The sequence below is a fragment of the Hyaena hyaena genome, unplaced genomic scaffold (assembly GCF_003009895.1).
Source record: "Hyaena hyaena isolate Hyena2069 unplaced genomic scaffold, ASM300989v1 scaffold_870, whole genome shotgun sequence".
Taxonomy (NCBI): domain Eukaryota; kingdom Metazoa; phylum Chordata; class Mammalia; order Carnivora; family Hyaenidae; genus Hyaena; species Hyaena hyaena.
This window is the reverse complement of record NW_024081505.1, coordinates 22274-93204: the sequence shown is the minus strand read 5'-3', so window position 1 is coordinate 93204 and position 70931 is coordinate 22274. Positions and strand designations below refer to the sequence as shown.

General features: G+C 48.3%; 1 protein-coding gene across 3 annotated transcripts; it reads left to right on the top strand.

The window, feature by feature from the left end:
* The first annotated feature begins 15826 nt into the window (after nucleotides 1–15826).
* Nucleotides 15827–70327, top strand: MRAS (muscle RAS oncogene homolog). 3 transcript variants are annotated; one of them, XM_039220217.1, is made up of 7 exons: nucleotides 16123–16304; nucleotides 18206–18371; nucleotides 39835–40045; nucleotides 59785–59938; nucleotides 61283–61382; nucleotides 65744–65823; nucleotides 66970–70327. In XM_039220217.1, exons 3-7 carry the CDS (start codon nucleotides 39853–39855, stop codon nucleotides 67067–67069), a joined length of 627 nt encoding a protein of 208 aa, XP_039076148.1. In that variant the 5' UTR covers nucleotides 16123–16304; nucleotides 18206–18371; nucleotides 39835–39852; the 3' UTR covers nucleotides 67070–70327. The 3 variants fall into 3 exon arrangements, with proteins under 3 accessions (XP_039076150.1, XP_039076148.1, XP_039076149.1); XM_039220219.1 differs by lacking the exons at nucleotides 16123–16304; nucleotides 18206–18371 and adding an exon at nucleotides 15827–15886; XM_039220218.1 differs by lacking the exon at nucleotides 18206–18371.
* The last annotated feature ends 604 nt before the right edge of the window (nucleotides 70328–70931 follow it).

Below are 70931 nucleotides of genomic sequence, written 5' to 3'. Positions count from 1 at the left end.
TGAGAGAGAGAGCATAAGCAGAGGGAGGGGGAGGGGGAAAAGAGAGAGACAGAGAGACAGAGAGAAAAAGAGAGAGAGAGAGAATCCAAGCAGGCTCTGCACGGTCAGTGCAGAGCCTGAAGTGTGGCTCAAGCCCACATAATCGTGAGATCATAACCTGAGCTGAAATTAAGAGTCAGATGCTCAACCGACTGAGCCACCCAGGTCAGTCTTTTTAAATAAAAAATTTTAAACATGTGCTCTGCAAAAGACTGTTAAGGGAATTAAATAGAAATTCCAGAAACTGGGAGAAAATATTTGCAAAACATATCTGATAGAGGACCGCTATCTAAAACACACAAAGCTCAATAATAAGAAAACAAACAACCCAATTAAAAATGGGGAAAACATGGGAACAGATCCCTCACCAAATAGGATACAGGAGAAAAGTAAATAAGTGACAACAAAATACTCAACCTCATTTCTCACTAGGGAATTACAAATTAAATCAATAGTGAGATATTGCAGCACACCTATTAGAATGGCCTAAATCCAAAAAACTAACAATGATTGGTTCACAAACGGTGAAGAGGAACAGAGTAATAGACACCCTCATTTGTTGCTGGTGGGAATGTAAAATACGGCCACTTTGGAAGACACTTTGGCAGTTTTTTACAAAGCTAAATATAGCCTTACTCTATGATCTAGCAATGATGCTCCTACATGTTTATCCAATTGATTGGAAAACTTCGGTGTACATATAAGCCTGCATGTAATGTTTATAGCAGGTCTTTTCACAAGTGCCCCAAAATGGAAACAACCAAGATGTCCTTCAGTAAGTGAGTGGATAAACAGACTGTGGCACATCCATACAGTGGTGCCTGTAACACGCAGCATTACAAATTGGGTCTACTAAATGCAAGTAATGTTTGTTGCCACAGAGTGGTGGTTATTCAAGCTCTTGAATGGTTTGAAATCTCCCTTAGAACTTCATTTCCCGAATAAATTCAAATCAGATGCTAAATTCCTGGCAGCACACTGAAAGATACTTTTTGTTCTTTCTGAAAGGGTTAGATTTCCCACTGCGGGTTGGTCTCTACTATAAAATGTAGTCACATCTTTGCCAAGTTAAAGCACAGGACAAATTTAGGGCAACATGTCTTTATACCCTGACTTTATACCTGCTGTCCTGTGCAATTATTAATATCAACCCTTTTTACTTTCAAAATAAAGTGTACAGCTTGGACAATATATAGCCACCTCAATTTTTCCCCAAAGGGACCACCCCAGTTTTTACATCTTGATTTAATTAAATTTCCATCTTTCACATGTTTTATGATATCCATCAAAGATTTGATTACTTTGCCCAAAAGTCCTGCCCTAAGGAAGGCACTTTGTTTGTTTGTTTTTCGCTGTTTAATGCGAAAGCTTCTAACCTTAAAGGTTACTGCTGTGTTGTCTGAAAGAAAGAAAAAACAAACAAAAATCATTCTTTCTCCTACCGATTATGCTCACTGCCACAAGATGAAGGTTTACTCAAGGCAAACCCTTCTGTGATCCAATCTGGATACCAGGAGCATTTTCTTTAAACACTGAGGATTGTGCTGTAACTGTGGAAAACAAGAATGAACTTACTTTAAGAGCAAAATCACAAACCAAAGCACCTATTTTCCCAGATAGCTTCCAGTTTTTCATGTTAGATGATAAAAGTGTATACATACTGACATCTCTCTGCTTCCAGATATTATGGTTTCTTTTGGCATAAATGACAGCATGTCTCTATATGACTGGCTCTGAGGAAAGCAGCTAGGAGTAGACCTGGGAGCATTTAAATCTAATAGTCTGTGGGGTGCCTGAGTGTCGCAGTTTTTTAAGCATCTGACTCTAGATCTCAGAGTTGTGAGTTTCAAGCCCCAGTTTGGGCTATATGTTGGGTGTGAAGCCTACTTAAAAAGAAATCTAACAGACTGAACCTGAGTCCTTGGACTTCTAGCTTCTAGCTGTGTGAATGTGGGTAACTTATTTCAACTTCGTCAGGTTGTTTCCTAGACTTTAAAACGGGAAGTATACGGGCTCCTGGGTGGCTCGGTTGGTTAAGCGACCGACTTCAGCTCAGGTCATGACCTCACGGTTCATGGGTTTGAGCCCCATGCCAGGCACTGTGCAGACAGCTCAGAGCCTGGAGCTGCTTCGAATTCTGTGTCTCTCTCTCTCACTCTGCCCCTCCCCCACTCATTTTCTGTCTGTCTGTCTCTCTCTGTCAAAAATAAATGTACATTAAACATTTTCAAAAAAATAAAATGGGAAATATAATGCTTTCAGGGATGTTGTGGAGAGAGATAATGTCTCCTAGATTTTCTTGATAGTAAAGCCATTCCTGTTGCTGTTGTGGAGGTACCAGCCTCTCTCTTCAGTGTGGGGCCGTCGCTGGGAGGCAGCTTCCCAGTCAAGGATCACAGTGGCCACCCCCACCCCTGGCAGCCAGATGGAGCCCTTTGATTAGTTTTCCACAGTCACGGTGGAAGTGAAGAGTGCTACTTCTGGCCCCAAATGGTGAAGTATCAGATGTGGACTACATGCCACGTTGCCCAACATCTGCCAACTTGAAGTTACCAGGATGACTTTAATCACCAGACATGTTTTTAATTTGGTGAAATTTAATTTGTCAGTTTTTATTCTATATTTATTGTTTTCTCTGACTTGTCTAAGAAATCTTTTCCTAAGGAACCTGCCTACCCCCAGGGTCACAAAGACAGCCCCCTTGTTTTCTCCTGAGAATTATAAAAAAGTTCTAATGAAAGGAATTATTAAAAAATTTACATTTAGGCCTCTGATCCATCTCAAATTCATTTTTAACTGAAGCTTTTATTGAGATAACTGTAGGTTCATGCTGTTGTAAAAATAATATGAAATCCTTTGTACATTTTGCCCAATTTCCCCAATGGTAACATTTTGCAAAACTGTAGTCACAACCAGGATATCGACATTGTTACAATCCACCCCTCTTAGCCAGATTTCCCTGGTTTTAGTTCCACTCCTGTGTGTGTGTGTGTGTGTGTGTGTATAAAATGTTATCACCTGTGTGGGTTCATGTATCCACTACCATCGTCAGGATCCTGAACACAAGGATGCTTTGTGTTGCCCTTTCTAGTCACACCCACCTCCTTCCTGCATCTCTCTCCCACCAGCCCCTCATTTCTGGCAACCACTATTCTGTCCTCCATTTCTAAAATTTTGTCACATGTGAGAAAATGATGTACAGATCAATGTCTCCATGCTAGAAAATGATATATAGGTCATATCATATAGCATGTAGCCTTTTGGGACTGGCTTTTTGTCACGCAGTGTAATCCCCTGGAGAATCTGCTGAGTTGCTGTATCAATATTTTATTCCCTGTTGCTGCTGCATACCTCATGGATGGGTGTACCACCAGTTTGCTTCAAATTACTTTTTTGGTGGGATGTGAAGGACGGGTCAAGTTCATTTTCCTTTCTCCCATATGGATGCAAGAACCATTTGTTGAAAAGACTTTGCTTTACTCCATTGGGTTGTTTTGGCATATTTGTCAAATATCAATTGGTTATAAGTGTGAGTTTCCTTCTGGACTCTCCAGTTTATCCCACTGATTCATTTATCTCTCCTTATGCTGGCACTTCACTGTCTTGATTACTGTTGTATAATGTTATGGGCTAAATGTTTGTTTCCCCTTAAAATTCATATGTTGTAATCCTAATCCTAATGGGACTGTATCTGGAGGTGAGGCCTTTGGGAGGTAATTAGTTCATGAGGGCAAAGCCCTTGTGAATGGAATTAGCACTCTTCTAAAAACAGGACAGAGAGTTAGCTACCTCTCTTTCCATCATATGCCATCCTAAAATTTGTCTGGAATCACAAAAAAAACCAGAATAGCCAACTCAATCTTGAAAAAGAAGAACAAAGCTAAAAGCATCATGCTTCCTGATTTCATATTATATTACAAAGCTAAAGTAATGAAAATAGTATGGTACTGGCATTAACCAGACACATAGAACAATAGAACAAAATAGATAGCCCAGAAATAAACTCATGCATATACGGTCAATTCATTCATGACAAAAGACCCAAGAATATACAATGGTGAAAGGATCATCTCTTCAATAAATGGTATTGGGAAAACTGGACAGTCACCTGCAAAAGAATGAAACTTGACCACTATCTTAGGCCATACATGAAATTAACTCAACATGGATTAAAGACTTGAATGTAAGACCTGAAATCATAAAACTCCTAGGGAAAAAAAAAAACATAGACAGGGCACCTGGGTGGCTCAGTCCGTTGAGTGTCTGACTTTTGGTTTCAGCTCAGGTCATGATCTCACGGTTTGTGTGCTTGAGGCCTGCATTGGGCTCCACGCTGAGGCCTGCTTGGGATTCTCCTTCTCTTGCTCTCACTTTGTTCTTCCCCTGCTCTCTCTCATTCTCTTTAAATAAATGAATAAATTTAAAAAAAAAGGTTCTGCACAGGAAAGGAAACCATCTGAATTGGAGATATGTAAAAGCAACCTACTGAATGGGAGAAAATATTTTTAAATCATGGATCTAATAAGGGGCTATACCCAAAATATATAAAGAACTCATACAACTCAATAGCAAAAACAATCCAATATTTAAAAATGGGCAGAGGATCTAAATTGATATTTTCCACTGACAGCTCAGAGCCTGGAACCTGCTTCAGAGTCTGTATTTCCCTCCCTCTCTGCCCCTTCCCTGCTTGTGCTCTGTTTCTCTCTCTCAAAAATAAATAAACATTAATAAAAATACTTAAGTTGGTATTTTCCAAAGCAGACATACAGATGGCCAATATGTACACTAAAAGATATTCAACATCATTAGTCATTAGGGAAATGTAAATCAAAATCACAGTGAAGGAGCACCTGGGTGGCTCAGTTGGTTAAGTATCTTATTCTTGATTTCGGCTCAGGTCATGATCTCATGGTTGTGAGACAGAGCCCTGAACCGGGCTGGAAGTCTGCTCAAGATTCTCTTTCTCCCTTTCCTTCTACTCCTCCCCTGCTAATGCATTCTCTTTCTTTCTAAAAAAAAAAAAAAAACCCAAGTAAACAAACAAATAAATAAATAAAATCACAATAAGATATTACCTCATAGCTGTTAGAATGGCTACTATCAAAAAGATAAGAAATAACAAGTGCTGGTGATGATGTGAAGAGAAGGGAGCCCATTGTTGATGGGGATGAAGTTGGTACAACCACCATGGAAGACATTATGGAGTTTTCCCCAAAAAATTAAAAATAGAATTACCATATGAACCAGTAATTCCACTTCTGAGTATTGATCTATAGAAAACAAAAACACTAACTTAGAAAAAACATATGTGCCTCCATGTTCATTGCAGCATTATTTACAATAGCCAAGACCAAGGAAACCAACTCAAGTGTCCACTGATGGATGAATGGATAAAGAAGATGTGGTATACATGTAATGGGACACTGTTCAACCATAAAAAAGAATGAAGCCTTGCCATTTGTGACACCAATGATGGACCCCATGGGCATTTTGCTAAATGAAGTAAGTCAGACAAAGACAAATAGTGTATGATCCCTCTTATGTATGGAGTTGAAAACAAAACAAAACAACCAAACAAACAAAAAACAAGCTCATAGATACAAAGAACAAACTGGTGGTTGCAGAGACCAGGAATGAGGGATTGGAGAGAAAGCTGAAGAGGGTCAGAGGGTAAAAAGAGGCCGGAGAGGTAGCCATGCAAGGACACAGAAAAGTCAGCGATCTGCAACCAGGAAGAAAGCTGTCACCTGAGCCTGTCCACACTGGCATCATGATCTCTGACTTCCAGCCCCCAGGACTGTGAGAAAGAAATCTGAGTTATTGATAAGCCTCCCAGGTTACAGTATTTTGTTATGGCATCCCAAGCTGCTTACACAGTAAGTCTCAAAATCAGGTCATCTGAGTCTTCCTCTAACTTTGTTTTTCTGTTTGAAAATTGCTTTGGCTATTTTCATGTAAATCTTAGAATGTCACTTAGTATTTTTTTAAACAATCTGGTTGGAAATTTGATTAGGATTTCATTAACTCTTAAAGATTGACTTGAAGAAAATAGCCATCTTAATAATATTGAGTCTTCTAATCATGAATATGGCACCTTTCTATTTATTTACTCTTTCATTTTGGCAATGTTTATAGTTGTTGGAAGTCATTTGTATTTCTTTTGTTTATTAAGTTTATTTATTTTTGAGGGAGAGACAGAGGAAGTGAGCGGGGGAGGAGCAGAGAGAGAGGGACAGACAGAATACCAAGCAGGCTCAGCATTTCAGTCCAGAGCCCGATATAGGGCTCAGAATCATGAGCCACATGATCATGACTTGAGCCAAAACCAAGAGTAAGACATTTAACTGACTGAGACCCCTCGTATTTCATGTTTATAAATGCTATTATTAAAAAAATTGATTTTATGTTTTTATTTCATTTCCAATTATGTGCTGACAGTTCATAGAAATACACTGGGTTTTGTATCTCTCTCTCTCTATATATATATATATTTTTAAGTTTATTTATTTATGTTTTTATTTATTTTTGAGAGAAATAGAGAGAGACAGAGACAGAGCACAAGGGGGGGGGGCAGAGAGAGAGAGAGAGGGAGACAGAATCTGAAGCAGGCTCCAGACTGAGCTATCAACACAGAGCCCCACACGGGGCTCAAACTCATGAGCCATGAGATCATGACCTGAGCCTAAGTCGAAGGCTTAATGTACAGAGCCACCTAGGTGCCCCTATTTATTTATTTTTGAGAGAAAAAAGGCACAAGTGGGGAAAAGGCAGAGAGAGAGGGAAAGAGAGAGAATCCCAAGCAGGCTTCCACACTGTCAGTGTGGAGTCCAGGGTGGGGCTCCAACTCACCACCCAGGAGATGGTGACCTGAGCTAAAGTCGGATGCTTAACCAACTGAGCCACTCAGGTGACCCTGGGTTTTGTATATTGACTTTATATTCTGAGACCTTGCTAAACTCACCAATTATTAGTTCAATTATGTTTTGTGGATTGGGACTGACTTTGAAAACAAGCTCGTGAGCCACAAAATGGAAGTTTCTGAGACCACCAACCTGTTTCAGACTCTTGCAATTTTTCATTTTTTAGCAGTCACTGGGGGTGGGGGGTGTCCCATCAAACTGCAGATCTATATTGTGAGTCTCCATAGGGCAGGCTGTCCCAGCTACTTCCTAGTGACTCTTACCACAGAGCCTCAGGTTCTGCTCATGAGCAGGACTAATAAACCCTGTGCTACCCACCACTCGGGCTTATCCAAAGGTTAGAGGAGATAGTAAGGAGACATCTGCACCATGAATAGCCATCTAATCCCAGGTTCCTGTCAGCGGCATTCCTCCAAATGTCTTTCACGTTTCTGCACGCTTTGCAAGCAGGGGCACTCACTGCCCTTATTCTCAGCTTTCTTTTCAGGAACATTTACACAGTAAACAGTCTTGAAAGATAGAGCATCTCCTTCTAAAACACAGGGCAGATTTGCATATAGCCTTGGAAGATAGAGGTCGTGTCTCCCTCAAAGCAAGCATTCTTACTCTCCAGTATAAAAGCTTGTTTCCTGAAGCTCAGGGCTCTTCTGTAACACAACCCACTGCACATGCAGGTGGACTGGCCCTCTTTGCATTGTCCTCTGGGAACAGAGGTCCTGGAATCCTGTGCAAAAATGCTTTATCCTGATGACTACTATAACTGTGAGTAGTAACCTATCCTTCACTTCTGACCCAGGAGTTTCATGTTTTCTGTCAGTATCCATACAGCTACAGAAAGATAACTTGTTATCTTGTGAGTAAGTTAAATCTCAGACCTTCATACTTCCTGACACCTCCCAGGAGATAATGAGTTTTGTCCCTTGATTGTTTAGGCTGTCCTGGGAGACTAGAGAGCAGGACCTATTTCCCGTCTAACTTCTCATTAGAACAGAACTCCTTGCCCATCTTTTCGGACAGACAAAAGAAGCTTGTGATACAGATCTGGATCTTAGTCAGCCACAAAGATCTCATTACTAAAGACTCTGCTCCTTCAGTGTGTCCCCTGAAGCTTCCTAAATGACTTTCCCAGTGAAGGCATAATGCTCACTGGCCTTCTGGGTTCTCGAAATTTTGCTAAGATTTATCTTAAAGATGTGTGCATATTTTGAAATACTACATACAATATCCATATTCGTTTTAATGTAAAAGTAATGTTTTGGGGGCTCCTGGGTGCCTCAGTTGGTTAAGCATCTGACTTCAGCTCAAGGTCTTGATCTCACGGTTCCTGAGTTTGAGCCCCACGTTAAAATGTGTACTGTCAGCACAGAGCCTGCTTTGGCTCCTCTGTCCCCTCTCTCTGTGCCCCTCCCCACTTGCATTCTCTTTCTCTCTCTTTTTCTCTGTCTCTCTCAAAAATAAATAAAACATTAAAAATAGTGTGTTAAAATTCTTAAAATTTTTTTTTAAATGGTTTTATTTATTTTTGGAGAAGAGAGCAACAGAGCATGAGGGTAGGAGGGGCAGTGAGAGAGGGAGACACAGAATCGGCAACCGGCTCCCGACTGAGCTATCAGCACAGAGCCCGATGCAGGGCTCAAACTCACAAACTGTGAGATCATGACCTGAGCTGAAGTCAGATGCTTAACATACTGAGCCACCCAGATGCCCCTAAAAACAGTGTATTAAAATTCTAACCATTGGTACAGCTGGGTGGCTCAATCGGTTAGACATCCTACTTTGGCTCAGGTCACGATCTCACAGTTCATGAGTTTGAACCCTTCGTTGGGCTCTGTGCTGACAGCTCAGAGCCTGGAGCCTGCTTTGGATTCTGTGTCTCCCTCGCTCTCTTGCCCCTTCCCCACTCACACTGTCTATCTCTCTCTCTCTTTCAAAAATAAACAAACATTAAAAAAATGTTTTTTAAACATTTAAATAAACATTAAAAAAAATAAAATTCTAGCCATCAAGGATTCAAACTTTTTGTCTTGTCTATCAGCAAGAGTAATGGTAATTGGACTTCAGAAAATGGGGCTAAATGGAAATGAATACATCTTGGATTCCAGGTTCAAAATCCTGGCAATTTGTGTCTCTCTGACTTGGTGTCACAATGTTTCAAATACTAAGACCCATGAAAACACATGGCTACAAAGTGTGATCATTTTTCCACTGTTTGACAAGCTGGGGTTGGTGATTAATGAGGAAAGATGCTCCGGATGCTGGTCTCAGGCTGCCAATTGCAGAATGTCATCCCCTGCTGAGGGGCAAGGCCATGTTTTTGGGGTAGCAGGGCATGGCTCTCATCCAAGCTCAATTTCAGCTCCTTCTCAGCTCCAGGAAATGTTCATCAAAGGAATTTTCTCAAAGAAGACAGGTATCTGATGCTTAAAAAATTAGTTTTTACCTGATTTTCAGCAGTTTAACTCTGATGTATCAGCATGTACTTTTCTTTGTGCTTACCCTTTTGTGATGCACCATTCTCCCTGAATCTGTTAATTTAATGTATTTCATCCGCTGGACACTTTTTGCTGTTATCTCTCTAACTATTGCAGCTGTCCCATTCTCTCTCTCCTCTCGTCCTAGACTCCCATGATATGAATGTTAGACATTTGACTATGTCTTGCTTATCTTTTATGCTATCATCTCTTATTCTTTTTCCTTTTTTCCTGGGCCTTTTTTCCTGTGCTTTTGTTTCAGTGTAGTTTTGAATTTGTCTTCAATTCAGCAATCCTATGCTCAGCTGTGTTCAACATGCTATTAAACTGACCCAATGAGTTCTTGACTTCAGTTAGCATACTTCAAAAGTTCTAGAGTGTGCATTTTATTTCCATTTTTATTTTTTGTAGATTCCACTCTCCTGGTGACATTTTCTTTCTTTTTATCTATTTTACATACCGTTTCTTCTATTTTATTAAACATATTAACCTAAGTTAGGATATTTTGAATTGTCCAAATATAACACATATGCAGTGAAATGCATAATGTATTCTAACCATGAACACATAATCTGATGAACTTTCACATTTGTATAGATCCATGTAACCATCACCCACATCAAGATACACAATATTTCTGGAACTTCTTTCTCTCTGGGGTATCACTCCCCCAGAGATAATCACTATTCTAACTTCTATCACCATCAATTAGTTTTACTATTGCTGGACTTCATGTTTGTTGTCTTTTCCATCTGGCTCCTTTCGTTTAATATAATGTCTGTGAGATTCCTTCATGTTGTTTCTATATCAGTACTTCATCCTTATTTACTCCAGTATAGTATTCCATTGTATGAATGGACTGCAATTTATTTATTTATTCATTCTCCAGCTAGTAAACATTTGAGGTGTCTCCACATTTAGGCTATTATGACTAAAGCCGCTATAAATATTCATTGGTGAACATATTTCTGGGTGGCTCAGTCAGCTGAGCATCTAACTCTTGATTTTGGCTCAGATCATGATCCCAGAGTCATGGGACATCAGGCAGCACATGGAGCATGGAACCTGCTAAGATTCTCTCTCTCTCTCTCTCTCTCTCTCTCTCTCCCCCTCTGCCCTTCCCTCCTGCTTGCGCACACTCGCGCTCTCTATTTCTAAAACATAGAAATAAAAGAAGGTAGATGTATGTTTAGCATTAGTAGATTCTATTAAACATCTTTCCAAAGCTGATTTCCATCCTTATTACCTTCTCTGTGATCATGAAGCTGGCCCCTGAGACATTTCTCTTCTGCCATCTGGCACAATGTTCGGCTTTGTCAGGAGAGGGTACTGGTAGTCACTGCAGGACAAAGTGCTTCTCTTCCTGGTTCTCATATGCTCTCTTGGCAGGTTCCTGAAGCACATGGTTCCTGCACACGTGGCAGCCAGACACACACAGCACAGCTCCATTGGCCGCTTCCCCTACTACCACGGAGGTCAGCTTTTGAAAGCATAATTCCTGTGGGAAGTTTTCCAGAAAATTCCACAGTGCAGCACTGTTCCATGGATGGTTTCCCTCAGTACCCAAGAGTAATGCTTTCCAGAACATTCCAGCTGCATGGAACTTCAGCAAACTTCTTTATCATCCAGTGAGTCATGCCTACACTGTCTTCAACAAGGTGTGGACCTCAGCCTGTTGATAGAAGGTGAGGAGGGACCTCATACAGATTTGTTCTTTCCTTGGGTGCTCTGCCTCAGCCCTAGAGGCTACTCCCTATACCTACTGTTACTATAGTCTTTAGAATTCTCTTTTCCTCTTAGTATGTAGTCCCTTTTTATACTTAATAATTCTTCACATTAAAATTTCCTTGTCCAGATTTCTGTGTGGTTTCTGAGAGAACTCTGGCTGATACATGGATATACTGTTTTACACTCTACCACCGATGTGTGAGAGTTCCAGTGTTTCTACAGTTAGTTTAAAGTCCTGTCTATTCACTGACATCTGAGTGATCTATGTATCTGTTTCTATTGTCTGTTTTTTCTCTTGCTTATCAATTATAGTTTCTTGCCCCTTCACTTGATTACTTTTTACTATGTGCAGACATTGTATGCAAGAGGCATAGAGACTCCAGATGATATAACTTGCCACGCAGAATGTTCCTTCTTTCCTCCATTAAGCAGATGGCCATGAAGGATGATTGTCTCAGTCCAGTGAAGGGATTAAGCTACTTGAGGTTGGATCTCAACTTTTGCAAAACAATCCATTTCTGTTTACCCATATTCCTCACATGTGGATTTTGATTGACAGCCTTGAAGGTCTCTGTACCCTCAGCCATGAAGGACTGTGGAGCTTCATTTCTGCCCTTCAGAGGTTCTAAAATGACCATCCAGAACCATTGCACGTTCAAAATCTGGCAGATACCATGAGGTAGGAGCTGGCCTTGTGTTTGAGGTAGGCCCTTTCTTCTTGAGAAGCCTTTGTTTTCTAGATGCTGTGAGACTGTGGAAGATTTCAGTCTGCTTTTTAGATGCACGCTCAGACCCAGAACTCAGCAAATGCCCTGTGGAGAAAACAGGTGGTGTTTTTAAGGCCTCCATGTCCCCATTTTTCATTCTAGTCTCATGTAGCTACTAACAGCTTTACTGGTTTCTCTTTACTCCATTAGAGGTCTTTCTTTTGCACAAAGCTTGATCATTAGGCAGTGCCCCAAACTGACAAATGTCCAGGGAGAGGAGTGAGGGGACAGCTGGAGAGCCTCATCTCATCTTGTTGCCATAGGAGCACTGGCTTCCACAGCCTACTACATCCTACTTAGAAGAGGAAATCTCCTAGGCTTTTGAGACTCAAAACTCTTTTATTTTCAAATGTTTCCCTATAGCTTGTGTTTCAAAATCTTAGAGTTGATTTTTTTTTCTTGCCAAATATCTGCTGTAATGTCACTACCTTGAGTCTTGGAGTGTCAAAATATCTGGGTTCAATGCCTCTCAAACTGTAGCTCACAACCCATTAATGGGGCATGAAATCAGTCTAATGGGTCTTGATAGCATTCTTGAATAGATCAGAGCATATCACATATAGTAAAGATAAGTATTGTTTCATTAAATTTTTGTTTCACTTGTATGTGTACATGTTTGGTTTTCCACGTAAAACCTACTTGTTTCTATGGGTTGCAGCCAAAATTATTTAAAAGCCACCGGACTCTAGTTTAAACAGAGGAAGGGCTAAGGGGGAGAAAAACAAATGATCTGAAACAAACGTATTAGTTGAATATGGACAACTTTTTGCAGAAGCCTGGCCATAACTGGGCAAGGATTGATTGAAAGCTGCTCTTCCGGCCCCAGGGAGCAAGAGGGAGTCCATGTGAGGGATAGACCACAAGCATCAGGAGCGATAAGCATCAGAGAAGAAAATTCTGTGATGCCTCGCTCCTAATGGGGCTGAGGTGAGAGGGGGTGTACCGAGGGTGCAGCAGGGAGAGTTCAAGGTGAGACACGACTGAATTTGGACTGGTACAAGCCATGAAACCCCTGAGAGGAACGTGTAGTTCTTGGTACCTTATCACTGGCAGCCCTGTGCATAAAAGCCTGTTCTTGGCCCAGAAGAAAGGTCAGCTGAGGGGATGAATGGGCAGAGGGATGGGTGGCGTGAGGCTCTTCTGCTAACCCATGGTTGGTGCTTCAGGGTCAGTAAAAGATCTAATTGTAGCCATGAGCTTGAGGAGACTAGTATCCTTTTCACCTTTTCCCTGCTTTCCCAACGCGAAAACACACACACAGTTCACATGCCCATTGAAGCCACCAGACATAAGGGAAAGAATATGGGCTCTGCGGTCAGAAGATCCTGACTCCCAGCCTACTGGCTGGATAAGATTGGTTTCTGCCTCCTTAAGTCCAAAACAGTGCAGGTAAGACCTTCCTCATAGGTTGTTGGGATGTGTGCAGACTCATCATTGTGCCCGTGTCTGGCACACCACAAGTGTTCAGAGGCCCAGAGCTGCTTTTACCCCAGGGACCACACTGCGGCAGAGGGTTCTGGATGAAGGGTGTGCTACAGTGACCTGGCTGGCTCCTGGCCCTCAAAGTTCCTAGGCCTCCTAGGTTTGCCAACGGAACCCCCCACTTGGACATTAGGGCCTGAAATTTGGGCCTGAGTCCAGCCTGGGTTTTTGGCCAGGAGTCTTTCAGGCCAGGAGTCTGGCCTCCTGCCATGCTGCAAACACACCTGGTCAGCCACGCAGATTGCTTAAGTTTTTGGCAAGAGTTCATCTCAGTCATATCTTGGCATATAAAGGTTTCTCTCTCTCTTTTCAGTCTAGCTGCATGTTATTTGTCCCTCAAGCCCTGGCTCAGTCATCACTTCTCTCAGAAAGCCTTCCCTGGGCACCCATGCCCTCCCCCACATTGGGTTAGGTCCCTTCCCTCTGGGCTCCCATAGGCGCTGGTATCTCTCTCTTCTACCGACTTACCCTCGGATGGCACTAGGAGTTCACCTGGAGGTAGGTCTCTGCCCCAGCACCCGGCACAATAGGTGCTCAGGCAGTGTTTACTGAATGAATGACTATTAGACTCAGGCCTCAGTGACCCTGTTCTCCAAAGCCCCTGTTTCCCAGTGACTGAACCACACATTATTTTAGAGTTCAAAGAGCTGAGGAGATGGCCCAAATGGGACAAGAGCCCTGTTGTGAGCCTCCAGTCACAACCTGCATTAGAGAATCCCGGGTACCTGTGTGTGATTACTAGCTGTTTAAGTTCCTTTCTGAGGAGGCAGATTTTTAAAGATTTGTATGTGAACGTGGTATAAAGCCAATCTTCGTCTTGTGTAGTCATTGTCTCAGCTCAAGCTGAGGGCAATGCGGCCAGAGCACGGCACCAATCAGGGTCCAGGACAGAGGGAGTCCTGGGGGGCTGGCAGACAACCAGGACACACAGACCTGGGCCAGTCTCCCCCAAGGCCTGTGGCAAATGGAAGGGGGAGAAAGAAGGAGGGTCAGGGGAAGACCCAGCCAGTCAAGAAGAGCATCTCTCCTTCTACCCGCCTCCTCAGCCAGTTCTTTTACTCCCTACCCAAGGTGAGTACTTGACTGCTCGTAATGCCCCCGCCATGGAGACTCCTGGAGTCCACGGGGACTTTAGAGCAGCAGGTGGATGTGGGGGACACAACAGCTCTCACCAAAAGGCTGGGGTGCCAGTCAGAACCTGCATCAGATTGGAAGCCCCAGTATGGCATGAAGGACTCGGTAGGCAGCTCCTCTTATGCTAGCGGTAGACGGTGAAGCTCTCAAAACCACAAGCAGATGGGTTCCCTCCTTGTGTCAAGCGGTTCCAGGTCATCATCAAGGTCCATCCACAAAAAAAAAAAAAAAAAAGTCTTCAAAATTGATACCAATCATCAAAATTACAATGAGATACCACCTCACTCCCCCTAGGTTGGTATAATCAAAAAGACAATCATAAGCACAGGTGAGGGTGTGGAGACATTGGTACTCTAGTCCTTCCTAGGAATGTGGTGTAGCTGCCCTGAAGAGTTTGGGGGGGGGGCCTCACGAGGTTAGACGTAGGTAAGCATATGATCCACAATCCTACTTCAGTTCTACTCAGTTCTACCTCCAGGTTTATCCTCCAAGAGAACAGAAAACATACGTTCATACAAAGACTTGTACATTAATGCTGACAGGAGCTTGATTCATAACAGCCAAAAAGAACAACCAACCTCACTGTCCCTCACCGGAAATGGATAAACAAAACGCGGTGTCTACATACAATGGAATCTTTTCCATCCTGAAGAGGAAGGAGCTGCTGCCGCACGCGCATCATGGATAGAACCCTGAAAACATAGTGCTGAGTGAAAGCAGCCGTCACATAAAGACCACATGTGGTATGATTCCATTTCTATGAAATGTCCTGAATAGGCAAATCCATAGGGACAGAAAGTAGATTAGCGGTTTCTAGAGACTGGGGGTTGGGGATTGGGGAGTGACTGCCAATGGGTGAGGGTTTTTTTTTTGGAGGGGGAGGGGTGAAAATGTTCTGGAATTAAATAATGGTGATGGTTGCCCAACTTTGCGAATATACTAAAAACCACGTCATTTCCATTTTTAAAAAGAAAGAAAAAAATGTCGTTGACGGCGAGGAGTTAGCCGAACTGAAACAATAAAATGGAGCGCGAGCGTCGCCTGTGCCCGTCGCATCCATCCGAACGAACTTTGGGCCCAGGAACGGTGCGCCTAGGGGGCCCTGCGGGAAGAGGCGCCGGGTGAGGCTCTAGGAAGAGACACGGCCCGGGATTCGAAGAGAACGCTGTTGAGGTGGCGGCCGGGATCTCTGAGGACTGGGGAGGCGTCGGTAGGCTCACAAGTTGTCTGGGCCCGAGCGGCGACTTAAAGTCGGGGCGCAGAGGCTCTTAAAGACGCCCGGGCGAATTCCCATTCCGCGTCCACCTTAAAGCCAGCCTCGCGGCGCCGCGGGTCTGACCGGGTAAGGGCGCGGGGTCGCGGGGAAGGCGGCGGCGCGGGCCCCCTTGGAGCCTGCCGCGGGAGTCGGCGCGGGTGGCCGGGGACTGCGCCGGCCGCGCGTCCCGGGGGCCCGGGTGCGCGCGGGGGCGGCGGGGTCGCGGCGCCGCCCCGCCGCCTGCCGCGGCGCTCTATTTTTAGCAGAAGCTGTTGCAATATAAGGAATGCGCCGCGCGCCAGGCGCTCGGGGCGCGCGCGGGCTGCGCGGTCGCTTTAAGGCAGCGCCGGGGCGGGGACGGGCCGGAGCGGCCGGAGGGCTGGCGGGCCGGGAGCCGCCTGTACGGCTGCAGTGGGGCCGGACGGGCGCAGTGCTGCCTCCTGGGTCGCGCCAGCATGGAGGCGGCGGCCTGAGGGCCGGAGCCGAGCCGGGGCTAGAGCGCGCGGTGAGTGGTCGCAGCCGCCCGGGGCGGGGGGGACGGAGGCCGGCGCTTTGTTCAGGGCGGGAGGTGTGGCCGCCCCCCGGGCCCTGCGGCGCTCCCCACGCGCGGCGGGAGCCCTGGGGCTGGCGGGGAGTGGCCTTTTGCCCCCCGCCGCAGGCTCTGGCACAACACTGTGCGAGCGAGAAATCCGCCACAATAGAGACCCCAGTGGGGAGGGCCTATCCACCGCCCAAAGAGCCCCTTTCACGGAACCGCCCTAGGGTTTCTGGTCTGCCTGGGTGAGGACCCGCGGGGACGTGGGCGGCGGGAGTGGGGCGGCGGGCGGTGGGGAGGGGGGCTCTTTCTCCCCTTTTAAAATGGCGTTAAGCAGGGATCCGCCAGGGGTGTTGTCAAATTTATCTCAGTAATAAAAAGCAGCCTGCTTCACAAACAACCCTTCCCTGCGCCGCGGGGCTTGGGACTGTGGTCACAACTGAGGCCCGGTTCATTCATTGACCGGACCTGGCTGGGGCGCCCGTTGTGTAGGGCACAGCACCTGTTCCTGCTCTGCGGGAAAGGTAAAGGTAAAACAGCGCAGTGTGGTCAATAATGGGATCAGGGAAGCGCAGAGGGTGTGCGATCAGGCAGTGTGGAAGGCAGGGAAGGCCTCCTAGAGGAGGTGATGCCTGGCAGGAGCATGGGCACTGGACACCCAGTTCAACTCTGTGGCTGGAACTGAGATCTATGCTGGCCGTGGAGAAAGCTGAGGCTGGGGGGGGGGGGGGGGTGGGTGGGGGAAGAGAGACAGAGACAGACAGACAAGGGCCGCCTCTTTGGATTGCAGAGCTTTGGGATTCCCCTTCCTCTCCCCATGGGCCCCTGTTGGTACCTAACCTCCTTGGGTTAAATGGTTCTTGCTTCTTCAAGACGCACACTCTGTCCTGGACCTGCGCAGAGAGAATGACTGACAAGGCTCAGAATTCTAGCCTCAAAAGAGTAATAAGGAGATCTGACTTAAAAACCCTGAAGCCCCACTGCAATAGTAGCTGTCAGCAGGGCTGACACAGACCAGGCACTTGACCAGGGCGTGCTCTCTCATCATTTGACAAGACTCTCACTGGGGTTTTATTGTAATCCCCATATGCCGATGGGGAGCTGTGGCTAGCAAATATCAATAACTTGCCCAGGATCCTATCTAGAGACCTCTTCGGAGGGTCTGGCTGTCCCCAGCTTTAGGCCTCCAGGTGCAGCCTGTGGTAGTGGTAAGCTTTTGCTGTGTTGCCAAGCACAGGTTGAAGTGTGGGGTGGTGAGCTGTTGCTATTAATAACTGACATGGGTCAGGGGCTTTGCAGTGAGCACAGTACTTCACGGAGACAGTTCGTAAGAGTTTCTCCTGCTTCCCTTCCCAGGGCAGAAACTCGGGCTGGCTGACATTTTATAAATCTCCCGATTTCCTGTAAATTGCATGTCCCTGCTGACTGAGGCTGAAAATGTTTTGGGCCATGGTTTTCAACCTTCGGTCTGTTCTCGCTCCCAGCCGCCAGTGAGTTTCTTTGTCTGCGGTTTACGGTGTAGTTTTGTACTTTCTCTGCCAGGTCAGGAGGTATTAGGCTTTGATGCTCCCGGGTTTTCGAGGATGCAGGGTCTACCAGCCTCTTTGAAGGATGGTGGTGTTGAGGATGCCAGGTGCTGTAGCAGAAATTGCCCCCCACCCCGCGTCAGTGTTTCTTTATGGAGAGGAGGGTGAGAGCTCCTTGCTGAACCCTGGTGAAGCAGGAGTCCTCCAGGCTCGCCTGCTCTGCTTTCACAGAAAGCATTTTGCATCTTCCACAACTCATGGCTTTCGCCTACAGAAGACATTTTTGTGGCAGATATAACTTCTATTCTATTATTAGCTCTAACCATAGGTATTTCACATTTTCAGTTGATCTGAGCTGCTCACAAAGTGACAAATTTCGGGCTGGTTCCCAAGTTTGAGTGATCACCTGCAACCAGGGAGGACTACCAGACTATGATGAAGCGAGCTAGCTCCTGGGGTGACTGGTCCTCACGTCAGTCAGATTTGCATATTGACCAACCTGCTGGATCAAGTGAGTTCTCAGGGAAGCGTGACCTTCGCTTTGTATTTTACACCCCCTGTAATCAGTTCTGCCCGTGAAACGTGTGCCCAAATGGAGTGTTCCTCCCTGTGAGTGATTGGAAACATACCTGCTCATGAGTGTTGTATAGTTTGTACAAGTCATACTGATGGGAGCTGAGTGAGAACACATGGTTGTGTGAAGCTGGAATATTCTCAAGCATCAAGAGTGTGCATTGAGTCACAGAGGCTCTGTCCCTGCCAGGCTTGGGGCAGGCATCCAGCAATCTAAGATGGGCAGCTACCTTTGTCTGGGGACCGGAAAAAGGGAGGAGCCCAGTGAGCTCCCTGTGCCCCCGGGCCACCTGGCAAGTATCCATTGTCTAGGGGCTGGGCAGAGAATTCAAGTTCTGAGAGGACTTGCCAACCCTCACAATCTCGGGTGTTGCCACTGGGCCTCATGGTATGAAGTCGGTGGGCGCTGCTTTCAGCTGCAAATAACAAAACCCAAAGAATAGTAGATTATGCAGAGCTTAGATCTTCCAAGATGCTTATGAAGTCACTGTACACAGAGTTGGACTATTAGTGCCACTTCCAGCAAGCTTTTGCATGGGAAAGGCAGCCAAGAAGGCTGAGGGTCTGGTGTCCAGAGCAATGGTTTTTGCCTTTTTTGGGTCACAGCCTCTTTAATATGCCAGGGAGAAGCCCAGAGAAAAGTTGCTTGGGTGTACAGAGTTGGGCATACAATTGAGGGGAGTCATGGATCTCCAACAAGGCCTGGATTCCAGGTTAGATCCCCCGGTCTAAGCCCCCTTGTCTCGCTATTGTTTACCGAGGACCTGCACTGTGGCTCTGCCCAGCCAGGCGATCCCGCTCTTGTGGTAGAGTCCAGTGTCAAGAGTGAAAATGAGGGGTTAGTGCGCGCTTCAGACAACAGAGCTGACGTTGTGGAGGCTAAGGTGACAGCATATTGTGCCCCTTGGCGCCTGTCATGCACTCCTCGGTGCTCATCTCCAGTCTTCTAGGTGGTGTTCCTGCTGCATATGACGAGGTTGGTCTCGCCTGCTCCCAGAGACTGAGCCCCCGGCCCCCACCACTGAGCCCCCAGGGCCTTTTAGCATGATCCAAGGCAGCTCTCTGTAGCCATCCCTCTCGCAGGGTTCATGAAGTAGCAATGTGCATTTCATTCTTGCATGTCCCACTCATTGACCTTTAGGTGTTTCTGGTAGCTTTACCAGTTGGGGACTGCTGATGGCCATGTGGCCGTACGACAGTGTGGGTCACTGCTGGTTGCTGAAGTGACATTTTCTGTCTCAGAGGGGCAGATTTGCATCTCCAGAGCTTGGCAGCTGGCCACCTGGATGGATAAAACACATGACAGACGATTAACATCTGGGTTGTGAAGCTAACAAGGTTTGGGAGAGCACTGCGCTGGATCTGGGTGTGTGGTAATGTGCTGGTAGGATGAGCAAGGGATGGAGAGTTAGGGGCTCTGCGCCCTGGCTCTCGTCTTCTGTAACTGTGTAGAGGGCCCTGGGCATGTCTCATGTTGCAAGGACTCAGGCCCCATCTGTGACTTTGCTGCCTGCCCTCAGGCTCTTCATGGATTAGATGAAATACACACATGAGAACATGCTTGGGAGACCAGAAAGGGCCAGAAGGATTAAGAACATTCTGTGCCACAAAGACCCAGGCCCCATCTGTGACTTTGCTGCCTGCCCTCAGGGTTGTAACCACAGATAACAGAATCATCGACACAGAAGGGGCCCTTGGAGTGTGGTGAGTCTAGATTCAGATCCCATAACTGTGCATATCTCAGAGTGGTCAGGGAGAGAACTTTAGGTGGGGCACATACAGCATCATTTCATTTCATTTATTTATTTATTTAATGTTTTATTTATTTCTAGGAGAGAGAGAGAGACATTGTGAGCAGGGGAGGGTCAGAGAGAGAGGGAGTCACAGACTGAAACAGGCTCCAGGCTCTGAGCTGGCAGTCAGCACAGAGCCCAACACGGGGCTCGAACCCACGAACTGCAAGATCATGACCTAAGTGAAAGTCAGACGCTTAACTGACTAAGCCACCCAGGCGCCCCGAATCGTTTCATTTTAATACACTTGTTTGTATGTATTATAAAACCCAGGCATACGTGCCTGGGAGGCTCAGTGGGTTAAGCATCTGACTCTTGATTTTGGCTTGGATCATGATGTCACAGTTTGCAAGATCACTGCACTGATAGCGTGGAGCCTGCTTGGGATTCTGTCTCTCCCTCTCTCTGCCCCTCCCCAGCTCACTCACTCTCTGTCTCTGTTTCAAAATAAATAAATGAAAACTTAAAAAAAAAAAAAAAAACCCAGGCATTACATCAAACCCATTTTTTAAAAATAGATCTTTTGTTCAAATTAAGGCTAGAGAAAGATTTTAAGTTAAAAGTATGGAGTAGGGGCATGCCTAGCTGGCTCAGTTGGGAGTGTGTGTGACTCTTGATTCAGGGTCTTGAGTTCAAGCCCCATGTTGGGTGTAGAGATTACAAAAAAAAAATTAAATAAAAACTATGGTGATTTTAAGGTAAAGATGAAGCCAGTTATAGTTCACCAGTAAATAAATATGGCCCAAATGGGAAAGTCCCCCCCTTGAATACAGTCTGGGAACTGTTCAATAGGGGAGTTCCTCTCTTATAGCCTCTGAGGGGTGGTGGTGGGTCTTTGGCTTCAGCTAGACCCCTCTAGAGATGGGGAGCTTGCTGCCCCCAAATCCGTCCACTTTTCCATCTGAGACTCTTGTCCTTGAAGAGTTCCCTCCTTTCTCCCCTTAGCCTGCCCCACTGGCTCTGTACCCTATGAATCTCTGACAGCCCCGCTTTTTTTTCTCCAGCTCCAGCTTTTTTTCCTTCAACTGCTGCTCGACTGGCATCGTTTAAAGACTGCCAGTCCCTCTCCATTCCCTACCTACCCCCTCCTTTTCTCCTTCCTCCTCTTCCTTCAGCAAAGACTGTAGGCTGGGCCTGGGCTAGACACTGTACATTAGCTGCATGTAGGCCTCGCGGCAATTGCAATTAGCCTTTTATGTGTGTGGAAACTGAGGCTCAGGGTGGTTGAAGAGTCCACCTCCAGTCAAGGCCTGAGAATAGCAGAGCCCAGGAGTCTGACCGAGGTCCATGTGGTCCCCAGGCACATGCTCCTTATGTTAGTTACCTGTGCTGCTCCCAAAACTGGATGGGCCAAAAATGACATGTCTTCTGTTTCCTGGTGCTCACGGGGCCTGGCCCTCAGGGGTCTGACCATACGGGATCAACGGGATCAGCGCTGCAGTGGAGCCAAGCCCCTGAGGAAAGGGGTAGCCGTGAGGACGGTACGAGGCAGCTGGAGCCGCAGAAGCAGCTGGTCGGTGAAGAGAGGCAGAGAGAGGCTGGGCGGCGGTGGTTTTCCCTGACTCCCGTTAATCTTACTGTCAACTGCGAACCCCTAAGTCATTTGTTTTTTTAATATTGAAAAATAAAAAAATTAAAACATAAAAGATTGTACCACAAACACCATATGCCAGTACCCAAAATGAACAGATGCAACCATTTAGTGGGCACGCCATCCTCTGCATGGGAAGGCGGGACGAGTTTCCCTGGTCACTGGGCCCGGCTGGTTTGGGCCTGTCCTTGGCCTGAGGCGGACTTTGGAGCCTGGCTCCTGAGTTTCTGCATACTGGCTCTTTCGGCCTCCTGTCCCCATCGAATTCAGCAGGTGCCCCGGGGCCTCCGTCCAGGTTGCTGAGAGCTGAGGAGAACCACCGGCCAGCAGGGCAAGTGGGTGCTGCCGGATGTACCCCGTGTCAAAAAAGTGGACCTGCTCTCAGAAGCACCTGCCTTGACCATCGTGAGTTCAGAGCAGGCTGCAGAGCACAGTTTGGTCACGCCTGCCCAAAGCGACTGCCATTTAAGTGGCAGACATATATATTTGGAACAGAGACAGAAGAAACATAATTTTCTTTTTATAATTAGATGGCAGTGATTTGCTAAGCAGCTCATCTTACACAAATCTTAGCAAAATCCGTTTTCTATTCTGAAGTGTAGAAGAATTACTATAAAGGGCAGCGTGGTACCTTTCTGATCCCAGGCTTCGCCCCTGCAGCTCCCACAGAAGGAGAGCGCCGGTGCCTGGGCCTGGGCCCTGCTCTGCCGGCCCAGTGAGGCAGGAGGGGCGGCAGTAACAACCATACAGCCCTACCCCCAGCTGTTCCTGCCACCCACCCCCACTCCCATGCCAGAGCCTGGGCCTGCGTCACCCCTCAAAGCAAGCTTCAGGTTACAGCAGTTAGCAGAGTCAAATGCTCCTGAAAGCTTTGCGGAAGAGAGTCAAAACCTTCCTCAAAACCTTCCGGAAAGGTTTTGTGCAGGGAGTCATGATGGGGACAAAGATTTGAACTAGTTTCATGAGAGAACATGGGGACCTCAGGTGGCCCCCAAGTCCTCTTTATTAAGTGGTAAGAATGGGTCGAAACGTTCTCTGTCCCTGAGTGGCCAGTAAGGGACAACACTGCCTGGTGGCCTTCACTCACTTTGACAAGTGCAGCAGGGGCCTGCGGCCGAGCCCCAGGACCTTGGAGGGACCTGCTCCATGGGGTTTGTCTTCCAATGAAAGCGGCCGGGAGCTGCACCGGGTAAGGCAGTTGAAAGTGGTCTGAGATTAGTTCCTGTTTGGTTATACCGAAATACACATATTCTGATCCTAGGCCCACGCCTCTCTCTTTTCTGAATCTGATGATTTGGATTATGTCTACTTAATTCTTTCCCTTATTTCTGACCATCTCTACTCTGGCTCCGGCCTTCACTTTGCTCACTTAAATTACTGCAATATCGTTCTGACCTTTTCTCTGTCTCTAATTTTGCCCCCTGTAAATCCATCTTAAAGTACAAAATGAAATCTCAGAATCAAATCTGAGCATTTTACTCCCTTGCTCCCAGACCCTCAATGAGTAAGGAGAAGGGGCTGGTCCTGCCAGATGCTAAAATACTACAAACCAGGCCCTGGCACAGGAGGAGATCGGCCAATGAAACAGAATAGAGTACCTTCCCTGAAGTCCTATCGCCTCCCTCCACCCCCACCCCCACCCCCACATTGAAAAAACCTTTTTATTGGAAATGTGACCCACTTTCAAAGGAAAAGTTCTGGTTTCATGAGTATCTGCTGTATACACTTGGTATAGGTTGCCCCCACTAGACCAAATACCCAGACTCTACCCAAGTACCCAAACGCTGAAAGTGCCCATGGGCATGTGGAGGTTGCCAGAGGGGTGGTGGGTGGAGTTGGGAAGACCCACCCACCCATCGCAGCTAATCATTCTCAGCGGGTCAAGGGACACTTGCTTGCCTCCCCAAAGCATTATATATTCATTTCGAAAGCAACATTAATTTTAATTCCATTGAGATTTCTTTTTTTATCCTTTAGAAAATTGCATCATACCTTCTTGAAAATTCCCCCACTTAGATAACCCACACCTTCACCCCTCTATATCTGAATTCCACTGGAAATGTAGGGCCCACGGAAGAGAGAGAGGCAAGCCCATCTTTCTGGGAGAGGACCATTCTCTCACAAGTCGGCTCAGCTGCCCAAAATAGCCTCTATCATGTTCTCTCATTGCTGGCTTTATTGTAACCAGAGATGATAGAAAAGGGTGGAGCCACTGTCCCAAAGCCTAGGGGCATATATGAAAAAAATAACTGTATGAGATCCGTCTTCTCAGCCGTGCCTCCACATCCACATTCCTCAGGTTGAGGTTCCTTGGGCAGAGGAGCTGGGAAGGTCTGGTGCTCCTCACACCCAGCCCTTCTCCAGGAAGCCAGGCCCCAGGTGCCCTCTGGCCTCCCTGGGAGCTAAGAGCAGCTGGCATCAGAACTTTCCCGTCCACCCCCACTCACTGACCCCCGACCCCGCCCGCCCACAGTGGACAGCAGCCTGAGTCCACTTATCTGGGACTGGGTGGGTGTTTCCTGCATGTTTGAGATTTTACAGAGGAAATCAAAATAAAGAAACAAAGCCTTTGTTTTACTTCTGGACTCAAACTGGGGATGGCTGGAGGGATGGAAAGGGGAGCAGGAGTAGGTCGCTTGGCGGTCCAACAAAATAACCGTTCTAATAAAGCATTTAACAGGGACTTTTTTCTATTTAGGGTTGGTGTGAGTGAATAGGAAAGACAGGGCGGAGGGCTGGGAGAGCCTCTTTGTGGGGAAGGAGAGGCCCCCAGGCAGGCTCTGTGGCAAGGGTCTGGGACCACCAGCAGGGCTGCAGAATTGGAAGCCCGAGGGGCCACAGAGAGTCTCAGCCCTCTTTTCCCGCCTCAGAAGACCCACCGGAGAGCAGGGACCGCAGGGCCAGAGAACCCCAGCTCCAGTTTCTGCCCCACTACCTGTTGTCACGTGATCTTGGGTGGTTCCCCCACCAGTGTGAGCCTCCCTTGCCTGGTCCCCAGCAGGTAACAATGCAGATGTCCCAGTCACCCCATCCCGTTCTTCCTGTCCTACTTATACTGGATTAGGCCCTCATCCCACATATGTGGAAATGGGGAGGTGCTCTCCCCAGGATTTTTTCATTCTTCCCAAAGGATTTGCTCCTTGGAGAAGTTCTCTGAATGTATCATCTATTTTTCTTTATTTTTTATTTTTTATTTTTTTAATGTTTATTTTTGAGAGAGAGAGACAGAGACAGAGCATGAACAGGGGAGGAGCAAAGAGAGAGAGGGAGACACAGAATCCAAAGCAGGCTCCAGTCCTGACCTAGGCTGTCAGCACAGAGCCCATTGTGGGGCTTGAACTCAGAAACCATGAGATCATGACGTGAACTGAAGTCAGATGCTTAACTGACTGAGCCACCCAGCCGCCCCATTTATTATTTTTTTTTACACTTACCCAGGCATTGATGAAAACACTCCTTATCTTCAGTATCTCTGAGGATTTCAGGGTGCGGACCATGTCCTCTGGCCATCTGGCCTCCCTAGTCAGCTGCCCCACTTTGCCCCATGCTTGTGTACAGTTGGCTTGCTTCCTCATTCCCTAAGCCCCACTAAGCCAGGGCTAGTGTGTGTAACAGGCTTTCACCAAGGGCTCAGAAGAAAGGGCTTACCCATTGCTCAGAACAGGGCAGGAGCTAAAACTGAGTAGTAGACAGGCTCCTCTTGTGCGCTTACCTTTAAAGGATTTCTCCCTGCCTGTCTGTCTCCTCAAGCCTAGTTTACTGCCATTTTCCAGGGACCAATTTTCCTGGACACTTTCCCCCAGAACTTCTGAGAACTCCAAATTTCCATTACTTTTGGTTGCAAAGCAGTAATGACATCGGTTCTGGACTAGTCTGTGAGCCTACACTTTGGCCTCAGAAAAAAGCCACCAAAGAGCCTGTCTAAGCAAGAATTCTGCACCCTAGCCTTACACCATTAGCCAGGTGTAAGCTAGCACCTTCAGTAGGAGACCCATCAGTTTTAAGTTAGGCCTTCTTTCCCAGTGACCAGAGCAAACCCAAGTGTGAATTTTTTTCCTTCCTGTTAGAGCATCTTGTAGCATAGCCATGAGGATTAGAGCCGATGGAAATCAACAAATATTTAGTGAGCACCTACTCTGTGTCAGGCGTGTGGGGGGCACCCGAGGGACAGTGGAGAATAGAACAGAGGACGGGCCCTGTGCTCATAGAGCTGACACAATACATAAGTAAAGAACTGAGAAGCAGCATGCAAAGTGCTGTCAAGGACAGCTGAGTGTCTGGAAGAGCGTAACAGTAATATCTCACCTGGTCCAGGGTGTGGCAGGGCGTGCTCAGGGGAGTAGATGTAAAGTGCTGAGGATGAGGTCAGGACTTAATAAACAGGCGTCCGTCCTGGCCACAGGACTCAGTCTGATGACACCTACACTGGCTGCTGCTACTGCCAACAGTAGTTTTGCATCGAGGGGTTTATAATGTTTTCCAAGGTTACACGGCCAGTACGTGACGCACCCAGGATTCAGAACTGCACGCGTCGGACCAGTTTCCGTGCTCCCAACATGTGCCCTGTCTCCAGCTTTTATGCCCCCGGGATGGCCTCCATGAGATGGGCTGTAGGGTGGGGCATAGCTCTGAAGCTTCCTCCTTTCTCTACATCCCTGCGACAGGTTGGCAAGGATTGTGGATTCTGATCGTTCCTCCATCATCAGAAACAAATGTGCTTCCTTGTTAAATCATGGGATGGCCAAGCAGCAGGAGCAGTAATACTTCAGTCCATCTCAGGGGCTGGGATCTCTCTGTCGAGTGAGGAAACAAAGACACAAACAGATTGAGCAGCGACCTAAGGCCACATACCTAGCAGAGGGGCAAATACTTTGATGCAGGATTTTTGATAAAAGTGCTGTATGTGGAAAAAACAGGTGGGAGGCCAGTGGTAGCTCCTGGATGGGTCACACCCCTATGGGAATGGAGCCGGTCTGCCAGCTGTGCCCACTGCCCCCTCCCGCACCCCGGGCACAGCTGTCTGGCCTGGCTAGGCTGGTGAGGTGGGTGGGAGAAATGCAGTAATATTTCACACTTGGGGAGTTTGGGGTGAAAAGTTGCCTTTCCAGCTGAGTGGGCTTAAAATCGGGAGTTTGAGAAGGTCCTTGAAAAGTGAGCACCCCACTGCCAGCCCTGGCGCACTCCTCCAGAGCCAGGCTGCTGGACCCTATTCCTTCCTCCGTCCTGCTTCATAGGCCTTTGCGAGGGAAACCCACACCTCCCCAGCTGCTCATTGTCATGCCCACCTCGTTTTCAGGAAGTTTCCCGTTTATTTTGCTCCAGCCCAGGTCTCTACAGTCTGGTTGCTCTTTTAAAATGGAGGTTAGATTGCTTCTCCCCACCTCAGTCAAGAGCCTGGACTGTGTTTCTTTCTCATTTTTGGTTCAACATAAAAATTTTAACCTTTTTCATGAATGGTGCTTGACATCATCAATATAAATGTTAGAAACAAATCAAAGCAGTGGTTGTTTCTGAATAAGTCTTTCTGCCCTTTGCCTCCCTGGGTTCTGAACTCTCCCCAGGTGGGCTGTGTGCCTTCCCCCTAATGACTGTGCACCTGCAAAGTCTCCAGGCTGAGTCACCCCTGCTGCTACTCCTCCTCAGTGTCATCTCCACATCCTTTAATCTCATGTGGCCAGAGCCAGGCTGGGGCAGTGCAAAGGGTTGTCGGCTCCCACTCGATGTGTGTGCATGCTAATGCACGCTTGAGGTGGCCAGGGATGGGGGCAGGTGCCTTTGTGGCTGGGAGCCACCCAGGGGGATTTGTTTGGCTTATACGATGTATAGAACTTTTTAATGGGTAGCTAATGTAAAACCTCAGTTTCATGTAAACATTCAGATTCCTAGCTACTCTTAAACTATTTAGGCTATCTGGCAACCCTGTTGCAGATAGGCTCATGTTGGAGTAGTCAGTCGGTGGAGGGTAACAGTGGTCTCCTATTTGCCACAGGCCCCGCTGCTCCCTGCTGCCTGCACCTGCCTCCTTCTCTCATTTATCCACCTGGTCTTTGCAAACATGTGAGGTTGCGATGTTCACTTGTCTCCTGAGTGCCTCTTTGTGTCACTGCAAGGAAAGCAGTTCAGATAGTGGGCCAGCCAGGATTGGAGGGCTGGAGTTTAGCCATAGTCGGACCTGGCAAGAAGTGTCCACCTCCTAGCAGGGGGGCTGCTGACACAGAGCCATGCCTGCCCCTGGCCTCCAGGCCTTCCCTGTGCTGTCACCACCCCTGCCTTTGTGCTGAATTTCTTACTTCCTAGTGTGCTACTGTGAGGCCACAGTTCCATGAGACAGGCAGCTCTGGGCTGATGCAGCTCTGGGCTGACACAGCCCTGAAGCTCAGCTCTATACACACATACACGCAAGCACACACACGAGCACACGCGCGCACACACACACGCACACCACTTAGGGGAAAGACAGTACTAGAATATTTGCCTCCTGCCACCAGCAGGCTCCAGGGCCAGAGTGTGGCATTCCCAGATCAGCAGGTGGAGTGGTCAGGGACCTGGGACCTGGGGGCTGCAGGGGGCGCAGTGTTTTGGAAGTGTGAGTGGAAGGGAAGGACCCCCTCGCTGTCACCTATTTCTCCTAATGGGCCAGGGCCCATGTGTGTCCATTGGAACTCCTAACATGATATGTCCCTTATGAGAGCCTGCATTCCCTACTCCAGTACCCGGCTGGCCCACACCACCCCTGCCTGACCCTCTACCCAGGCCAGAATTCCAGCTGCCTCCCAGTGTCAGCCCTGTGTTGTGGAAATGCAGACAGCAGACCCCCGCAGCGTCTCTGTGCAGAAAGCTGTGCCTGGGCACTAGTGAGGTGACGGAGATGAGGTCCGGCCCTCAGACCCCTGCCCTACCCTAGCGGGGGACTGTGACGGGGAAATAGCTCCCCGGCTCCTAGATTTGAAGGGAGATGTAGAGGTGCTTGTTCCGCAGAAGAGGTAGAATGGCCCTGTGGCTGAGCTGGGAGCTTTGTGGTCAGACTCACAGACAGACAAGCCACAGAACTTCTGTGACCTCAGCGTTGCTCGCTGACAGGTGCTCGACAGCGCCTTCCTGGTGCGGTGGCCATGAGGAGTCAAATGGCATAATGGCTACCGGGCACCTTGCCCCCTGCCACCTGGCTGGCAGCCCCTCATTACAAGTGAGGGGGCTGCTTGGATGGAGGCCTGGAAGGCAGGGGAGGGCTAGGGAGGAAGGGATCAATTCAGGAGGCTGAGGGAAACAGGGGAGCTCTTCCTTCTAGAGGGAATGTTTTGGCAGGCGGAGAAAAGGTAAAAAGGCAGACAGGGAACATTCCTTGGCAGACCCCGAGGTGCCCTGCCAGGGGCCGGAGCCCCTGACAAATTAGGCACCAGCCCTGTCCTCAAGGACGCCACATTAGGCATCAACAAAGAGGCTGCATGAGGGGACCAGCGGTGCTGGGGGCTGTTCAAGGAGGGCCTGGGATGCTCCGGTCAGCAGAGAGCTTCCGGCACCCGTGGGCGGTTTTTCCAGGGTTGGCTGAGGAGTGATAGCGCTGGAGTGATGGGAGGGTAAGGGGGGGCAGAGCCCAGCCGCAGAGGTGCTCCTGCCACAAATGGCAGACTTGCTAGGCCTTGGCCTTGGATCTGAGGTCAAGGGGTATGTGAGCTGCTAGGGGAGGAAGAGGACAGAAAGGCGGGACAAGGGGTCTCGAGGGGGTTGGCTATTGGCTGAGTCCATTTTGAGAAGGGTTGAGCCTGAGCAGCGTCCCCCCCACACACACACTCCCGAGGCGCTGTGAGGGGGCAGCTGCGTCAGAATGAGGAGAGAAGGGGACTGCGGCCTGCCAGGCTCTAGGGGAGCCTGAGGGCCCTCACTTTGGGGACTCCCAGAGTGCACCGAAGCTGACCCTCACTGGTGGGGAGACTGCCAGAATGACCTTCCCGGAGGGTGTGCAGCCTCCCCGGGGAGGCTGCCAAGCTCCCCAAGGCCACAGGGGAGACTGCCCAGGCCCCAGCACTGGGAAAATATTAATAGGCCCCTGGGGCTGCGAGTAATAATTTAATTGTAAAGCCACTTCCTCCTCTCTGCCCTAGCTGCCACTGATGGGAGCTGTGACCCAGGTGGCACCCCTGGAGGGAGTTCACGGCCACCCTCCCTGTGGTGGTGGCACATGGGGACCTGGTGGGGGGTGCTGGGGTGGGAGGTCTGAGGCCGAGAGGCCCAGTGGCAGTGCCCCATGAGCTGGAGATGCCGGGGGGAACGTCGTTCTGAAGGGCTACGTGGACCCTCGCTAACCGCTCTGTCCAGAGCCTCAGGCCTACCAGGTGCCCTGGACTAGCTGTGTGGTGAGCGAGGCAGAGCTTTAGTTTTTAGTTGCCAAGTCCCAGCTTTCCCCGTTACCACACTGCCGCCCTGGGCAAATGCCTGAACATTCTTGACTCCGTCTCCCCGCTGGTAACATGGGGAGACCAAATGCCACCCTGCATTGTCCTGCCTTGCTGTGCTGGCCCGCCTGCATGACATTCCTGCTCCCACCTGACCTTGTATCCTTTCCCCATCTGCTTCCCTCTTCTCAGAGCTTCTGGAATATTCAGAGTGTCTCCCTGCAAGCTATCCAGTCTCCCCTGGCTTTTCTGTCTGGTCAGACTCCCTGTGGAGAGCAGAGAGTTCTGGGCAGACAAGATGCCCCTCCAGGGCAGAATGGGGGCGCTGAGGCCCATACATGGTCAGCGTAAGAGCACACCCAGGAAGGAGCAGTGAGTGCTGAGTTCTGTTGAGTTGTCAGCTGTGGAACCAGCCGGTTCCCAGGGCATGAGCTTGGGCGGGACTCTGGAGGGAAGCAGGAGGGCTTTCCGCAGGAGGGCTTTCCGCAGGAGGAAGGGCTTGAGCTGGGTTTTGAAGAATGCTGGGGATGGGAGCAACTTGATGTTTACTGAGCGCTTGCTGTGGGCCAGACACAACCAGGCAAGTCAGTGGAGCCTGTCGTGAGCACCATGAGGCAGTTGCAGCCACCGTGCCTGCCTCTACAGAAGAGGGAACCGAGATGCCGAGGATACGTAACTGGCTTAAGGTTGCAGGCTGCCTGAGTCCTTGGCTCAGGCTCCGTGCTGAGGGGTGCCAGGGGAGGGGCCGGCCCCAAGCTGGGCAGAGAGTCGTTGGTGTCCAGGGGCATGAGGAAGCAGGCTGGGACCGCAGCAGCGACCAGCCCGGTGGAGAGGGGCCCACAGAAAGGTGCTGGGAGATGGGTCTCAAAGCTACCCGGTACTCCCGCAGGGACAGCTGCCTGACCCCCTGCCTCCTCCCTGGTCCCAAGGGCAGGAGAATGCAGCAGTACGAGACCTGCATGCTGTTGGGCAGACTTTGTCCCAGTTGGGAGCTGGGGCGTGCCTGTTCCAAGTGACTAGTATCTGCCCCTGGTGCCTCTTGGGCCCTGACCTGCTTGGCTGCCTCCCCCACAGAAGTAGGTATGTGGCCTTCGAGGCCTGTGTGACTCAGACCTCACTCTCCTGGCTCTCTGCTGATCTCTTTCCAGCACTCCTGGACCTGCTGCCTCTAGCCTGGCCTGACCCTGTACCCACTCACCATTTTGCCAGCCATGAGAAACTGCCATGGGCTCGGGAGCTGTACTGCATGGTTTCAGAGCCCAGCGCTGCCCCTTTTTAGCTGGATGACCTCAGGAGGGTTAGTTTGCTTTGTTGTTGTGCCTCAGTTTCTTCAACTGTAAAATGGGGATAATCGAAGTTATACCTCACAGGGCTGTTGTGAGAAATAAATGAGCTAATATGGTAAAATCTTCCACCAGCATCAGACACATCACTTACATTAATTGTTAGTTGTGTTTAGCATTGACCACTCTTGTAATTATTATAGTAGGTGTTTCTACACACCTACTCTGGGACTTATGCTGCTGGGGCATAAGTGGCTCAGCTCCAGGCCCTGTCAGGAGGCACTCTCTGGCTAGTGGGTAGGACCCAAGTATGAGCAGAGATATGAGGAAGCACATGGTACTTGGGGGTCCTGAGTAAGGCTAGGGGCACTGATCCCTCCCCTGGTTTACTTCAAGCACTGGCCTTGCCTGGATCTCTGGATCCCTGTCTGACCATCTCTGCCAGCAGTCCAGGTGTGGTCCTGGCAGAGGAGTTCGGATTTGATGGGGTAGAAAAGCAGGGGCTGATGAATTAGCACAAGACTTGGGTAATAGGCTTCTCCAGAGACAACCAGGCAGGCTCCCTCAAAGGTCCTGCGCACCCCCACCCAGCCAGTAGGTGATGTGTTTTGGAGGGAGCCGGAAGAGTGGTGGGTCAGATCTGGGGTGGCAAACAAGTTTCCTCTCTGGATCCGTCACCTGGTTCTGGCTGCCAAGGTGCTGCATCAAAAAGGGTTCTAATACTGAGCAGGAAGAGGACAGTGATTGATTTTGATGCCCACATGGATCTGGGGATGGGAGGAGTGGCACCCAGCCACATACTCACCATCTAAAAGCCAGTGGCATTTAAGGTCCTTTATCACACACTAACACACACGGTTGGGTGGGTGGGTAAGTCTTGATATTATAGTGAGCTGAACGCACTGGTGGCTTCCTGGAGGGGTGGGTGAATGGAGCCAGGATTAGCAGCAATGTGAGACAACGGCCGGAGCAAGGTCTTGGAGAGAGGAGCGTGAAGTCCTAAGGGATATACCGAGTGGCCTAGACCCCTGGTGGGACGGCACACCGTTTACACACAGCCTGCAAGGCAGCAGCCCTGGGGAAGCTGCCCATTTCTGGGAATTGTGCAGAAGGGAAGGGCAGCTCCTGGAATGCAGAGCCATTTCCTCCACACGGGTGGGGTCACTCCCCCCAGCGTGTCCTCATCCCCCTGAGCTGGGCACACCCAGACATCATGGAGCTGAGATTAGCTTCCCAGAGCTGATTCAGCTCAATGTGATGGAAAGTCCATACACTCTCCCAGAAGCTTCATTAGCAGTGAGCGTTCCCCCTCTTCCAGCCTTATCTGTCAGACAACTTACAGTTCAACTGGTAGGATCAGCGGGGGGGGGGAGGGGGGCTTTAAAATAATTAGTATCGGGTGTTGTATGGAAACCAATTTGACACTAAATTTTATTAAAAAAATAATTAGTAGAGAAGTAGAGAAGTGAAAAGCAGTGAAAACTAAATTTTCGATCAGGTTAGCAGCATCTCTGGGGGAGGCTCCGGGTTGGCCACTGTCCCAGCTCCAAGAATCCATGGTCCTTTAGTCAGGGCCAGGGAAGCTACTGACAAGGATGAAGAGTGCCCTGTGGGTTAGTGAAATCACCATGATAGTCAAAGTAAAGCCCCGCGATGCTGTAAGACTCAGCACCCCAGGAACTTGAGGCAGTGTGATGTGACAGTTCCCAGTGGGACCTTCGAGGTCCAGCCAGTCCCCTGCAAGTACCCGCTGAATGGTGGGGAGTGTGCGGCTATGGAGCCTCTCCTGGGCACCAGTTGTTTGGGCCAGGACTTGTGGCATTGCTTTGGAAGTGGGGCTGGCTGCTAGGATGGGGTGCATGGGGAGGCCAGGGAGCCCATGGACCCCTTGACAATTTCTGCAGGCAAAGCTCTTCATTTTTGTTTGTTTGTTTAGTTTATTTATTTATTTTGGGAGAGAGAGGGTGAGCGAGCATGAGTGGGGGAGGGGACAGAAAGAGCAAGAAGGATAGAGGATGCTCTATGCTGTCGGTGCAGAGGCTTATGCGGGGCTTGAACTCATGAACCGTGAGATCATGACCAGAGCTGGAATCAAGAGTTGGACGCCTAACCGACTAAGCTGCCCAGGTGCCCCACAGCTATCCCTTTTATATGTGCCCACTTACAAAAATGGGGAATGTTTCAGGCTATTCTTTTGGGAAACAAAAGAATATTGTTTTTTTGGGAAAAAATTCTTTTTCCCAAAAGAATTCCTAAAAATAATTCAGCCCTAGAAACTGAATCTGGGAGAATGGAACAGATTTGGTAAAGGATCCTAGTCACTGGACACTGCCGTTTTGGGGGTTGGTGGAGCGCTCTGTCATCCCAGGCATTTATATTGGTTATTGTATTGGGTCCTCCAGTGGCCCTGTGCAGTACAGGTGCCTTTAGGGCTGTGGGTGGGGCAGGCAAGTGGCCCAAACCACTGGGGTCTACCAGGTTGTAGGGAGAACAGAGGCCCAACCACTTCACCTATCAGTACAAATATGCCCTTGCTGAGGGCTCCTCAAGCTTTTTTCACAGGGGCCTCACAGATTCCTGTTGTGTCTCTCTCTCTGCCCCTCCCCTGCTTGTGCTCTCTCTCTCTCTCTCTCTCAAAAATAAGAAATGAACATGGGGCGCCTGAGTGGCTCAGTCGGTTAAGCGTCTGACTTAGGCTCAGGTCACGATCTCGTGGTTCATGGGTTCAACCCCTGTATCGGGCTCTGTGCTGACAGCCAGCTCAGAGCCTGGAGCCTGCTTCAGATTCTGTATCTCCCTCTCTCTCTGACCCTCCCCTGCTCCCTCTCTCTCTCTCTCTCAGAAGCAAATAAAACATTAAATTTTTTTTTAAATAATAAATGAACAAACATAAAAAAAAAGATCTCCAGCTACCTGGCTGTAGTCATAGGCTATTAATGACATCCCTGCCACCAGAGTCCCCCTGAGAACCAAGGGAGGCTTTGTATAAGACCCTCTAAGCACACCTTGAAATCTGCTGTGTGAAGAGGCTATCGTGGGGTTGTCTGTCCATCTAGCCTCCCAACTCCTAGGAGCATCACCCCCTGCGTCTTAGCCCAAGGCAGAGCTGTGTGAGTAGAAGTCTTCACAGGGGCAGTTTCCAGCAATCAGTGAAGAGACCCTGAGCCTCCTGTGTGTTGGGCCCTGCCTGGCCCCATAAAAGGCAAGGAAATAAGGAGATGTGGCTCTTGTCCTGTTGGAGCTTCTGTGCTTCTTGGGGAGATGAATCTGCCATTCAGGAAATAACTCCAAACCTTGCAAGATGGTGCTAACCCTGAGAGAGAAAGGGAGCAAAAGACGGCAGCCAAAAAAAGCTCATTTCTCTGGTTAAAGATACCCAAAGTTTTTGTATACGTGTCATTAAAATTGTCCAGGCAGCACGACTGTGTTTGAGGAAGAAGTTTCCAGTAGAGCGAGGGTTTGGGTTGCCTGTGGACTGGGAGGGGCTCTGGGAGTGCTGGTCGCCATGGGAACCAGCACTCCACCGCCAACGCCCGCCCAAGTGGCTGCTGTTCCAAAAGTTGGTTCCTGAGTGGAGGGGGCTGCCTAGAACCTCGGAGCCATTGCCCCTGGAAACAGTGTTCTGAGTGATGGGTGATGAGCCACACAGGCCTCCGGTGGGGCTGAGATGACAGCAGGGCCAATGATGGGGGAGCCTCCAAGTGGACGAAATGAGAGAGGGAGGGAGGAGGGATGGAGGGAATCTTTCCTGGGAATAAAGTCAGCAAGGCACAAGAACAAACATTTAAGCACCTTCTCTGAGCTGGGAACATCTCATAATTTTAATTCCATGCTTAGAGCAATCCTGCAAAGTATTTTCCAATTATTTCAAAGTAATTTTTCCAATTTGACAATAAACTATTTGTAAGAAAAAAAAAAGTAATTTTCTAACTAGTCCCATTTCACAAATAGGAAACTGGGGCTGTGAACAGTAGCTTGCCCAAGGTCCCTCACCTGGTCAGGAGGAGAGTATCTAGCATAGAAAACTGGTGGAGGAACTTTAAAGAGAGACCCTAGGTCCACCTTACACCACCTTCCCACCTCAGAGGGGCCATCCATGAGCCACAAAAGGTAAAGAACTGACATTCTAGAATGATCTCTAAGACGATCTAGAAAGAGCTCTGAGCTTCTAGTTGAGCAGGCTGGAGAGGAAGGGGGTCTTGTGAATCTAAGCATTTTGCTCCTTAACCACCAACCAATTTTTTATTCTGTGGTGACTTGCGTCATAGCCTGTGGTGACTTAAAAAAAAAATCTTTCTCGTTAGCACTCGAGTCCAGCCTATTTTGTAGGAGTGTGGTGCATGCACTTACAAGGACATCACTGAGTCAGGGATTATTTGGGGGGAGGTTGAAGCCTGGAAAAACATGCCCGTTAGGAGAAGAGCCTTTAGAATTGGGGGAGGAGGAGTTCTGGACTCATTCTCTTGTCCCCGCAGCACCTTCTTTTCTTCCTGGGTCCACACTTGCTTTCAGAAGGGCTTTTCTATGTGATTGGTCTGACCTGGTAGGAGGAGGGAGACAGTCCTAACTCCTGGCTGGGAGGGTTGCCTCTTAGCCCTGTGCATGGTCAGGGCCAATGCTGTGGCTAGCAGGTGGTCTGATAGTTGTTCAGAAATGCCGGCACTGAGTCTCTAATTCCTTTGGCCAGACTTTTGCTCCTTGCTGATGCTCTGCTAGGCTTTGGTGATACAGAGAGGGACAAGATAGAGTTCCTGCCTTTTGTGCACATTAAGTGGACTTCAAGCATGCTCGTGCCCTCTGCACAAGGAACTACAGGGCACAGACTAGAAGGTGATGCCTCCCATAAGAAGGGATTCCCGGGCCCAGGCCTGACCTGTGAAGAGGTGTGTGCTCCCCGAGGGGACCCTAGGCGTCTGTAGAGGCCTCTGTATGACCACAGAGCACACTGGGTAACACAAAGCTGGTCGAGAGAAGGAGAGAGTAGAGTGTGAGACGTTGTGGCATAGCTACTGCTGGAGAGGTCATAGTACTGGCAACCAGTAACAGCCTCAAGTGTCCAGTGAAGGAGCCGGAACTTGGCCCATCAGCTATGAACAGCGCTAAAGAGTCCTTTTGTCACAAAAGATCCGGTCCAAGTTTTGTGCTAACTGTGCATTCTAACCCACTTTCATTGAGTCTTAGTTGGGAGGGAACCCTGAGTTGGCTGCCTGTGGTCTCTTGGGAGCTTGCCCCCTGAGCACAGGACTCTGTGAAAGGAAGGAGCCCTTCATCTGACCGTTTCCTGCCAGCTGCCTTGCTTGGCAAGCAGGTCCCCAGGTAATTCTCCTGTGGGTGGTCTGAGCACCACCTCAAAGATTCAGTTCATGTCCTCGATTATACTTACTAGTGTATTTCTTCTCTTGTTTCATTTTGAGAAGAGAATCAGGAGAAAGAATTTTCCTTCTTGATACCTTCCCACCTACTGAGTACTTTTTATTCATGTCGCCAGCAGAGAGTGGAAGGGAGCTCTTTAAAAAGAGCCTTTTTCACAGGCAATATGGTCAACCTGGCCCAGTGACACTGTCCACCCACGGCCAAGACGATGGGTAAGGAGGGGCAGTGAGGGGACCATGCTGACACCTGGCTCCCAAAACCTGAGAGGCAAAGGAGAGCGGGAGCTGGCCCTTGCCCTCTCCCCATTCCTGTTTTCTTCAACTGTCCAGGAGCCTCATTGGATCGTCATCTCTCATCACGTGGGAGAGCTCAGTTCACCAAAACTTCAGTGTGTCCCCACCTTTATCCCACCTGGGGAGATGCAGCACCACATGGGCCTGATATCCGGCACCAAAGGAGCTTAAATCCCCACAGAACTCAGAGTCATACATTTTCAGATAGTCTGAACATTTTATTTGGTGGGAACATTTAAAAAATTGTCTCTTTGAGTATAGGTGACCCACAACATTATATCAGTTTCCCATGTATCACAGTGATTCATCAACTCTGTACATTATAGGTGGAGCTGCCATCAATCACCACGCAATGCTGTTGCAATACCATCAACTCTGTTCCCTGTACTGGACCTTTTATTCCCATTGGTGGGAATATCTTAATATTGTTAAGCTTTCCCAGGATACATAGATAATACTAGCTTATTGTAGCAAGTTGAAAATTGAGAAGGTACCCCCAAATCTGCCAGACTTCTGTCTGCCTAGAACCGCATCTAGACATACAGATATGTAGATGGGTGACTTCATGGGCGTGCAATCATACATACGTGTTGTTTTGCAGCTGTTTGGGGTTTTTTTCATACCTAATATAAACTTTTTCTAGGTTAGTGCCTGACATCCTTTTTAATGGCTACCTAATATATTGCATCGTGTAGGTAAATGTTTTCTTTAACTTTCCCCCACAGCATTTAAGTCGTCTCCACTTTTCCCCCTCTTCTTAATATGTTCGTACACTCATCTGATTATCCCCTTAGCATAAGCTCTCATATGTCATACAGCTTCGAGAGAGGGTGTGTCATTTTAGATTTTGATATATTTGTGCGAGTGTGTTCTCAGCCCAGTTGGGACAGACATCCACGCTCACCCGCACTGTATAAAAGCGCCTGTACTTCCTCGCACTGCAGGGAAATCCTAAATGTCAATGCCAAGCTTCCGTAACTGCGCAGGGTTATGCAATGACTCTCACTTGTAGCCCCATGTGAATCAGTGTGGCCACATAACCCACATTTGTGTCTACCACCCTTCGTGTTGAAATCTAGAATTGAGGACTCTTTAGAGCTGCAAATAACTGTAAAAAATCCAGTCCTTTAATCCGATAGGTAAGGAAATTATGGCTCAGCGTGGCCATTCCAACAAGCAGCAATGCACACGGGACGTCCAGTCCTTTGTCCCCGCACCCTTCAGGGTCCCTGTCACCCCCCCACCATGCCTTTCTGCCTCCTAGCTTGTGCAGAGATTCCTGCTGTGCTGGAACACTGAGGCAGGAGCAAGCTTGCACTCCCCGGCGCCAGGGCCGGCCCCAGGCTGCCCGGGACCACCAGAGCAGGAGGCCGCATTGCTTCTCCCTGGCCCCCTGGCCGGTCCGCAGGCAGCACCTTTCCTCTCTGGCAATGCCCCTTGTGTAGCGCTCCTTCCACGCTCCCTGCTTCCCACCTCCCTCTCCTCCCTGTCACTTCACGACGCTGTTTCCAGTGATGACTCTTCACTCCTCTGCTGTCACCTCTTCACAATCAGTGCTTATCTGTTAAGGCTTAGTTATTCTTCAGAATCCTGACGCCACATTTCCGGCCCCTGCCTGGTTGCCTTAGCTCAAGGTTTCTCAACCTGAGAACTACTGATATCGTAAGATGGATGATTCTTTGTTGAGGGGGAGGGGTGGGGGCTGTCCTGTGCATTGTAGGATGTGTAGCCGCAGCCTTGGACTCTGCTCACTAGATGCCAGTAACACCCACTTAGTTTTAACAGCCAAAATTATCTCCAGACATTGCACATGTCCCCCAGGGACAAAACTGCTCCTGCTTGAGAACCACTGCCTTAGCTAGACACGACATCATTCTTCCTCCCCCTCCCCCCAACTAAAACGGGTTGACCAGATGCCACGAGATGCTAACACAACTTTTTTTTTTTTTTTAATTTGAGAGAGAGAGCACGCTCACACACAAGCAGGGAAGAGGGGCAGAGAGAGAGGGAGAGAATTTTTTTTTTTTTTTAGTTTTTATTTCTCTATTTTAAGAGAGGCAGAGTGGGGGCTAGGGGGGAGAGAATCCCAAGGAGGCTTCATGCTCAGCGCAGAGCCTCATGTGGGATCAATCCCATGACCCTGGGTTCATGACCTGAGCCAAAATCCAGAGTCAGATATTCAACCCACTGAGCCACCCAGGCACCCACTAGCACAACTTTCTGATGACTAAGGGCAAGGAGACTGAGGGAAAGGAGCAAGGGGGCATGGTGCTCTAGGCTGCTTTGCCCGTCCCTTCCTTAGTTCAGGCGACCTCAAATCCTCAGGCACAGCAGTCCTGCGACAGAGTTGATGTAGAAGGTGAACCTCTATGCTATCCCTGCTCAGACTAGCACGCACATGTTCACTGGTACAGGACTAGGGTAGACCTGAGTGGGGGGAAAGCTTCTTTGACGTAGCTTTTTTGGCTTTACTTGTTAAAGACTTCAGGGCATCTAGCAGCATTGTGTCCACAAAAGCAGGTGTGGCACATAATTGATATTCAATAGATTGAATAAACACATGATTGGGAGTATTTATTACTCTATAAGGAGGGAGGAAAACTCATGAATATTTTCCACTCAAGGTCAGAAAGGAAAAAGCCCCCTGGCTTATTATACATGTCTTGCCTCCCCAGGTGTGACCTATCAGAAACATGGCAACCAGCGCCGTCCCCAGTGACAACCTCCCCACTTACAAGCTGGTGGTGGTGGGAGATGGGGGTGTGGGCAAGAGCGCCCTCACCATCCAGTTTTTCCAGAAGATCTTTGTGCCTGACTATGACCCCACCATTGAAGACTCCTACCTGAAACATACGGAGATTGACAATCAATGGGCCATCCTGGACGGTGAGACGTGGATGGCAGCCCTGCATGGGGGCGGGGCACATGAGGCAGAGGGTCAGGGGAAGTTGACCAGCTTCCCTGGGGTGGATGGTATCTTTCATGTTGTCATTATGGGATGGTTGGTATCAGGCCATGTATGTTTTCCAGGGTGAGTTCTGAACAGCTTTGTGGCAGTCACAATGTGTATACAACAAAGAGGCAAGGCTAGCATCATGCCAACTCACTGATGTCATGTTTGTTATTTCTTGCTGATCTGAAGCTCTGATTAGCATTTACAGATGTCTCTGGCTAATAAAAAAAATATGGGAAACAAATTATTTTTTAGTGAGCATAGTTTATTTTTCTTTGAGGGCAAAATCTTGCATTTGCCATTGTTTCTAGTTTAGTCTAAATTGGCCTAGAATAGCAATTCTCAAGATGTGGGTATCCAGGCCAGCAGCCTAGGATTACCAGGGAGCTTCTCAAAAATGAAAACCCTCAGGCTCTACAGATCCAGAAATTCTGAGGGTGGAGCCCAGCAATCTGTGTTTTAACAAACCCTCCAGGTGATGCTAAAGTAGAGATCCGCTGCTCTAGGTTCTTCCTGGTTATGGCTTTGTACTGAGTCTCTCTTTTAAACAAAGAGCCAGTAAGGATAGACTGTAATTGTACAAGGGGAACTTTGAAAACCACTGGGTTGCACTATCAGATATGTGATTTGCAGGTATTTTCTTCCAATCTGTGGCATGCTTTTCATTCTCTTAACAGTGTCATTGAAAGACCGGAGCTTTTAATTTTGAGGAAGTCCAGTTTATCAGCTTGTTTTTTATGGATTGTGCTTCTGGTCATGTCTAAAATATTTGCCTAGCCCAAAGTCACAAAGGTTTTCTTCCAATGTTTTCTTCTAGCAGTTTAATGGCTTTAGGTTCTGTATTTAGGTTTATGATCTACTTTGACTTAATTTTTGTACATGATATGAGGTATGGAACAAAAGTTTTTTGGGGAGGGTTGGGGTATGATTTTTTGGGGTTTTTTGGTATATGGAGATGCAGCTGTTCCAGCGCTGTTTGTTGAAAAGTTTCTCCTTTCACCACCGAATTGCCTTTGTGCCTTTGATGAAAATTAGTTGCCCATATATTCTGCTTGTTTGGCCTATCTGTTTATCTTAGCACCAATACCACACTATCTTGATAACTGTAGCCTTATAACAAGTCTTAAAATTATGAATTGTTAAGTCCTCAAGTTTGTTCTTTTTTTGAAGTTGCTTTGTCCACTCTAGGTCCTTTGCATTTCCATATGAATTTAAGAACCAGTTAAACTCTAAACTTGGAGATTTTGATTGAGATTTTGTTGAATCTGTAGATCTTCAGATTTGAGAAGAATTGACATCCTACTAATGTTGAACCTTTCAACCCATGAATGCAGTATTTCTCCACTTATTTAAGTCTTCTTTATTTTTCATTAGAGAGAGAGTGTGTGTGAGCAGGGGAGAGGGGTAGATGGGGAGAGAGAAAGAATCCCAGGCAGGCTCCATGCTGAGCATGGAACCCAACTCGGGCTCGTTCCCATGACCCAGGGATCATGACCTGAGCCAAAATCAAGCGTCAGACACTCAGGCTCAATTGACTGGGCCATCCAGACACCCCTAGGTCTTCTTTAACTCTTACATCAATTGTTTTACAGATTCAGTAGCATAGGTCTTTTGCATATTTTGTCAGATTTATATCTACAATCTGTATTATAAATCATATTTTTTATTTCAGTTTCCAGTTGTTTGTTGCTAATATGTAGTAATGCAGTTGCATTATGTATATTAACTGTAACCTGCACCCTTGCTAAACTCACTTATTAGTTCTGGTGGCTTTTTTGTAAATTCTTTTGGGCTTTCTGCAGAGATGGTCATGTCTGTGAGTAAAGATGGTTTTACTTCTGCCTTTCCAAACTGGATGGCTTCTGTTTCTTTTCTGTGCCTTATTTCACTGACTAAAGACATACTTGTCCTGTTCTTGATCTTAAGGAGAAAGCTTTCAGTCTTTCAGCAATAAATACGATGTTAGCTATAGGTTTTTTATCCATTCCCTGTATCAGGTTGAGGAACTTCCTATTACTAATTTCCTGAGAATTTTTATGACGTGTGGTATTGGATTTTGTCAAATGCTTTTCTGTGTCTACTGAGATACTCATATGGTATTTCCTTTTTAGTGTGTCAGTATGGCAAATTATGTTAATTTTTCTAATGTTAAACCAACATTGTATCCCTGGGATAAATCCTACTTGGTCATGATGCATTATCCTTTTAATATTGCTGGCTTTGATTTGCTAAAATTTTGTTTAGAATTTTTGTATGTATGTTCTTGAGAGCTCTATTGGTCTGCAGTTTCCTTACCATGCCTAGTAATGCTGGCTTTATAGAATGAATTGAGAAATATGCTCTCTTCTTCAATTTTCTGGAAGGGTTTGAACAAAATTGGTATTATTTCTTCCTTAACTATTCAGTAGAATACACCGATGAGGCACTCTGGGGCTGGAATTTTCTTTGTTGGAAGATTTTAAACTACAAATTCAATTCCTTTAATAAATGTAGAGCTATTCAGATTATTTGTTTCTTCTGTGAGTTTTGGTAGTGTGTGTCTTTAAAAAAGCTGTTCATTTCGTCAGAGTTATTAAATTTATTGGCGTAAAGTTGTTCACGATACTCTCTTATTTTCTTGTTAATATCAGTAGAATCCATAGTGATGTTTCCTCTCTCATTCCTGGTGTTTTTCATTTGTGTCTTCTCCTTTTTCCCTAAGCAGACAGTCTAGAGATTTATCAGTATCATTGATTTTCACAAAAAAACAACTCTTGAGGCCATTGACTTTTCCCATTTGGTTCCATTGATTTTCACTCTTAGCTTTATTATTTCCTTTTGTCTGACTACTTTGGATTTAATTTGTTTTTTCTTTGACTTTTTAAAGTGGAAGCTGATGTGATTGATTTGAACATTTCTTCTTTTCTGAGATCTTCATTTGGTGCTATAAATTCCCCGAAACTACTTGTCATCCTACATATTCTAAAACCCTCTGTTTTCATTTTCATTCAGTTCAGAATACTTTCCAATTTCCCTTCTGAGATCTTATTTGACCCATAGGTTATTTAGAAATATTTAGTTTTCAAGTATTTTGGAATTTTCCAGAGATCCTTTTGTTACTGGTTTCTATTTTAATTTCACTGTGTCAGAGAACATAAAGTATAATATTTAAATTATTTTAAATCTGTTGAGGCTTATTTTATGACCCAGGATATGTTCTCTCTGGTAAATGTTCCATGTACAAATGAAAAGAGTGAGTATTCTGCCATTGTTGGGTGGAACATTCCATGAATGTCTGTTATGTTGTTTGGTCTTGGTTGTTTCAAGTGAGAAGATAAATCTGGTCCTTGTTACTCCATCTTGGCTGGAACCAGAACTGAATCATTCTTTCTTTCTTTCTTTCTTTTAATTTTTAAAGTTTATTTATTGATTTTGAGAGAGAGAGAGAGTTTGTGTAAGCAGGTACAGGCAGGGTAGGGGCAGAGAGAGGGAGACAGAGGATCCCAAACAGCTACATGCTGTCAGCACAGAGCTTGATGTGGGTCTTGAAGTCATGAACTGTGAGATCATAACCTGAGCCAAACCAAGAGTTGGACATTTAACTGACTGAGCCACCTAGGCACCCCATGAATCCTTACTTAAAAAAAAGTGACAGCTTTGTGTATATACTGAATTGTGTATTTTAAGAAGGGCGAATATTATGGTATTTGAATTATATTGTAGTTTTAAAAACTACCATCCTTCAGGGCTTTGGCTGTAGTCCTGAAACTGAATAGTTCACCAGGAACCAAACACATTCCCATCTCTGGGATTTTGCATTTGGTATTCTCTCTGTCTAGAATGTTCTTTCAGAAATACATTCTCACTTCGTGTAGGTCTCCACTTAAATGTTAAGTTTATCTAAGAAGTCTTTCCTGACCAAACCATCTGTACTAGTACCCACCCCACCCCTTGTCATTCTGTCCCCTTGATTAACTCTTTTTCTTTATTCTACCTTTTACTGTTAAACATGTATTTGTTCAATATATTTATTTGAGTTTTTGTTGTTTCCTGATAAAATATGAAGTTTTGAGAGCGAGACTTTCTTTTATTTACTGCTGTATTTTCAGTTCTAAACTACTGCTTGGCTCATAGTATGTCCTCAGTACATGTGTGTGAAATGAATGTATGAATAAGTCCTAGACAATATATGTGCAGTCACAGGCATGAAGTGCTAACTATGTTATATAATAAATATATATGACCTCTAAAATTTAAAACTTGCACTTATGTACTTTCTAAAAATCATCTCCATGCATCACCCATTCGAATATATGCCATATTTTGGGATATACTGAGTTAAAGAAATATAAACTGTTTCTTTCCTGTGGGACTTAAGAGAATCTTCAATATACAAACATAACATTGGAAATATATTGGTAGGATAGGTTGTCCTTAGGGTTTCCCAGAGAACTGCTGTTAGCACATCATTCTGGACTCTTTTCACAGAAAACATCCTGAAAAACATTGCATAATGCGTGTGAGAGAGTAACACCATTGCCTGGTGCATAATTGGGACTTAATGAACATTAGTTCTCTATACAGCCATATTGACTTCCCTAACTTTTTCTTTTTCGTAAAGTAGCTTTGGGTATTAGATTCATTTCTGGGGGAAAAATGTTCCCAAGGGTGAGTTTTAGGAAGATGTTGTGATAATGCTTATAGCAGCAGCAGCAGCAGCAGAGAAAAGGGAAGCATGGCCACAGCACTGCTTTATAAGCAGGAATTTGCAAAGCTTGTGTTCTGTAGCTCCTGGGCTCCCCTGGGATGCTGTGCCTCTCAACCTGCCCCCTGAATCCAGCCTAACGCGGGGCATTGCCCACCCAGGGTGTCCTCAGGCACAGATACTAGATTACTACATTTCTCCACTCAGTTAGGTCTCATATTAAAAAAACAAAGGCGGGGTGCCTGGGTGGCTCGGTTGGTTAAGTGGTTGACCTCAGCTCAGGTCATGATCTCATGGTTTGTGAGTTCAAGCCCCGTGTCCAGCTGTGTGCTGACAGTTCAAAGCCTGCTTGGGATTCTGTGTCTCCCTCTCTCTCTGACCCTCCCCCTGCGCACACTCTGTCTCTTTCTATCGCTCAAAACTGGATAAATGTTTAGAAAAAGGAAGGAAGGAAGGAAGGAAGGAAGGATGAAAGGAAGAAAGGAAGAAAGGAAGAAAGGAAGAAAGGAAGAAAGGAAGAAAGGAAGAAAGGAAGAAAGAAAGAAAGGAAGAAAGAAAGAAAGAAAGAAAGAAAGAAAGAAAGAAAGAAAGAAAGAAAAGAAAGGCTTAAAACATTCCTTTTAAATATAATTAGCCTGGCATTTAAAAGGATGCCCCATATTTTGGGAGCTTTAATCAAAGGCTGGTTGTATTTAGGCTTGAATGTAACTCTGACCCATCTGGGGCTGGACTCCTCTGGGGTAGAGTGCAGCCCTGGGATGGACAGGACTTTCCCGGGGCCTCCGGAGCCCTGACCTCCCGCTTCCCTGGAGGCCGTACCACCCTGGGGGGTGGTGCTAAGCCCAGGAAGCCTTCCAAGTAGTCTGAACTCTGGGGTTGCTGTTCTTCCAAATTCAAAAGGAGCAAAAACATGACAGCTTGATAATGATGAGGAGGAGGAGGAAGAGAACGATGAGAATTATGAGGGCAGTAATGATCTTTATTGAGCAATTACTATGTAGAAGCCCCATGCCACGCACACTGCATACACTCTCTTTTAATAATTACAGCACTACTGTGCCAGCTACTATTGTTGTCTCCATAAAAATAAAGCCCAGCGAGATTCACACACCTAGTGATGGCTTGAACTCCACTTTGTCTCCTGGGTGGGAAAATTCTCCGTTAGTCTGATTGGGTGGGAAAATTCTCTCTCACAAGCTGATCCCTGGGCCTCTGGGAATGGATGTTGACATCCTGGGAAGAGGGGGATGTGGCCTAGATTATCAGGCTCAATAGACAAGTTCACCTGCCCCTCTTACAACTTGCCCGAGGTCCTTAGGAGGGCCCGGTGCTCTTCCTAAGCTTTCTCAAAAGCCTTCTCTTTGGTTGCCACACAGGATTCTCTCATAGGCTTTTTGCTTTCTTACAAACTTTTTTCTTACTTTCTTTCAAGGAGCTCATTGCCCTGGTTCTCCCAGAATCTGAGACACAGGAGACAGCTGACCTCAGGGGCCAGCAGCCGGGCTCCCCGGTGTCTGGGATCCCTAGGCATTGGAGCAAGCCTGCTCTGGGTTCTTTCCCATGGGTCCCATGGGACCCTGGGCTCCCCTGTCATTGTTAGAGCCCAGCTCTGGGAGCGTCTCCTCGCTGACTGGTGCCCACCTCTCTGTGGTGGGGTTGCATCAGCTCCCCCATCTGCCGGCTCTCCAGACTTCTCTCCTGGTCCTAGACTTTGATCCCTGCCTCATCGTGGCTTTCAGCCACATGACTCACCCCAGTTCTCAGGTTTCATGAATCAGGAAGAACCAAGCTTTCGGCAGAGTCTTGAAGTTTTGTATGTATGTATGTATGTATGTATGTATGTATGTATATGTACGTATATATGATCTTGTTGTGACAAAATATACATAACACCATTGTAACCGTTTTTAAGTGTACGGCTCTGTGGCCTTAAGTCCATCCACCTTGTGCATCCATGGCCACCATCTGTCTGCAGACTTACTCATCTCTTGCTGAAACTCTGTACCCACTACACGATAACTCCGACTCCCCTTGCTCTAGCCCCTGGAGGCCACCATTCTGTGTTCTGTCTCTTTGAATTTGACTACTCTGAGTACCTCATATGTGTGGACCCATACAGTATTGGTTCCTTTGTGACCGACTTACTTAACTTAGCGCAATGTCTTCAGGGTTCATCCATGTTATAACATGGGTCCGAATTTCTTCATTTGTGAGACTGAATACCATCCCACTGTAGATTATACCACATTTTGTTCAACCATTCGTGCAGTAGCCGGCACTGGGACTCTGTCCACTTTTTGGCTATTGTGAATCATGCTGCTGTTGCTGCTGTGCCCATGAGCGTACAAATACCTTTTCCAGTCCATGCTTTCAGTTGTTTTGTCCTGGAGTTCTTGTGTGCCTGGTTTTTGTTTTTGTTTTGTTTTTTTTTTTTCTGTTAGGCTACGGCTGGCAGGCTCCTGAGCTATGCCATGATACCATGCTATGGTATCACCCCCTTCACTTTATACCTAAGGAAACTGTGGTGCAGATGGAGAATGACTTGCCTAAGATCAAGCTAGAGGCAGAGCCAGGCCCAGGTGCTCTCATCTCTGCCGAGCACACCCCCGTCTTGTTGTGCTGCCTCCTGTTTGGACCCAAGCCCTGCAGGTTGGGATATTGACCACATCCTCTGCAAGCCTGTCCACAATAAGGGTGCGTGTCACTGGGCCTTCTCACCTGTACAGTTCCCTGTCCCACCCTCTTCCCGGCCTTGCATCTTTCTTCCATCAACAGAGAACAGCAGTGGGCCCTGACTCTCCCCACACCTCTCCCCACGAGCTGCTCCTGGGCCCAGCTCTGCAGCCGCCCTGTTCCCCTGGGTCCCCATTAACAGCTTGGTCTTTGCAGAGAGTGAAAGCTCCAGCCCTTCTCCTGCACCCTCAGATGCTGGGATGTTTCCACCCTGGCTTCTGCCCAAACTTCAGACACAAGTGCTCTTGTCTTCTCTGAGCAGCCTGGACCTGGCTTTTCCCTGAACGCCCGAATCCACATTCTTTCCGGGGAGGGGGAGGGAAGGAGGACATTGGAAGGGCAGCGAGAGAAAAACGAAGACTTACTAAGTGTAATTTTTCTGAGCTAGAGGATTTACTTGGTGAGCCGGCTTCAGAGTAAGCACTGTCCCACGGGCCCCCAACTAAAAATGGGGTACATGCAGAGCTGGCCTGTCCTTCCAGCTCCGCCCCCATCCTCCCCTTTTCCTGCTGGCAGTGATGTGGGAGGAATTTCCCTCTTTGTCTTTATGAGGGAACATGGCCTCAGATTATGAAATCCAGCCCTACAAGCCTCTGCCTGACCCTTTATCCAGGTTCTATCAGCCATCACTGCTTGAATGCTTCCAGAAACGTGGAGCTCACTGATCTCCGAGGTGCTCAGGGCAATGCTTCCTGGTATGTTGAAGCCAGATCTGCCTCCCAAGCCCTCGTTCACAATGGCTCCTTCTGCATCATTGCTGCGGAGCACTTACTCCTGACCAGACTTTTCTGGAAGGCCAGAGCCTGTGCTAAGAACTTTGCAGGGATTGTTTTATTTCATCCCTGTAACAGTTCTGCTAAGTTGAGGTTAGTGTCTCTACCTTACAGGTGAGCATGGCTGCTCCTTAGCCAGTATGCACCGGTACTGCCATACTCGTTGATAAAATACTGCAATACTTCCAAATCATTGGAAAATTGCTGCATTTGCTGTCCTGTGTCCCTGAGGACCCCTCCCCTGGGGACCCAGACCTCCTATTCCAGTGTCTGTCCAGCAGCCCTCTGATCTGTCAGGCCCCTGCAGGGGGAGGGAACCAAGATTCAGAGAGGGGAATTAACATGTCCAAGGCCACACAGCTGATTAGAGCCCCTTTCCTCTGACCCTGAAGCAAAGGATCTTACTCCTGCTTTGTGTCAGCTTAGCCCCACTAGCCAACCTGGGAGCTGGAGGGGCGCACCAGCAGCCAGTGACCTAGCGTCAGCTCAGCAAGGCTGTGTGATGACGGTGTGTATGCAGTGTATGCCCCTCCCCCTTCAAAGTCACAGCACAGCCAGGCATCAGTCCTGGGGTTTGTACCCCAGACCCCAGGTGAGTTTCCTCTTGCTGACAGGTCCTATGCTCCTGCAGTTAATTTAGGCTTTTGCTCTGATTTCAGAACTTCATGTTGATTGCTCTTGGAAGTCATGTTACCAGTTTGGACTAGGGCACCAATGAAGGCAGTAATGAGAAGGAGTTAGTTGAACTTCTGATGTGTTTTGGAGGGGGAAACAACAGCATTTGTGGATGAAGTATATGGCATGAGCTGGGGGAAGAGAGAGAAAGCCTTTGGCCTGCACTACCGGTAGAATAGTTAGATTTGTCAAGATTAGGAAGACTGGTGAAAAGCAAGTTTTGGGGGAAATCAGGAGTTTAATTATGGACATTTTAAATCTGAGATGCATTTCTCATATACAAATAGAAGTCAAACAGGCAGCCAGATGTCTGAATCTGGAGTAAGGGGAGATGCATAGGCTGGAGATGGAAATTTTGGAGTGGACATGTAAAGCCGTGAGATGAGAGGTGGCCAACAAAGTGAATATGGGGGACTGAGTGTAGGGACCCACCAGCATTTAGAGGGTAGAGAGATAAAGGGACAGAGCAGGACCAGTCACTGCAGTAGGAAAAGAACCGGTGAGAGTGATGTCCCAAGGCCAAATGAAGAAAGCTCTTCAGAAAGGAGGGAACCATCAACAACTGGGCTGAGTGTACCAGCCAGATTCATGTCAGATGTCAGCAGGTAGCCCAGTGGGATGAAGACTGAGAAGTGCTAATTGGATTTAGTGACATGAAAGTCATTGGTTACTTGACAAGATCAATTTTTGATAGAGTGGTCAGGAATGAAAGTCTGATTGTAGTGGGTTCAAGAGAGAGTGGAGGGGAGGAAGAGCAGGCAATGAGAACAGACAAGGGGTGTGGCTGTAAAGAGGAACAGAGAAATGGACAGCAGCTAGAAGGAGATGTAAGGTCAAGGGGCAAGGTTTTTACTTATAATTTTTTGGCCTTATTTTTTTAAGGTGAGAGAAACTATAGTATGTTTGCATTCTGGTGGAAATGAACCACTAGAGAGAGAAGTGGATGATGCAGGAGACATCAATAGCAGCAGTGCCCTTGTATAGTTGGAAGAAGACAGGACCCAGTGCTCAACTGGAGGGGATGGGCTTGGATGGGAACAGGGCCAGGTCATCCCCTGTAGTAAGAAGACAAGTGGAGTGTGTGTGTCAGAGAAGAGGGGGCTCCTCATACAATTTTTTTTTTCATTGAAATACAATTCCATGGAAAATCCTCCCCTTTAAAGTATACAATTCAGTGTTTTTCAGTCTATACCTACAGTTGCGCAGTCACAACTGCTGACGGATTCACAAATCAGCAATCACTTGGATCACCACTGATTCCCCAACATTTTCATCTTCTCTCCCTGGAAGGCTCACCCCATTAAGCACTCATTCCCATTCTCCCCCACCACCTCCCTCAGTCCCTGAAACCACTGACCTACTTTCTGTCTTTACGGATCAGTCTGTTCTGGACATTTCCTATAAATGGCGCCATACTCTAAGTAGCCTTTCAGTTAGAAAATGACTGGGCTCTTTCACTCAGCGCACTGTTTTTAAGGTGCATCCTGTCATAGCTTGATGAGAGTAATATTCTAGTGTATGTATCACAGTTTCTTTATCCACTCATCCATTGGCAGCCATTCAGGTTGTCTCCCCCTGGGACCTCAGTGGATACTGCTGCTGTGGACATTCATGTGCAAGTTTTTGCGTGCATGTGTTTTCACTTCTCTTGGGTATGTCCCTGGCATGGAATGGCTGGGTCCTGTGCTGACTCTAAGTTTTGCTTTTTTAGGAAATGCTAAACTGTGTTCTGCAGTGGCCACACTCCCCCACAGTGTGCGAGGCTTCCTCAGTCTGTGACGTGGGTTGATTTGGTAGCTTTGCACCTGTTTCACTCAGCTGGGAGTGGAGGCTGGAGGAGAGGAGGCAGTGCGAGGCTGTGGCCCAGGAGTAGGAGAGGACTGGATGGGGATGTGTTTAGATTAGTTGGGTGCTCTAAGTTGGGTGCAGAAGTCGGTACTAGGACTCTAAAGGGAGCCTGGAGCATGGCTGTGAGTTCTCTCTTCCCAGCTATGTGTGGCCACCCAGGGGCAGGTGTGAGGCAGGTGGACGGTTTGGGGTAAGCAGGTGGGGTGTGTGTCTTCCATCGCTGGCGACCTCAGGTGCTCTGTCCTCACCCCCTGCTGGTAGACCTGTGCCTCTTCACAGGCCTTGGGGACACTGCTGGCTCCCCGCTCAAAGACAGGCTGGTGCCAGGAGCAGAGCAAGGCTTGGCCCCAGATAGCCTGGCGTTCAAATCCTGCCTTTCCTACTCACCAGCAGTGTGAACCTGAGCAGGTGACTGCCTTGCCCGACTTCATTTCTTCACCTGTAAAGTGTTGCCCCCCTCCCCACACCTCCCTCCCAAGTGATTGTGAGGAAGAAAGGGGGTTGTAGGCCAACACTTTGCCTCCCTGCTCCTCTCCCTTGCCAGGCCCCTCTCCCTCTACGATCTGTCCCTGGGACGTTCCTGGTTACACAGCTGAGACCCACGTGCCTGCTGCCCTTTTGTCTCCCCAAGAGGGGTATTTTTTAGGGCTAGCAGTGTTCCTAGCTCTGCTAAGAATTCCGCAAAGCCACGGATCATCTCCCTGAACGAATGTGCACCTACACATGCAATGTGTTCACCTAGTCAGGGAAGTTAGGGACCTCATGAAAATGTGTCCCAGGGCATCGCCCCATTCCCCCAGCTGCAGTAGTGTGGCCTCCGGAGCAGTTGTCCCCTAGGGCTGGTGGTCAGCACTTCTGTCCTGTCATCCTGAAGTGAGTGAGTTGAGGTTGGGGCCACTGCCGGAGGGAGGGAAGCTTCCGCATCGTCAGGGAGCCGGCCCTGCCTGCCGCAGCACCGAGCCTCCTCCTCCTTAGATAGTCCCAAGTGGCTGGCTCTCCACGCCCTGCACGCACTTCGGAGAAGAAAGCAGCCCTTTTTTTGGGAACAGTGTATGGTCGATGGGTCCACCCTTCTGCCTGACACCCAGCCCACTCTGTACACACCCTTAACCAGAAAGGGGAACACAAGAAAAATAGTAAAGAGCCCTCATCACTAGTGGTGCTCAGCTAGGTGGCATATATTTATTGGAATCTTCTCCTGGGAAGGGCACAGGCCTCCCCACCTGACTCCCCTGTGAAGTGGGTGTGGCCCCTCTTGCCTCCCATGACAGCCTGTGGTGTAAAGAAAGGTAGAAAACAGCAGGCATGGTCCTTGGGGGTACCTCTAGAAACCGTCCTCTCTGTTCTCATATTCCAGAACCAGTACTTCACCATGAAAGGCACATAACACAAGTTAAAAAGTCACTTCTCAGTGATTTCCTTTACCGCTGGCCCTGGGCTGGTTGAACACGGTAACTGCATTTCCTGTGGCACGCATGTGATCTGTCTGGTCATTCTGTACGGATAGTTTGGACCTGAATTGGGTGCTGAAGCTTTTGAGAGACCCAGGGAAATGAAAGCCAGGCTCCCCTTCCCCTCGCCCTCTGGAGCTCCACCCCGTGCTGAAGGGTCCAGCCAGGCCTGGAGGCCCTGACTGGGAGAAACCACAGAACCCATAACCCAGTAGGAAGGGCTCAAAGACACAGGTCCGAGGCTGGGGCTATCAGGAGAGGAGGCAGACTGCAGCCATGCGGCCGGGCAGCAGGGGTAGCTGGCTGAGAGGGAATTCTGGTTCATGTGTGCAAAGCGTTGTGATCGAGACACAGCCCGGCTGGTTCTGGGTGGCCAGACCCGCACTCTGGCTGAAGATGAGACTGGATGAGTAAGGACAGCTGGGTCTTGGGGAAGTTGGGGTGGCCTCCTTCCCAGTGTGTGGACTTGAGCAGATCCCTTTAACTCCCTGGGCCTCAGTTTCCGCATTTGTACTAGGCCATGAAGAGGACCCAGAGGGCATGTGAGCTTAAAACCCCAGCAAAGTGTCTGCCGCCAGTGGGAACATGGTGGGTAGGACTGTTTTCAGCCAAAGAGCTCAGACTGTATCCTGGGCTGCTACCAAGGTCAGAGCCCCAAGCCCATGGCAGGGTGTGCCTCCCACTGGAGGCCCTGGAGGAGGAAGAAGAGGCGGAAGAGAAGAAGGAAGAGGAAGAGCAGGAGGGAGAGAGGGAGGGAGAAGGAGGAGGGCTCAGCTGGGACCCAAGCTGGTGCCCCATATGCTGACTGCCCGTCTGCGGGGGTGGTGGGCCCCATGCTATGCCCACATGTGGGGCTTGGCTTCTGAAGTCCACAAGATCTAAGAGCAGCCCTGGGGTTCCCATTTAAACCCTCCTCAGCCACACTGCTGTCCCTGTTATCCTCTGCATGGGAAGACTGGGGCAAAGCAGACAGAGGTCCACAGTGCTGTCCCTCTCTGTCTCCAGAATCTTTCTCTCTTTTCCCTCCTTCCGCAGTCTGGCTGCCTGTGTCTCTTTGTGTCTCTTTTCTGCGCACAAGCACAGACACAGACACACACACACACACACACACACACACACACACACACACACACTGGCATAACACCTCCCACAATGACTAATGCTTTCTGCCTCTGGAGTCCTCCTACCTTCATGACATCAGGCATGGGAAATGCAGGCGGAATCATAATTTCTAAAATGCATAGCTGCCCATTATCTTCAGCCTCCTTTGGAGGCAGAGCCACTGACAAGGGGCCTGTGCCCAGGCACCAGGTATATGTGTGCGGAGGGGAGGGATGGAGCCCAAACCAGACCAGACCCAGCTCAGCCCCCATCTGCTCCTTCCTGGTTGCACCTGTCCTCCTGGGGCCCTGACGTTTAGAATTTCCAAGGCGCCCTCCACTCTCCTCTTTCCCCTCGGCCCCCGTTCCCTATGTTCTGTGTCCTCAGTGTCTCCCCATTCATGTTTTCCTCTCCACCTCAGACACACCTGCCTTCGCTGACACTCTTGTTGCCTCTACCCAGACCCCTCCTTCATGTCTTCACAGCTTCCGCCTCCAGTCTTCTCCCTCTTTGGCTGCCAGACTTACCCTCTGACTATATCTGTCCCTTCTCTGAACCTTCGGTAGCTCCCCAGCACCCACTAAGTTCAAACATTTTAGTTTAGTCTCCAAAGGGTCGCAGCCTCTGGTCTCCCCGACTCCTCTCCCCTACCTGCTCTCATCACAGACATTTTCTGCCAGCACACTGGCCTCCCCATGATTCCTTTCTTCCTCACCATCAGGCCGCTGCCCATGCTGCTTTTCTGCCTGGAAGGCCTTCCCCAGGCCCTATCTTTTTTATGTCAAATGCTGATCTTTCAACGGCAGGATAAATATCCTTTCCATTATCCCTCCAAGCTGAAGGGACCCTCCCCCTCCTCCCATAGACCTCCAATAATATGTATCACCTTCTGTACAGTATTACTAGAGGAGATAGCACTGAGTAGATGCTCAGAAAATAATTGGCAAATGGGTGACTGAATGCCCCTCTTGGGGTCCCCCATGCAGGCTGCCCCTGTGCCCCAGAGGTGGGGCAGGCCTGGACGTTACCACACAACCACGTGCCATCCCTGTCTGGTTTATTAGGACCGTGCTAGGCTGTTACAATGAGCTGGAAAGGTCATTATTTTCCGGGCTCTTGAACAGTTTATAAATAATAAAAAGAGCTTTGTGCCATTCACGGGGGGAGAGCTTCCTCTTTAATTTCATGGCTAATTATTGGCCTATTCAGATTTTATATATTTTCTTGAGCCAATTTTGTTCATTTATATTTTCCTTCAATTGTCTATTTCATCAAGATTTGAAACTTTATTGCTATAAAACTGCATATAGTTTTCTTTCATTGTTAAATATATATCTAGATCCATAGTCATAGGCCTTTCCTCATTCCAAAGGCTTATTAGTCTTTTTTTTTTTTTTTTGTCTCTGATAAGAATTGCGAAAGGCTGGGGCACCTGGGTGGCTCAGTCGGTTGAGCGTCCGACTTCAGCTCAGGTCATGATCTCACAGTTCGTGGGTTTGAGCTCCGCGTCGGGCTCTGTGCTGACAGCCAGCTCAGAGCCTGGAGCCTGTTTCAGATTCTGTGTCTCCCTCTCTGACCCTCCCCTGCTCACGCTGTCTCTCTCAGAAATAAATAAAACATTTAAAAAAAAAAAAAAAAAGGAAAGAATTGCGAAAGGCTTTTTTTCTGTAATTGGTCTTTTCAAAGAATCAGCTTTTGGTTTTTAGATATCTACTACTTTTACTACTTCTCATTTTCTTAATTTCTGCTTTCATTGATGATTTCTTCTCTCTTTGGTTTTATTTTTCCTTTCCTAGCCCCTTCGTTTAAATGCTTAGTTAATTTTCAGTCTCTTGTTTTTGGAAGTGCATTTAAAGTTATAATTTTCGGGGCGCCTGAGTGGCTTAGTTGGTTAAGTGTCCTACTTTCGCTTAGGTCATGATCTCGCGGTTCGTGGGTTCGGGCCCCGCGTCGGGCTCTGTGCTGACGGCTAGCTCAGAGCCTGGAGCCTGTTTCAGTCTGTGACTCCCTCTCTCTCTGACCCTCCCCTGCTCACGCTGTCTCTCTCTCCTAGAAATAAATAAAAATATAAAAAAAAAATAAAGTTATAATTTTCCTCTGAGTACCACTTTGGCCTCAAACCAGAGGTTTTCTTGTTGTCCATTGTCATTCAGTTCTAAATTGTTTGTAATTTCTACTTTGCTTTTCTCTTTAACTAGAGCATTTTTGAGCAGTAGAGCTCTTTAAACTTTGAAGTGAACAGTTTGTATATATATATATATATATATATTTATGTTGCTGTTAGTTACTGATCTTTTTGCATATAAGCAAAAAGATAGCCCATATGACATCTACTTTCTGGAATTTGTTGAAATTTTTATTGATGGCTTAATATATGGCCAATTGTTGTGACAATTTCCTGTATGTTTGAACATGCTTATTTACTGTTTGAGTGTAAAATTTGTCCTCTCAGATTACGTTTTTAAATTTGGCATTATTGAGATCATTACTTTTGGGAGGCCACTTGATCTGTCTCTAAGAGAGGCCTGTTCAGTTCTTTTTTTTTCCAAATATATTTAAATTCTAGTTAGTTAACATAGAGTGTCATATTGGCTTCAAGAGTAGAATTTAGTGATTCCTCACTTACCTGCAACACCCATTGCTCATCCCAACAAGTGTCCTCCTTAATGCCCATCACCCATTTAGCCCATTCCCTCTCCCCCAGCCACATCCCCTCCAGCAACCCTCAATTTGTTCTCTGTATTTAAGAGTCTCTTGTGGTTTGCCTCTCTCTCGGTTTTTCTTATTTTTCCTTCCCTTCCCCTATTAGGTTCATCTGTTGAGTTTCTCAAATTTCACATATGAGTGAAATCATATGGTATTTGTCTTTCTCTGACTGATTTATTTCAGTTAGCATAGTACACTCTAGCTCCATCCACGTCATTGGAAATGGCAAGATTTCATTTTTTTTTAGGTTAATATTCCATCACACACACACACACCATATCTTCTTTATCCATTCATCAGTTGAAGGACATTTGGGCTCTTTCCATACTTGGCTATTGTTGATAATGCTGCTATAAACATCGGGGTGCATGTACCCCTTTGAATCTGTATTTTTGTATCTTTTGAGTAAATACTTAGTGGTGCAATTTCTAGGCCTTAGGTTAGTTCTATTTTTTTAAGTTTATTTATTTATTTTGAGAGAGAGAGCGAGAGGGAGGGAGAATGCATGGGAGAGGGGCAGAGAGAGAGGGAGAGAGAGAGAATCCCAAACAGGCTCCACACTGTCAGCAAGAAGCCCAGTGCGGGGCTCTATCTCACAAACCATGAGATCATGACCTGAGCCAAAATCAAGAGTAGGATGCTTAACCAAACAAGACACCCAGATGTCCCTATAGTTCTATTTTTAACTTTTTGAGGAACCTCCATACTGTTTTCCAGAGCAGCTGCACCAGTTTGCATTCTCACCAACAGTGCAAGAGGGTTCCCGTTTCTCTGCATCCTAGCAAATACTTGTTGTTTCTTGTGGTGTTAATCTTAGCCATTTTGACAGGTGTGAGGTGGTATCTCAGTGTGGTTTTGATTTGTATTTCCCTGATGATAAGTGATGTTGAGCATCTTTTCATGTGCCCATTGAGACCTGTTCAGTTCTTTCACAATGATTATAGGGTTTGTCAATACCTACTGTATTTAAAAATCAGGTTTCTATACATATATATATCTTAGGCAACATTCTTATATGCTTGTGATTCATGACTTTGGCACTTCTTGATGCTTGTACTTTTTCCCATTATAAATACCCTGCTTCGTCCTGTCCAATGCGTCGTCCTTGAATTCTCTTTTGTGGATGCATGTGGCTGGCATTTCCTTTTTTATCCCTTTGTTTTTCATTCTTCCTGTGTCATTTTGGTTTATATGTGTCTTTTGCAGCAGCAGACAAGTGGATTTTGTATTGGGTGTCTGCTTTAATAGGTGGGTTTAACCCATTTGCATTTACTTTTGTTAGGCATAGTTAGAATTATGTCTGCCATCTTCTTTCACGTCTCTTTTTTTAGCTTTCATATTTTTGCCTTCGTTTATTCTTGCCTTTTGTTGGATTGGTCCCATTTGTCCTGTTGGTTTTTTTCTTCTGGTGATTAAGAACTTCTGAGTTTTATTTCTAGCAGTTATTCTATGTACAGACATATGTTTGTGTGTGTGTATAATTATATTTTTTTGTTAACATCTGGATGTATTTATTATCTTTAGTCTATTCCCAAATGAGGCAAGACATTTAGTAGTAACTTACTTTTCCCCAGCCCCACCCCTCACTGATGGATCATCATAGATTTTAGTTCTAAACTATCATTCATTTACTTAAAATCCTGTAACGATATTTATTTAAACTGAACTCTTATGTTTTGCTGTATTCCTTGCTTATAATTGTTTCAATTCTTTCATAGATCTATTTTTCACTTTGCTGAAGTATTTCCTCCAATAATTCTTTTAGAAAGAATGGGTAATATTACTTCTATGGCAGTCAGGGGGGAAATGACCATTTTTCCTTTCCAGAAGGTCCATTTCGATTTTCAGCTCCCTATTAAATTGGGTTTTTAAAATTCTGAATGATCATCTTTTCACTTATCCTAGCTCTCTAGTTTTTGTTTGGGATAATACACACCTCCAAAATCTGTAAATACATTAATTACATACCACCGGAATGTCAGGCCTTCCCATCCCTTCAGCCAAACCTGTAACATTTTCATCTGTTTTGCTAATGGGATTTATTTAGTGTCCTCAATCCCTACCCAAAGTGACACCAACTCCCACCAATTGCCTCTAGCTGGCACACACAGTGTGTACTCCTCTCCACCAGGTATTTTATTACCCACTCATTTGTTTGCCAGTGTCCCTACTAGATTATGAGTCCCAGGAGAGCAAGGATCTTGCCTCATTGGCACTGCACCTGTAGTGTCTGCAACACTACCTGGCACAGCGTAGGCTCTCAGATGTTTCTTTAATGAATGAATGAACAAAATCGAATAGACTTCACGTTCATTTACTCATTCAGCTACTATTTGGGTTCTGTGTGCGCCAGGTTCCGAATGGGCCAGGCCCCTGCCTCTGGGAGCTGACAGAGCAGCTGGGACCTAGGAAATGAGTAGCAAGAACACTATGCCATGAAAGGTCTCTTCAGGAGTGGCGAGAGGCCTGCAGGCTCAGGCAGCAGAATGCAGTGAGTCCTGTCAGCTGGCCAAGGCAGGGTGAGCAAGAGAGGAGGGATGGCCCAGGATACCACCCCAGATGAGAACAAGCTCGCAGCAGGCACACCTACAGAGCTTTGTGGCAAGCACTGCTCCAAGGGTCTAAGTGTTATAACTTAAAGCTACTCTTAGGATCCCCATTTGAGGAAATGAAGGCTCAGAGAAGTGAGCTTGCCCAGGATCACACTAGGAATGACGAATCAGCCCAGAATCTGGCTCCAAAATCTCTACCTGTTACACTGCCTCCAGGGAGAGGGAAACTGTGTCTTTCTGAGAGTAGAGCAGAGAAAGCTAGGAAATGGGCAATGCTGGATGGTGAGCAGGGCTTGGGATGCTGAGGGGGTCAGGCCTATGCATCTCAAAGGAGATCCCCCAGCTGTGGCTGTCACCCTCTGAAACAGCCTAGGGACAAGCATGTAACTCAGCAGGAAGGAAGCTGAAGGGGAGTAGGCTTGAGAAATCCATGGGGTGGAGGGAAGGAGAGGGGATAGATGAGTTGGGGACAGGGCCTCCGCTGAGATGGTACCCCGCTCCTTCTCCCCAGCCATTCTTGCTGCCTTCCCCAGCTCCCCTTCCCATCACCCTTGTGACAGCCCCATCCTAGGGGCGAGTGATCCTGGCTCTCAGAGGCCTCTCTTTCCCCACGGCCTGCCTGCTGTCTGTCTGCACCAGAACTGAGGATCCTTCCTGACCTGGGCTGGCCTCTTCAGGGCTTTCCCAACGCATGTCCTGGGCTCTCCTCCCAAGGAGCTACAAGGTGGAAGCATTGTCTCCATTCTACCCAAGAGGAAGGGGGGGCTCAGAGAGCCAGGTAACTTCCCCAGAATCAGTGTGTAAGGGCTGCAGCGGGATCCAAGCCCCTGTGTGGGGACCCCAGAGGGATTTTGTAGCAGCGTTGATCATGGACACTGTGAGGTTTTTCTGTAGACAGTTAAGGCCCAGAGAGCACAGTCGGTTCGACTCAGCAGGTTCACAAATGAGTCTCTTAGAGCCTCATACTTCGAGGTGTCTGAGGCCCTGCTGGGTCCCTTATACCTCAGCCCATGGAGCTCATGCAGCCTCTCATGGGGACAGCTTGTCTGGAGCCAGTCTGGGGACGGCAGCAGCAGCATGGGGGTCCACAGGCCCAGGGGGCTCCACTGTGAGTGTTGACAGCCCCTGAGTGGCCTCATCCCACTCCAGTTCTGGACACGGCCGGGCAGGAGGAGTTCAGCGCCATGCGGGAGCAGTACATGCGCACAGGGGATGGCTTCCTCATCGTCTACTCGGTCACAGACAAGGCCAGCTTCGAGCACGTGGACCGCTTCCACCAGCTCATCCTGCGCGTCAAGGACAGGTAAGGGCAGCTGGGCCAGGACCTCCTAGCACCTGGCTCAGAGCAGGCTCTGTCTGTCTGTCTGTCTGTCTCAGTCTCTCTCTCCTGAGGCACAGAAGGGCAGAGGTGAATTCAGACACTGGTCGATCAGGCTTCTACCCCAGTTCTTTCCTTGGGGCCAAACTACTTCCAAGGCCTTAAGTTAGCCCCCTTTCATCTTTCCTAAACTGTCCACTGATATCCCCAATTTAACCAAATTTTGTTATGTTCAAAGAAAAAGTGAATTTTCTCTCCAATACGCATTGTAACTGGTTAAATCACATTTGACTCTGGGATTTACAAGCACCTAATTAAAAGCTCGTTTTTTTCCTTAGCATTATATGGAGTAATTAAGTAATTGGTAGTCTCTTTTAAGCCTAACTGGTCTTTTCAGCTAATTGGCTCTTAAAGAGGCAATGCAAAGAGAGTAAGAGGACAAATTAATAGGAAAGCAGTAAGCTTTGAACAAATCTTAGTAAATTCAGAAAAGTCTAGTTCACACCAATTCCAAAGGCAAAGTATTAATAACTTTACCAGGAAAGGGATACACATTCACACACACTCACATATACACATAAAGCTCTGGGATGTAAATGTGGGTTAAGCCCCTGACTATAGGAATTTCAAGAGAAAACATAAATGACTCTGATATGGGAAAATATTCAACATTTTGGCTAACCCAAGAACTGCAAGGAAAATAATAATGTAGTATTTCTTACCTGTGAAATTCTGAATTTTTAAAAATGAAAATGCCCAATGATGTTAAAGATGCTGTAAGACCGACATTTCTTTCATCTTTGGACAGCAATATGGCCAAGTATGCCAGTGAGAATCTTTAAGGCAGACATGCCGTGTGATCCCACTCTTCCTCTCCTGGGAGCCATCCTGATTTTGCAGCTGCCATTTATTGAGTGCCAGCTGTGTACCAGACGTTGGCCCTGGTGCTCTTCCCAAGCCACTGCTGACGGCCACAGCTGCCCTGTGTGGCTGGTGCGCCAGGATGACAAGGAGATGGGCGGGAGCAGGTCTGGGAAGCTAGCCCCCCCACGCACCCTCCCCCACCACCTAGCAGTCTATCAGAGCCCTCACTGATAGTGTTGAGCTCCTCAACCTGCAGCAAGCACAAGCCTCCAAACCAGCAGTCCTGAGGCCCCCTTCCGCTGCCTGGGGACGTGGAGAGACAGGACTCCTGAGTGAGCCCCAGGGCACCCAGGGAGGCAGCGTGGGCCGCACTCTGCCTGAGATGCGACCGTGTTCCCTTCTTCACCAGGCATGGGGGATGGGGGGCAGTGAAACCTCACGAGCCACTGTTCCTTTATTTCCTAGAGAGTCATTTCCTATGATCCTCGTGGCCAACAAGGTCGATCTGATGCATTTGAGGAAAATCACCAGGGAGCAAGGAAAAGAAATGGCGACCAAACACAATGTAGGTTGTGTGTGTGTGTGTGTGTGTGTGTGTGTGTGCGCGCTCGCGTGTGCGCGTGCATGTGCGTGTTGGACGGTCAGGGACGTATAAGAGTCTGTGCCCATCACTCCTACGTACCCCGGGCCTCCTGGGTAGCAGGTTAGATTCCACAGAGAGGACATACGTGATGAGGGATATGTTGTGGAACAAAACAGATAGAGAAAGCACCCTCTTATCAGTCAGAAGAGGCTCTGATGTGGGGACCAAGGGGCTTTGCAGTGGCCTGTGAGCTGTGGCCCCCAACACAGCAGATTCATCTCTGGGCTGTTCAGGGGTTGGCGTCTGTCCTGTTCTCTGAGCCAGCCGCCTGATTATGCTTAGAATCATCAGACCAGCTGCAGTTCATTGAACCCTGTTCTGTGACAGGCATTATGCCAGGGGAGGGGGGTATTTAGGCCTCACAAGCACACGCTGAGGTAGGTATCATTGTGCCCATCTTACGGTTGGTCAGACTGAGGTTTGCCCAGGCCACACCATGAATATCAGCAGACATCTTTGTTTTCTTTTTCTCAGTTCATTGTGATGCCCCTTTGCCCTCTGGATGTGCTGGGTGGGGTCCCCGGGCTTCTTCCACCCCTCCCCCGCACAGGCACAGCGCAGGCCCCGGCCTCCTTGGTCAGTTATGTAGAGGTCCACTCTGCCTGCTGGGTGGTCTGCTACAAGGTTGCCCCTTCCCTCTGCCTGGTGGGCCCAGCTGTGTGAGTAGAGGAAGGGGGCTCACTGCAAGTTACTTCTGCTCCTCTGTGCCTCCTGTGTTCATTCACATGTTCATTTAACTGCCCCAAGCCCTGGGAAACAAAACCCCTTGCTTTATGGTGCTTATGTTTAGTGACAGGAAACAGATAATAAACAAAACAAATTACAGTGTGTTGGAAGGTGACATGTGCTATGGAAAAAAGTAAATCAGGGAAGGGGGTCAGGAATGTGAGGTGGAGAAGGATGCTTTTCCAAATAGGGTAGTCAGGGAAAGCCTTGCTAGGGAGGGTGCATACAGGAGGTGAGAGAGTAAACACCGCACATCTCTGGGGAAAGAATGTTCCAGCTGAGGGAATTATCAGTGAAAAGACCCTGAGACAGGAGTTTGAGGATCAGCAAGGCCAGCTGGAGCAGGAGTGGGAGGGGTGGATAGTAGGAGGTCAGAGAAGGGGGATAAGGCCTTATGGGCTTTTACTTCGAGGGAGACAGAAACCGCTGGAGGGCTTGGAGTGAGGAGTGAGGAGGTCTGGCTGGACTGCTTCTCTCTGGCGGCCATGTTGAGAAGGGTCAGTAGGGACCAGGTTGTGGGAGCAGGAGAATGAATTAGAGGCTGCCACAATAATGCAGGTGCAGGTTCACATGGCCCAGGGGGGTGCTCTTGGAAGTGGCAAGGAGGTGGTTGGCTTCTGGACATGTTTCAGAGAGAGCCAACAGGGTTGGTGCTCAGATCGGATATGGGGTGAGAGGGAAAGAAGGGAATGGCAGGTGACTCCATGGTTTGGGCATGAGCAACTTTCAGACACAGGAGTGAGAGTAGTTGGACAGAGGAGACGGTAGGATTAAGTGTGTGCAAGACAGGAGCTTGCTTGCGAATCTGTGTCGTCTGAGGAGCTGAGTGGATATCAGATGGAAATGCTAAGACAGCAGTCAGATAGAGCATCTGGGGTAAATATTGGCCATCAGCAGCATGTAGATGGCATTTGAAGCCATGAACGCCAAGGGGGCAGGTGTAGGTAGGGCAAGGGCCCCAGAATGAAGGACCGAGGTTGGGACACTTCAACTAGTGATGTGGGGAAACGAGGAGGAAGCCACAAAAGGGCCTGAGTGGTCAGTGACATATGAGGGCTGGAGTGAGACATCATGGGAGTGAAGTGAAGAAGATGCCTCAAGGAGGCAGGAGTGATCAGCCGGGACAGAGCTGTCCCAAAGTCTCCAGAGGAGAGCTGGTTCAGCAGCAGAACCAGTTGGTTCAGTTCCAACTGGTTGGGAACAGAGACAGGCCTGAGGAGCTGCTCCGTTTCACAGCCTCCTTAGGGCTTTCCCCACACCTTGTGTGCGTCCCTCTGGTGCAGAGGGGAGGGTGCTGTGCAGGCAGCAGGAGCTCCGTTCTGCAGATAAGCAATGACTACAGGGAAGGGGGGTGGCTGGGCCACGGGCAGGACTCTGCACCCTGGGGACCCCTAGGCCTCTGTGCCTCCCCGCCCCCAGCAAGCTTGCCGGGCTCACCTCTCAACTGTCTGCATCTATGAGTCCGGGAGGTCGGCTGTGTTTACAGAAGGCTTGTGCCTGCACATTTAATATGGAGTGATCATCGCCCGCTTGAAAGGCAGTCACACATGGGGAGATGTGGCCGAGGTGGCCCCACAGGACAGGTGTTGAGGGCCATGCCTACACCCAGCCTCGGGTGGGTACAGGGAGGGGGAAGAAGGTTCCATGTGGTCAGGACACAGTCCTGAGCACACCTCTTCTCCTGTAATGGAGACCCCACAATGGCAGGAAGCATTGTGCCCACTCCGCTGTGAACGGAGAGGGCGCAGGGTTTGCACAAAATATACAGGCTCTCCCAGGCCAGAGAGGTAAGCCACTTGTGACCAGCCCGAAGAACTGTGGTAAATCTCATCACTTTTTCTGGTTACAAAACTAAGTCATTTCATTGTAATGCTTTCAAAACAGAAAAGCCCAGTGAAGAAAATAAAAATGATCAGCAGTTCAGATGCCTGGATAGGGGAGTGACAGAGTAAGCTGTTACTTCACAAGAGTGTGTTGTAAACGACTGCCCAGAACATACCCTAACCTACCTCCACACACTGCTGTGGCTGCAGACAGAAGTCTCGTAGCTGACCCAGACCCCCAGGTCAGGGCACAGGACGACACATGGCTCGCTCAGGCTTTAGAAAGAGTCCTCCAACAACTCTCTGAACCTCTGACAACACCGAAAGAAAACTGCCCTCCGCTGTAGGTCGTCTGGTTGAGATGACGGTGGGCTGTTTTACCCCCCAGGTCTCAACACTCCTGACCTCACTTACTCCCCACTTTAAGCGTCTGAGGTGAGCAAGTATCTCCACTCTGCGTGGGAGACAGCTCAGAGTGGTGACACGTTTGCCCAAAGCCACACAGCGGCCAGCAGAGAGTCAAGGTTTGAACTGGATGCATGTTCCACCTCCTGCCTGGTCTTCCACAGACAGGTAGGGGTGCTGAGATCAGCTGCAGGGCCTCCTTCACGTGTGGCAGGCACCCCTGCTAGCTTCTGGAAGCCAGAGTCCCATGGCACCTTGTGAGGCCAGGACTAGGTGCTTCTGTGTGCACACCCAGAGGGGAAGTGGGAAGGTGCCAGTAGTGGGGGCTGGGATCTAACTGGAGCCCCTCATATCCTGTGGCCCTGCCCACTCAGCAAGTCCAGGAATCTGGGGGCCCCAGACCACTGCTGCCTGCCGTCCCCCGGCACCACTCAGAAGTCCACCACTTGTAGCATCCCCTAGGTCCTCAGGCATCCTTCCTCCTTCTTTCTGGGGGTCCTGCCTCTACCACTGAAAAAGGCTGATGTGCATTTTCTTGGGTCTGAGAATTCTAGGATTTCAGGAACAAGGAGACTTAAACTAAGGGAAACTCTGTAATAAACGGTAGTATGGTCTGACTCAGCCACAGGGCTAAGAAATGCCATCTTCCTGCACCGGGTGGGGCACCAGCCCTGCGAGCCAAAGAGGAACTTGCCTCAGGAGCTCTAAAATAGGATGTGGCCGAGAGTAGTGTGCAGAGTCACTTGGTCAAATAAGTCACTTGGCCACCGGAGAAAGGCGGCTGAGAGACCAGAGCCCCGGCCTCATAGACAGTTGAGAGGTGAGCCCGGCAAGCTTGCTGGGGGCGGGGAGGCACAGAGCACCTAGGGGTCCCCGGGGTGCAGAGTCCGGCCCGTGGCCCAGCCTTGCCTCAGCTTTCCTGCAGAGTCTCCTCTGGAGAGGGCCCCTCATGGGGGAGAGATGGGCCTCAGAAAGGAAAAAAAGAATAGCATCAGAGCCTATTTTAGGTTGATAAATGAAACAGTCTTTAGTCTTCAAGTATATAAAAAGATCACTTCTTTTCTATTTCTGGGGGGGCTATTAAAGTTCTCTAGGACTAGAGAACAAGAGGGAAATGGAAAAGCTGTCAGTAAAATTTTCCAGCCGTAAGGAGCAAGAAGCTACCGAAGGGCTTGAGGTCCTTGAAGCTGGGGTTCTGTGGCGGTGGCGGGGGAGGGGGGCATCTCTGAAGCCAGGCAGTTCCTCAGGACAGCTGAGATTTTGCGGTTTTAGGGAACAGAGCTTGGTGGACCCTGGGCCACTTTTACCAAGTTGAGCTTTGCCTTCCAGATTCCATACATAGAAACCAGTGCCAAGGACCCACCTCTCAATGTCGACAAAGCCTTCCACGACCTGGTGAGGGTAATTAGGTAAGCAAGGCACGCCTCCCTAGAAGCGGGGCCTCTGTGGTAGGATGGGCATCTGGGGGGCTGGAGGAACACAGTGCTCTTCCAGGGCCCAGGCTGCATGGTTCTGGGCCTGCTTCAGATTTCTTGTACCTCCATCCATCTCTTTCCCCCGCCCTTCCCACCTGCCTTCACACACACCCCCTCACTCCTAGTACCAGAAGCCTTCCTGCCTGTGGGGCCCACTCAGCCTCCTCTCTGGCCTCTCCCAGGATCTGCAGCTCTGGGTCCCTGAAGGCAGCTCCCTCCTCTTGTCTGGTGTTCTCCCCACACAACCACACCTTTCAGCACCACAGACAGGTCCGGCTCCCCTTTCCCACCCTGACACCAGAGCACCCTGGGACATGCTACCTGAACAACCACAGTTCTGACTCCTAGGCTCAAATTTCTAAGGCGTGGCACCTGGGCCTGCTTTCCGCACTGCACACACGACTGATCTGCAAATATTACCAGAGATCCTAATCAGTAGTCTCGCCTACATTCCTTTGCACGGTCAGAGCCAAACCCTAAGCAGCCCATGACAGCTCTCAGCGTCCCCAGAACACACACACACACACACACACACACACACACACACAAATCCACACATGCATGCATGCCTTTTTGTCACCGTTCCCCACCATGGACTGGGACAGCTCAGCCCTCCCCTTCTGCACGCTTGAGAAGACTTTTGCATGGGCCTCCAGTTTGGACATGCTGCTACACCGGGGGCTGGGGACGTCTCGGTTAGAGGCCTGTGGTTCCAAGGGCAGGTTGTAGACCTAGAAATAGTTACCAGAAAACAGGGAAAGAACTTTTGTCCTCAGCTGACCCATCATTTTATTTAAAACATGAAACACAAAAATAGAGGCCGGTCCTGTATAACATAGAATGCAGTTTATGATTTAAGTAATTGTAGCCACAGCATGATGTCAGGGATTCTCAGCAGTAGGAGGGCAAGGCTTAGCCCTGCCCCTCTCTGCCTTCCACTCTCTTTGGCCCAGAGACGCTCTCCAGGCCAGGCCCTTACCCAGCATCCAGCACAGGCCAGCCTGTTGCACGGGAGGGGAGGGGCAGGGAGAAGCAAAGCCCTTTCTCACTTTGTTTTTCTGCCTTTCGCTGTCTCAAAAGGCAACAGATTCCGGAAAAGAGCCAGAAGAAGAAGAAGAAAACCAAATGGCGGGGAGACCGGGCCACCGGCACCCACAAACTGCAGTGCGTGATCTTGTGACAGGCCTGAGACCCTGGCCGCAGTGACCATGAACTGGCCGGCCCTCGGGACCCTCCACTGCCTAACTGCACTGAAAACCATTTCTAACCATGACCCTTGGCCCGAGGACCTGGCACAGGAAGGGAGAAAGGGAGGGTGGGCAGGAAGGAGACAGTCTCCGGCTTTGCCAAAAGGGCACAGGCTTCCCCGTGTCTCCTAAGAGACCGGGAAGCAATGCTAACAGAAGCAGCACCCAAGCCCCTCATGTTGATTCAACCTGGTTTCTCCCCATCTTTCAGTGGCTGTGTTGTTTCTGTCAAGTACACAGTATTGATCTGACATTGAAGTGTGTACCTCGGACAAAGTACCAGACAAGCCATGATCAGTTCCCCATTGGCTCCAGCCCCCGACCTGAAGTGTCTGGGCTTGGGTGTCTTTTGTAGATTTTTAAATTATTTTAGTGGTTATTATTTTATTACAGGGGTCTGTGCCCACTGACTATTGAGGCTTTAAGTCTTCAGCAGGCCTCGCTGAGAACATGTCTGGAATATCATTGTTGTTGTTTTTAACTGAGTTTTCCCAGCAGTGCCAAAACTCAGCTCAACATGGAGGGAAGTGGAGGGACCGAGAGCCTGGAAGTAACAGGGACTGTGGCCGGAGGCCTCAGGATGAACACCCTACTTATGGCCTTCAAGCTGGAGAGAAGAGAGAGGCATTCACCCAGAAGGTTCTGCTGTGTTTGAAGTGCAGGCGTTAGGAAATGGAATTTCATTTTGCTGAGTGGAGAGGCTGGCACAGGCGTGTCAGTTTTAAGAAGGTTTTTTCTTCTCCTTTTTAAATGTATAAACTAAGGAAGCTGGTTGGCTTTCCAAAGGGGCTTGTTTCCTTTTCAGGCAATGCAGATTCTGTTCTGCGCTCTGAGGGCGCTCCCAGACCTGTCACTTGCCGCTTTCTCACCGCCTGTGCTGCCTGGTGCCTCTTGGATACAGACAGTGAGATGGGCATGTATGTCTGAACACATCACAGTAAGCTAACGTGGGCTTAGCTTAACAGTAAACTCATGTTCATGACGAACCTTAACCAAAAACGATCCAATACTGTTATTACTAAAACAACACCAAGACCTGAAGCCATTTTCCCTTCGAGTCCACTGACTGGCTACCACTTCTTAAAACCCAGTAAATGAGCAAACCCCTGGAAGCATTTGCAGACTTAGGATTAGCTTGCCTTCCTGGCACACACTTTTCTTAACCTCTTGGATCTTAACTCTAATATATAAATAAAGGAGAAAGAAGGAATTGGGGTGATGACATGGCTCCCATAGAGCTGTTTCTGTAAGGGGACACGCCCAGCTTCCTGACAATGCCACTTGCCTCTCAGATGTTTCTGGTGTGATCCAGAGACTGGGTTTTCCCAGCCAGGGTGTGTGCAGGGGTAGCAAGACCAGCAGCGCACCACTGAGAGGAGGTCAGAAGACAAGGTAGCTTGGCTAGCGACCTGACTTTCTGTGTGACACAAATCAGATCCCTAGCAAACCAAAACAGCCCCAGCAGGTGACCTGGCTGCTCTGTGGAGAAAGAAATCCTGAGAAAGTGAGCACCTAACTGGACATCGAGACACCTGGATTCTTATCTGGTTTTGAAAGTGTGCGGAGTTCCTAACTCGGCAACATCACCAGTACCAGGGGCCCAGCTGAAGTGATTCTGCGTAGAATGAAATAATTGGCACTTCTGTTAATTAGAAAATCAAACTCCTTTATTTGTCTAAATGGGCCTTTTTGGTCTGACCCTAAAAGGAAAGATAACAAAGAACATTCCAGATTGAGCACCTCAGAGTGTCCCAAGATCCTGCAATGTTAATGGACTTTTTAACCCTAACAGGACAAGGCTCTTTCCAGCCCTTATGCTCCTCTGAGCCGAGTCCGCAGCAGCCCCATGTGCAGATGAGATGAAGAGGCGGCAGCAAACAGGCGGGAAGAAGTAAGGATGGAGATTCTTGGCGGCGAAGGGGCGGAGGGCAGCGGCCACTGCTGGAAGACTAGCGGGCACAGACCGCCACCAGCACAACCCTGCCCCCTGCCCTCCATGGAGCCTGTGACTCCGCAGCAGCGCCTGATGGGAGAATCACATTGGAAACTGATCAGCTGGCATAGAATGAAGCCCTTAGCCTTTAGCCACGAAGGTCACCAGATAAAGGGTTTCCATCTGCTGCTGGTGCCGGCAGGGCACCTGCCCACTGGCCCCATCTTCCAGAATATCCTTCCTGCAGTCGTCCCACAACTCAGCTCCCTTCTTCGAGGGAGACCCTGGTTAATGAAGGGCTGCCTGCTGCCAAGTCAGGGGTCAGCCTTCATCGTCCATGACCTTGTGTTGCCCATAGGTGACACATAAATAACACTTTTAAAAGACAGGTCTGTGTTTGAGAAAACTGTGGGCCCTTGTGGCAGTGAGGGCTTCCAGACAAGCCAGAATGGAGTGTACCCCGGGGGCGTCCCCAGCACAATCTCAGTGGCCACATGGCAGAGTCTGTTGGAACACCAGGTGGCCGTGCTACTCCGTGACTGAGGAGCCCGATGGGACTCGTCTTTGAGGACATTTTGGTGTTTCCACTAGTTTTCCAGACCACATGAATAGTGCTCCCTTCACATCTCCTGGCACACATCCTTCCTGAAATCCCCTCACCCCATGCCTTTGCCCCTGTGTGCTCGCAGATTTCCTCCTAAAATTTTGACAACCCCAATTAGAGGGCTACTTTTTTCTCCAGCAGGTAATCTTAGCCATCTTCCCGACCCCTGTAGCCTGGGGCTCTAGCTACTGGCTTCTCCTGTACTTTGCTACACAGGGGTCACTTGGATGGTTTCTCTTAGGACTCGGACCCCACCTTGTGTTGCTTGCTGTGGAGAGTGCCTGGGAGCCTAGTGTGGCCTGTCTCACTTTGCCAAGAGACGTGACCCACGAACACATGGCAGCTCTGACCCAAAGGCCCCTCAGACTTGTGACAGTCGGCCTGGAGCCACAGACAGATTCCCTCCGTTAGCAGCCCATTGGGTTAGAAATTCCATGTTGGATTTACTTAGAACAAAAGATACTTGAATTGTTGAGCGCCCGTGAGCGTACAGCTTCTGCCACCCAGTATTACCAGATGGCCATTGTTGTCACCTGAGAGTGATGCCTGAGGGTCTCGATGATGCTTGAGCCTTTTATGTAACTTTTTATCAAGTCTTTGTGTAGCTCAACCCATTAATAAAGAAAAGAAGAGCACTTGTCTTATTTCCTCTTATTCCAATATTCCTGCAGTTTTGCTGAGGACATTATAAGTTGCCCATGTCTGGCCCAGCACACGTTCTTACAGAGCAAACCTAAACTAAGGAGGAGATCGCTGGTGGCCATGAGGAAGTGTCTCGTTCCCACCTGCAGCCAGAGGATGAGGGCAGGTGAGTAGGGCGATTAGACACATAGCCTTTTGATGCCTGGTAGCCTTGGATTCAAGTTCAGTCATGGACCTCTTGTGCCTTTGAGCAAGTTCCCTGCTTCAGTCTCGAGCTGCCCTGCCTGAGAACGGGATGATAGTGTGCACCTCCTGAGTGGACCCAGGACAGAAATGAAGCTGTGGGATGGAGCTCCGAAGTGGTGCTCTTTGTAAAGGACACTGATGGGGGTGTCTGACATTGCTTTTCATGGAAACTACGCCCTGCCCCCATCCACAAGATCACAGTCTTTTGTGCAGTGTGGTTTCATTTCTCTGTTGATGGAACGCATTGGTACTTGACCAAGTTGAGCCTCTCTGGGTCCTTTATCAGGGACCAGAGGCCAAGAGACCAAATCCCTCTTTTGGAAGCCCTGTGGGGGACAACGGCTGCAGCATGTGAACCCAGGAGTTCCTT

Bases quoted from the DNA above. Each gene is read 5' to 3' on its own strand.
- MRAS (XM_039220219.1), top strand. From the start codon at position 39,853: ATGGCAACCAGCGCCGTCCCCAGTGACAACCTCCCCACTTACAAGCTG. The intron at 40,046-59,784 runs GTGAGACGTGGA...ATCCCACTCCAG, and splicing joins TCAATGGGCCATCCTGGACG to TTCTGGACACGGCCGGGCAG. The intron at 61,383-65,743 runs GTAGGTTGTGTG...TTTGCCTTCCAG, and splicing joins AAATGGCGACCAAACACAAT to ATTCCATACATAGAAACCAG.